Raw genomic sequence first — 72,089 nt, forward strand, 5'->3', positions numbered from 1 at the left:
TTTGTGTAAAAATTGAAGACGGACGCGAACTTTTTCTTTCCTTACAACATTTCTTATGGTGATTTGTATACACCATTTCCATTAAAAAAGAAATCACCCTGGGCATACATTGCTAGAAATAAAAAATGTTAAAAAGAAACAGAATTAGATCCTCCCGACTACTGACAGTACCGGCAAAGGTGTTCTGCGTTCCAGGCCCTTGGGACCTCCATTTCGTTTAGTCGCCTTAAGTGATACGTTCCTGAACATATTTTGTTTTGGATTTCATAGGGACCTTCCCAGTTTGGTCCCAAAACCCCCACTCCTGGATCTTGAGTTGAAGGGAAGACTCTTCTAAGGACTAGATCGCTGATTTCAAACCTCCGACTTTTAACTTTAGAGTTAAAGTGCTTGGCGATTTTTCCCTGATACATCTTCAGCTGCACCTATGATTCCTCCCAGATCTCTTCGACGAGATCTAGGGATTCTTGGAGTGAGGCGTGGTTCCGGACAGGATCGTATGTGTCTCGTCTATGAGACGGGACCACCATTTATACTAGGATGACCACTTCACATCCGTATACCATCGAATAGGGAGTATGTACGGTCGACATTTTGTGGTCTGGTAGGCCCATAGTATGCGGGGTAACTCTTCCGGGAACTTGCTCTTGTAGGCTTGAAGTTTTTTCTTTAATGTTCCCTTCGAAATCTTGTTCATGGCATTTTTTTGCCCATTTACTTGAGGCCTCGCGACTATAGAGAAGCTTTTGATGATGCCATGTCTTTCACAAAATTCGGTGAAGTGGAGGCTATCAAATTGTTTCACGTTATCGAACACGATTTTGTGAGGGAGGTTGTATCGGCACACAATGTTGTTGATGACGAAGTCCAGGGCCTTTTTGGAGGTGATGGTGCTCATTGGTTCCACTTCAACCCACTTGGTGTAATAGTTAATAGCTACAATGGCGTATTTCACTCCACCGTTCCCGGTCGAGAGTGATCCCACTAAATCGATTCCCTATACTGCAAAAGGCCAAGGACTGGTCATCAGGGTTATTTTCATTGGAGGGGCTCGTAGGATCTTCGCATACCTTTGGAACTGTTCACATTTGCGGACATAATCAACACAATCCTTCTTCATCATCGTCAAGAAATATCCTTGCCTTAGGATTTTCTTGGACAAGTTGAGTCCGGCTGTGTGATCTCTGCAAAAACCTTCTTGCACTTCGTGCATGATTGCACTCATTTCTGTCCCGGATACGCATTGAAGATAGGGAATGGCCAACCCCCTGTGATAGAGTTTGTCATCCATCATGACGTATCTGGGAGCCTGGTACTGAAGTTTCCTGGCGGCAGCCCTATGCACAGGCAATTCCCCAGTGGTTAAGTGATGGATGAGAGGGCCCATCTAGGACGTAGAGTAATCGATGGCATTGACGGTTGTGGGGGCTTGAATACTAGGCACGGGTAGATGGTCGATTGGGACCACCCCGGAGAGTTTTGCTTCAACATCCATGGCCAATTTTTCCAATGTGTCTGCAAACACATTATGTTCCCTAGGGATCTGACAAATAAAGTATTTCTTGAAAGATTGGAGTAACTCCCGGGTTCGTGTCACGTAGGCGGCCATCTTCTCCCCCTTCATTTGGTATTCCCCCGAAATCTGTCTGACCACCAGTTGGGAGTCGATGTGGACTTCTATATTTGCTGCTCCTACCTCCTGGGCCAAGCCTCGTTGTTTGACACTTCAAACTGGAAGCGCAGAGCACTTTGCAACTAGTGACCTTGCGTGGATACCAAGATGATCTCGGCCCCGGCCCCAGTTTCATTTGAGGCTCCATCTACAAAGATTTTACGCAGGGGCATTATGAGGTCGACGGGTTCTTCATCTTCGGTTATCCCAGTGTATTCTAAGATGAAGTCGGCCAGGGCCTGTCCCTTGATAAAAATCCTGGGGACATATGCTATGTCAAACTGGCTAAGATCCATGGCCCACTTCAAGAGTCTCCCTGATGATTTGAGTTTCTGTAGTACTTGTTGTAGGGGATAGTTCGTCAGTACCTCAATGGCGTGGGCCTGAAAGTAAGGTCTCAGCTTCCTGGAGGCGGTCAGTAAGCAAAATGTCAGCTTCTCAATTAATGGGTATCTGGACTCCACGCCCAACAACCTTTTGCTTACGTAATAGACCGGGAAATGGACCTTTCCATCTTCTCGCACTAAAGCGAGGCTAATGGCATGTTCCAACACTGCCAAATATAGGTACAATGGCTCCCCCTCCACTGGTTTTGACAAGATTGGAGGATGGGCTAAATGTTCCTTCAATTTTTGGAAAGCCTCTTCACACTCGACCGTCCATTCGAACCTTTGGCTTGCGCGAAGTACATTGAAGAATGGGATGCACTTGTCTGTGGACTTCGAGACGAAGCGACTCAAATCTGATATTCTTCCCGTCAAGCTTTGAACGTCTTTGTGCTTCTGTGGTGAAGGCATCTCGATCAATGCTCTGATATTGTCCAGGTTGGCTTCTATTCCCCTTGAGGTTATTATGAAGCCTAGAAACTTCCCAGATGCCACGGCAAAGGGGCACTTTTTGGGGTTTGGCTTCATCCCATATTTCCAGTTGATGGAAAATGCTTCTGCCAGGTCATCCGCGTGTTCGGCCGAGGTCTTGGATTTGACCAACATGTTGTCTATATAGACTTCCATGTTCTTTCCCAGTTGGTTCCAGAACATCCTATTGACCAGCCTCTTATATGTGGCCCCAGCGTTCTTAAGCCCAAAGGGCATGACGATGTAGCAGTATACACCTTTGTTCGTCTGGAAGCTGGTGTGTTTCTGGTCTTCTGCATGCATTGAGATCTGGTTGTAGCTGAAGTAGGCATCCATAAAACTCAACAACTTGTACCTGGATGTAGCATCTACAATCTAGTCAATCCGGGGCAGAGGGAAGCAATCTTTCGGGTAGGCCTTGTTAATATTGGTGAAGTCGATGCAAGTCCTCCATGTCCCGTTTGGCTTTGGTACCAATGCTGGATTGGCCAGCCAAACGGGATATAGGGCCTCTCGAATGAAGTTGATTGAGGACAACTTCTTGACTTCTAACTTGAGGGCTTTTGCCCTCTTCACCCCTAAGGGTCTCCGCTTCTACCGGATGGGAGTTGCATTTACATCAATGTTCAGTGCGTGACACATGACGTTGCAGTTGATCCCGGTCATATCCGAATGAGACCAGGCCTGGACATCCTGATTCTCTTTCACCCGGGCAATTATGGAAGCCCTGCTTCCGAGTTCAGGTTTCTTCCGACTCGAATTACTTTGGTCAGGTTACTACCATTAATACACAACTCATCCACCTCCTCCATGGGTTCTAATGCCCTATCCATGGATCCAATTCATCTTCCTCCCAGACTACCCTCCGTGGTGGCTGTGGTGGTGGGATTGGATCATTTCCTCTTCGAGAGGCTCTTTGCAGACCATGTAGATTGGTCAGGCGGAGACGTGATAGCACTTTCGGGCACTTTTTTTTATCTCCCTGCACAGTTCCCACTCCTTTTTTGTCGCATGGGAACTTCATGCAGAGATGGTGGATGGAGGTGATGGCACCAAAATCGACTAAGTCGGGACGGGCAAAAATTACGTTGTAAGTAATGGGGCAGTCTACCACTACGAAAGTGCAATATTTGAACAAGCCCTGAACCTCATTCCTCAATGTCACAGGTAGTTGGATCTTACCCATCGGGAGCAATGAATCCCCATTGAAGCCGTAGATTTGCGTTGGGCATGAGGCCAAATCTTCCTCTGTCAATCCAATTGATGTGAAAGTCGGCTTGAACAGTACGTTGATGGAGCTCCCGTCATCCACCAACACTCGGGATACCCTTTTGTTAGCGATCTAGGCATCAATGACCAAGGGATCATGATGCGGGAAATGAACGTTCCAGGCATCTTCTTCCGTGAATGTGATGGGCAGGTTCATCAATTTCAGGCGCTGGGCCAGAGTTTGGACCAAGGCGCATACCTCATGGTCGTGATCGAGTTCGCTGAGGTACCATTTCTGAGCATTCCTAGATTTCCCTCCCAGATCCTAGCCTCTTGATATGGTGGCCACGTGACCATCTACTCGCGAAGGCATGGTTCCGAGAGGATATGGCATTTCGGGTCCAGGTGCTTGCACTGTTGGGGCCCCCTGGGGGGCCTATGCTCCTAAACCTGTAGCGTACCCTCCCTGAGGAAGTCAATACGATCCAGGTGCATCTGGGGCCATAGGTTGTCTGGGAACTGCTGGCAATCCCGGAACCCCTATTGGTATCCTAACCCATTGGTGGAGATGCCCCAGTTTGATCATGTTCTCGATCTCATCCTTCAGCTGACGACACTCTTCGGTTGTGACCCACGTCCTTGTGGTAAGCGCACCTTTTGTTGATGTCCCTCGAATTCTTTTCCTCCTTAAACAAGGGGGCTAGCTTCCGGTAATGGACTACATTTCCCATCGCCAGGTAGATATTTTCCCGGGTGTCCACTAGGTTGGTATATTCTATTTATTGGGGCTCGTAACCCTTTTTTCCCTTCTTTGATGGCTCAGATCGGTTATGGCTCTTGCCCGAACTCTTTCCCCGAGAGGGGTTTATGCTAGCCTCAACTCCTTCGGCTTGAGGCAGTTGGGCACCGTTGAGAGCGGCATTGTACCTGGTGGGTGCCACTCCGTACTCGGAAAAGGGAGTTGACAGAGCTAGAGCGTACCCCGTTGAAGTGGGCCCATAGACCGTCGAGGTCATGAATGACATCCCAAGGGTCCCAGCGGATCCGGACGCTGCTGGGGGTGCTGGATAAATATTTTTCGGATACTGCACTTCGTATTCGGGGAAGGTTTGGGTGGTCGACTGGGTTGTTGGATGCCACCCAAAGGCTTGGATTTGGGCCTCCTCCCAGTTGATGAAACCTTGTGCCCTTCTGATGAACTATTCAAGGGTGGTGGCCTTACTGTGCTACATGTCGTCCTAGAGAAGGGATCCAGCTCTGATTCTGGATTGGAGAGCCACCAGGTGCTATCCATCATCCACCTTAGTTTTTCAGGCTTCCTCCATGAAGCACTGGATGTAAGCCCTGAGGATTTCCATGGGAAGTTGTTTGACATTAGCTAGTGAACTGACTTGCATGTCCAGCTTCATGGTGGCCACGAACTGCTTACGAAATGCTGACTGCAATCCATACCAAGATTGGATTGATCCCGACTTATGTCTTTTCCACCACTCTTCTACCGGTCCAGCTAGAGTGATCGAGAAACATAGGCACTTGTCGTTGTCGCAGACGTGAGCTACGATCATTAGGCGATTGTAGCAGGACAAGTGATCTCTGGGGTTCGCGTTCCCGGTATAGGCGGGTAGGTTCGACATCTTGAACCCCTTTGGTAGCACGACATCCAGTATGTGCTTGGCGCACGACTCATTTTCCTCTTCTTCAAAATCGAAACCTCTACCTTCTTGCTTCCGGACCAGGCAGTTAGTGACTTTCTTAAGAGCGACTAGCTATTCCATGAACTGTCTAGCCATTCCATCGTTCATGGGGACTCTCTCATTCCTCATGTCGTTGAGGTTATCCCTCAAGTCACCTCCTGGGGGCGAATCTTTTCCTTGTGGGCCCGTTCCTTTCGAGCGTTAAGGCCATCACGCAAGTCTACTCGGGAAGTATTGTCTCCCGAACTGACGGCTTCTGGTTCTTCTTCACATTTGTGCCCTCCATGACCCTTGTTCACGGAGGTGCTGGGATAAAAAGCGTTGTTCCCGTTCGTCCTGTCTATGAACATTTCAGGGCTTAATACCCTGCGGGCGCTTCCCCTGCGGATCGTTTAGATGATCCCGTCCTAGGATAGGATTCATCCATTCTTTTCTAGGGAATTGTCTTGGGTTAGCCCCAGTTTTTGGAACGGGATGAGCTTTCTTCTGGGGGTTTTTTTTTCCCATAGGATCAACCATTTTGACTTTTCATTTCTCATGAGCAGGATTCAACGAGACGGCTCCAGGATGTGGTCCCGGAGGAGGAATGGGGCTAGCATTGTTGGGTAAGCCAGTCCTGATAGGCAGGACAGGTGGCTGCGTTCCTAGAGGTGGAACAGCTGAAGGATTGGCTGCCAATCCTTGGGCAGCAATAAAGGCCAGAAGAGACAAGAAGGACTCTTACATTTTGCGGGTAGCCTCTTTTTGTTCAGCTATCCTGGCTTCTTGATCCAGGACTTGTTGTCTCAGGCGGATCACCTCTAGATTCTCCAAATCCTCCTATTCAGGATTCATGTCCTTCTTGTTAGGATCAACGGGGTTTTCGACCTCATGATCCTCATATTCCCCTTCATCTTCCTCGTAACAGCCTTCGTCGTAGTCACCCCCATCCCTGAAGTTTTGGGAATCTTCGGGCAGAGGCCCTTGATAAGGCGTTTCCTCGGGTTGGTCTTAAGGAAATGTTTGGTTGGGCAATGGTTCTCCATTGTCTTGTTGTTGTTGGTGAGCAGGATCAAACACGGTGTGCCTAGTGTTCACCATTTTTGCAGATGATCGAGTTTGATTCACACTTCCTTCAGCTCTCAATGAAAGCACCAAAATGTTTACCGAGTTTTTCGAAAACTATAAATATATTAAGAAGCAAGAGCTGAAAAGAAAGGATTTGAGATGAACAATCAGAATTTTTACGTGGTTGGGGCGTTAATGAGCCTTAGTCCACAAGTCAACAGTATTAGACTTTAGGGAGTTTTTGACAATGGAGTAATCTACAAGTTTTAGCAGAGTAATTGCTTCCAAGAGAAAATCTAGGATCCCCACTATAGTGCACAACTAGCCCTATTTATAGGTAGTCAAGCGTAGCGGGCTTGGGCCGGATTAATCCGGGCCCAATAGGGATGTAATCACGGTTTACCCGCTAATGGAGTCATAATACAAGGAATGTTACATAATAAAATGTAGTAATATGGGCCCATTGGGCCGGTTCAAGCATGGCCAAACCTTACAGCTGCCCATTGTACGTTAGCTCGGACTAGTCTGCTGGGCTTCTAAAGGGATCCTGGGGATAGGATTTGTTAGAGTAGTAGCACTACTGTCTCCTAGGAACAGTGTACGTTCCGTGCGTACCCTCTTCTGCAAGTTAGTTTAGGAGACCAACTGCCATATTTCATGGGGACAGGTCAGCATTGGGGCTAGCTGGGCTTGCCCTATCCGGAAGTCTAGCCCGGGTATGTTTATTAATGTCCCGGTTCACTTATCAGAGTCCTGGTTCGTTCACCAGGACTCAGGTTCCTTTGCCAAGGTGTACATTGTGACACTGAGTATCTCCCCTGGATTCTTGATAAGGTCTATCTCTATCGGCTAGTCAGTCTGCCACCTCAGTTGGCATCCAGGAGGATATAGGTAGGTTAGGACCGGGAAGATGAGTCGGGCCTACATCTTATTCCCGGTTTCTTCGTTATGCTCATGCCCATCGAGCGTTGTTGGGTGTTAGGAACGAGTTTCCTAATACGCAATGAAATGGTGGTGGGGTTGGCCCAGTATACAACAAAAATTTTGTAACATATTTAAACTACCTTTAAATATGCGGATCCATTAATATACATACATTAATCATAAGCAAGTTAAGAATAGAAATCATACATCTTGAAGCCTATCAAGTGTCCTTGCTATCTTTTTGTAATTAGAATGATCTTCTTATCCAAGCTACTCCTAGGTACTCACACCAAGATCTTCCACAACGTTCTCTACACCTCAAGAAGTGTGTGGGCACTTAGAGAATGAAGGATAGCTTATTTGTGATTCTACTTGATATACTCAACACATGAGATCAAGATAATAGGCCTGAGAATTGGTTCTTTATTTTTTAGGGAGAGAAAACTATCGTTCTATTTTTCACAAAGCGAATCTTAGACTTAGTTTTCTAAGATTGGTTGAGTTATTTGAATATTTTCTTATTAGTCATACTTAAAAGAAAATATTCAAATTTAAAAAATAAATCTGTAACCAACTTACAATTTACTTTTCAATTAGTTAATTATTTTATTAATGAAAATATAAAAAAAAAACTAATTTTTTGAATTATCCATTAATTAAATAAATAAATAAATAAAAATATAAATCTTATCCCTGAAAATAGCAGTACACGCCACACATAGTCCATGGACTGTGTGTGCACGTGTAGCATCCCTATTTTTAGGGATGTTGGTTTTTTTTCAATTTTTATTTAATTATTTATTCAAACAACTTTGTCAGATAAGATCTAACAACCTGATAACTAATTCAAATTTAAATTCAAATTTAAATTAAATATCTTTTTAATTAATTATCTAATATAATTAATTATTTGAATAAATATTATTCTTTTAAATTCAAATCCAATTTGAACTTATCAAATTATTATCTCCCACTCGAATAAAGATATTTAATTAATTCTACTAATTAATTAAATCTAATATTTTCAAAAATAAATATTTAATTTATTATAATTTCAAAAATTATAATTAATAAATGTTATCCAAAAAATTAGCATTGGTGACGTGACAAGTGATCCCTGGACATGGCTGACACCTGGAAACGTTCTACTAGAGTATCGACCAGAAGACACATTAGAAGCAGTGCGAACCTGCCTTACCTGCGACCAGCCTGGTCGATGGTTCCGCATGCAAGGCAACATTAATGGGAAGATCTTTGTGAATCCCGAATTTATCTCACACAATCTCCTGAGTATCCGGTTATTCAGGAAAGAATATCTGTAACAATCTTTTGTAATCCCCCTTGAGCCTATAAATAGCAAGAGATAGCTCAAGGGAGGGGACTTTTGGCTTTTGAATCATTCGAGACTATAGTAATTCTCCTAGTAATATTGTATTGTTCTTCAGAGATTAGTGAAACTCATTGAACCCAAGTTCTTTGATCACTCATCTGACTTTTATATCAATATCAACCTAAGTGGACGTAGGTCATTACCAGATCCTGGGGCCGAACCACTATAAAATACTGTGTCTTATTTACTTTTGTCATTACGTTCTTCTCATTACTTTCATTAATATCAAGCATATTCTGACTCCGTGTCAGTTGGCCAAATCGTGGGTCAACATTCTGGTGCTTTCATTGAGAGCTTGATTTATCGTTGTTGAGAAAACTAATGGTGAAAGCTGGAAAGAAAACTGGACAGGCGGCCGCCGCTGCACCGTCAAACCCGCTGCCTCCTCCTCCTCCTGCAAGCATGGCAAAGGATGAGCCACAACTTGACTTTGAGGAGGAGGAAATGGATGATGCAACACTGAAGAGTACCCTGGGCGCATTGCAGGAAGAATTGGCTAGTCTGAGGGCCAGTCAAGAAACTGTCGCTAAGTTTATGGCGCGGCAGCAGCAGGAGATTGAGCGGCAGCGCGCGGAATTGAGCGAAAGGCAGGCGGAGGCAGACCGCCGCCAGAGCGAAGCCATGGCAGCCCTCGAGGCAGCCTTGCTATTGGCTAGAAATCAGGCTGCACCTGCCTCGCAGCCTGACCAACCGGTGAATGGACCACCCCAGAGGGGTCCAAATCCAAGCCCACCGATCCAGCCTTCGAGTCTGCAAAGGCTCGAATAGCCTCAGATGCCCCATGACGATGTCCCACTGGATCCTGAGGCACAACCACCATCCCAAGCTGCTCGGGGTAATCCCCTGCAACAGAGGCAGAATAGGGCCGAGCATCAGCCTCGCAGCCCTAGGCGCCGTAGGGATGATGGGCCAAACCTACCGAACAGAGGTCAGTACCCTCCTGGCAACAGGAGGGACTCAGAGTTAGGCTCTACGGTCCGGGACCCCCCACGGCACGATGATGCACGGGGACACCACGACCAGCGCAGGCCACCCTCTAATGCTCAGGATGGTTCAGCCAGGAACGGACATCGAGGGAACAGTCGATCTCACCATAGCCAGTCGAGGTTCAGAGATGGCCACGGATATAATGAGGCCGACTCAGGCAAAGGAAATGCCGGTGGGAGGAATGAAGAAAGAGGTAAAGGCAGGAGCCAGGTACCTCAAGATGACCAACCAAATAGACAAGATGCTGGGGGGCAGCCCAGACAAAATAATGTCTTCAACCGGCTTGGGGGTAGCGAGCAGCGGAGAAGAGAAGAGGACCTGAGAGATGCACTCAATGATCGCCGTGAGAGGCATGGCAAGAACGTCCCCCCGGCAACAGAGGCCACAGCGATTCCTGCCGCTGTGTAGGCCCAGATAGACGCCCTCAACCAGGCTGTGCAGCAACTGGTCGGGGGAAGGACTTCATACATCGACCACGATAGGAGCAAAGGCACTCCTTTTGTACAAAGGATAGCTAACGCCGAAACTCCCAGCAAATTCAAGATGCCTACGCTTCCAAACTTTGACGGATATGGAGACCCAGTCTTGCATGTCAATAAGTTTGAAATTCAAATGGACATTCAGAAAGTGTCCGAAGACGCTCGGTGCAGGATCTTCCCTGCAACACTTTCTGAACCTGCGCAGGAGTGGTTCTTCAAATTCCCTCCCGCAAGCATTGTTTCCTGGGAAATGTTCGTACGGGAGTTCTACGGACAGTTCTATGCTGGTCGTATACACCCGACCAAAGCAAACCAGCTAGTCGAAATTCGCCAGCAGAATGGGGAGTCAGTGAAAGACTACATCCAACGTTTTATGCGAGCAGCAGCTGGAGCGAAGACGGTCGGGGACGAAGGGAAGATGATGGCCATAACTGCAGGAGTAAAACGTCGTTCTCCCCTCTGGAAGAGTCTCCGAAAGGAAGGGGTGAGAACTACCCAAGAATTTTTGGATCGAGCTGATCGCTATATCAAGCTTGAAGAGGCCATTGCCGACGATGGAAAGCCCTCAGGCAAGGATAAGAAGGCTTCCGAACCCGCCAAGGCCGCCAATGGGTCCAAACCTAGTGGCAACGGCAAAGGAAATGGGAACGGCAACGGTAATGGCAAGAACGGTGGAAAACGGCCGTATAACGAGCCTTCCACCTCCGACAACAAACGAGCCAAGGGTAATCGTTATGAACCTCGGTTCACTAACTACACTGCCCTTGTTGAGTCTCGGGGAGAGGTTTACCAGGCCACAAGTTCCAGTGTGCCTTACAAGAAACCTGGGCCCATTCGAAAAGACATTTCGAAAAGAGACACCACCAAGTTCTGTCGTTACCATAATGACTACGGACATGACACTAAGAATGCAACCAGTTAAAAGACGAAATCTAGTTCCTTATTAGACAAGGACACTTGCGAAGATACGTACGGGCCTCGGGAAGTTCTCAACGAGAAGCAACAGGTGGCAACGAGCAGGCGCCCACACGCCAACGCTCGCCACCATTACAGTCTGCCCCCGTGGTTGGAACACTCTTAACCATCTGTGGAGGCCCGCACCTCGAGGGAAATAGCGGAAAGGCCAGAGAACGATATGCTTGGACTCTGCGCCACGACCAGGACATCGAGATGATGACTGTGGAGGACCGTGCACCAAAAAAGGCTCGGTCAGAGGGAGGAGAGATAACCTTCTCTGATGACGACACCCAACACGTCAGGTTCCCACATTCCGATCCGCTGGTCGTGGACGTCCAGATGGCCAATATGATGGTGAAGAGGGTACTGGTTGATACAGGAAGTTCAGTGAATATCCCGTATAAATCAACACTGGAACGCATGAAATTGTCCGTGAAGGACTTGGAGCCCTGTAATCAAACGATATACAGCTTCTCTGGAGAAGGACTCGCCCCAGCCGGATTGATAAAACTCCCAGTAACGACGGGTACAGCGCCTGCAACAAGGACATTACTCGCCACTTTTGTAGTGGTCGATTGTCCTTCGGTGTACAACGCCGTTATTGGAAGGCCCATACTGGTTGATCTATGGGTCGTCATCTCTATGTGGCACCTAGCCATGAAGTTCCCGACAGACGCGGGGGTAGGATGCGTTTCGGGAAACCAAAGGGAAGCCAGGGAGTGCTATAACGCCTCGATCACAAAGGCAAAAAGTGGAACGCTGAGGAGCACTACCCCAGATAGATTGCAGATGGCAGTTGATACGCAAGCCCAATCCGGTGATGAAGTCACCAAATAGGGTGTTGCCCAAAGTGAGGATGGAGATCTAGATCCTCGCTTTGGGGATTTTGAAGAAAATGTTGGACCCGTCGAGGACTTGGAGGAGGTCCAACTCGACAAAGAAGACCCAACCAAAGTCGTAAAGGTTGGGAAAAACTTAGAGCCTACCACGAAGCACGCACTGGTGGAATTCCTGCGAAAAAACCAGGAGGTCTTCGCCTGGTCGCATAAAGACATGGTTAGGATAGATCCTTCAGTAATCAGCCATGTCCTGAATATAGACAAAACCTTTCCACCCGTGCAACAAAAGAGAAGGCTGCTTGATAAAGACAGATCACGAGCCTTAAAAGAAGAAGTCGAAAGGCTAAAGGAGAATGGGTTCATACGGGTGGATTTTTATCCGACATGGGTCTCCAATCCGGTGCTGGTCCCCAAGCCTAACGGCAAGTGGCGGACCTGTGTGGATTTTACAGACCTCAATAAAGCCTGCCCAAAAGACTGCTTCCCACTCCCAAGGATCGACCAACTGGTCGATGCTACTGCAGGACATGAGATCCTCTCATTCATGGATGCATATTCAGGCTACAACCAGATTAGCATGCATCCCCCTGATGAGGATCACACCAGCTTTCGGACCGATACGGGCTTGTACTGTTACAAAGTAATGCCCTTCGAACTGAAAAACGCAGGTGTGCCTTACCAACGGCTTGTCAACCACATGTTTAAGGAGCTAATCGGTGTAAACATGGAGGTATACGTGGATGACATGCTGGTAAAGTCTAAGAAGGCAGAAGGACATGTGAGGGATTTACAAGAGTGCTTTGATGTGTTAAACAAGTACCAGATGAAGTTGAATCCCCTCAAGTGTTCCTTTGGAGTCGGATCAGGGACGTTTTTGGGATTTATCGTGAACTCAAGAGGAATCGAGGCCAATCCCGACAAGATAAAAGCCCTGATCGACATGAAGTCGCCAGAAAAGATCAAAGATGTACAAAGTTTGACTGGGAGGATCGCGGCCCTAAGTAGATTCATTTCGAAATCAACAGACAAGTGCGTCCCATTCTTCAATCTACTTAGGGGAAATAAGAAGTTTGAATGGACGGAAGACTGCGAGCAAGCATTCCAGGCGTTGAAAGCTCATATGGCACAACCTCCCATCTTGTCGAAGCCGATCGAAGGAGAAACTTTGTTCATTTATCTGGCGACTACCGAAGTTGCTGCTAGCGCGGTACTTTTACGGGAGGAAGAAGGCATACAGAAAGCAGTCTATTATGTCAGCAAGAGGCTGATCGGTGCAGAATTACGATATTCGCCAATCGAAAGGTTAGCATATTGCCTAATTCTAGCCTCTAGAAAGTTACGTCCTTACTTCCAAGCCCATCCTATCACAGTTCTAACTGACCAGCCCCTTCGGAAAGTCCTCCAAAAACCTGAGGCGGCGGGGCGATTGTTAAAATGGGCAGTCGAACTAGGGCAGTTCGATATAACTTATTCACCGCGAGCAGTAGTAAAGGGACAAGTCTTGGCCGATCTTATTGCAGAGTTCACCGAACTCCCATACAGCGAGCAGTGCGAACAGCCTGAAGCGCCTGTGCCTCAAGATAAAACTCCTTCGTGGAAGCTATTCACGGATGGATCATCCAACGAATCCCACGCTGGAGCGGGAGTGATATTGATAACGCTGGAAGGGCATCGATTTCACTGCGCCATCAGGTTCGACTTCACTGCATCAAATAATGAAGCGGAATACGAAGCACTCCTCGCTGGATTAAGAATGGCAAAGGATATGAGCATAAAGACGCTTGATATCTACAGTGATTCACAGCTGGTGGTGAATCAAGTTCTGGGAGAATACCAAGCGCGAGGCTTGAAAATGGTGGCCTACTTAAATAAAACAAAAGACTTGTTAGCCCAGTTCACGAAGTACACCCTCCAGCAAATCCCGCGAGATCAGAATTCAAACACAGATGCCTTAGCCAAACTCGCGAGCGCAAAGGATGTTGACACCTTGAACATCGTGCCAGTAGAAAGAATGAGTAAGCCGAGCATACAAACCACGGAATCCAGTATGGAGATTCGGATGGAAGATGCGTGGATGGGTCCTTTCTTGGAGTATCTGACGAACGGTACGCTGCCAACAGATAGGAACAAGGCTAGGACTCTACAAAGGTGAGCTGCTAGATACATACTGGTCGATGGTGTGATGTACCAAAGAGGATATTTGATGCCACTACTCAGGTGCGTTACACCAGAAAAAGCTAAGGAACTCATGAAAGAGGTGCATGAAGGCTTCTGCGGGGATCATGCTGGGGGGCAGAGTTTGGCAAAAAAGATTCTAAGGCAGGGCTACTTCTGGCCAACGATGAACGAGGATTCCATGGAAATTGTACGAAGGTGCGATAAGTGTCAAAGGTTCTCAAAGATTCCGCGAGCGGCTCCAAACGAACTGAAACAAATGTAGAGTTCGTGGCCTTTTGCAGTCTGGGGGATAGATTTGATTGGATCCCGACCTACAGGGAAAGGCGTAGTGAAATACGCAGTTGTGGCAGTTGATTACTTCACCAAATGGGCCGAAGCTGAACCACTCGCAGCCATCACGACCAAGAAAGTTCTCGACTTTGTCATTAAAAACATTGTTTGTCGGTATGGTTTGCCCAGAAAGATAGTTTCAGACAATGGAACCCAGTTTGACAACGATTTATTCACCGATTTCTGCGAAAGACATGGAGTTATTAAAAGCTTTTCTTCAGTCGCACACCCCCAGGCGAATGGGCAGGTCGAAGCAGTGAATAAAACCCTTAAAGACACCCTGAAGAAAAGACTTGAGGAAGCTAAAGGAGCATGGCCAGAGCAGTTGCCTGAAGTCCTCTGGTCGTATAGAACGTCTCACCGAACAGCGACATGACATACTCCATTTTCCTTAGCCTATGGGTATGAGGCTATGTTGCCTGTTGAGTTAGATCCCCCCTCCCATCGGCGTTTGACTTACGACCAGAATCAAAACACCCAGCTAATGATGGAGTCCCTAGACTCAATCGATGAGATACGAGAAAAATCTCAACTCCGAGTTGCTGCATACCAACAAAAAGTCGCCCGGTACTTTAACTCCAAAGTTAAAGAAAGAAAATTCAACGTCGGAGATTTGGTGCTACGACAAGTTTTCTTAAATACCCGCGACCCTACTGCTGGGGTACTCGGACCCAATTGGGAAGGACCTTACCAGATTGAAGAAGTCCTTCATCCAGGCACCTACAAACTTGCACGCTTAAATGGAGATCTCGTTCCATGCTATTGGAATGGAGAACACCTGCGCAAGTATTATCAGTAACAGTCCTTTATAAAAGATTGGCTTGTATTAAATTTCAATTTTTACAAGTTTTGCAAAGAGGGTTAGCCACGTTGTATGGCTAACTGCTCATATATGTAAGGTTCTATTATAGAATCGCTCGTAAAGACATGATTAGTCCATTTTTAATACGAGATTATAAGGGACTGTGCGCAGCCAGTCGTTCTTGCCAACCATTGTGAATTTAAATTTACAAGTATTTGTTCATTACATGTGTTGTTTTGCTGTATTACAAGTATCATTTTTCATACGAACAGGAATGTTCGAACAAGCCATGGTCAGGGCAAGTGACCAAGGACCTAAAGCTCCTCGATCACTTGGGGGGCATATAAGGCACATCGATAGCAAAGCATACTCGCAAGGTATGTAAACACATGAACAAAATGAGTGAAAGCATGCTACAGTACTTAGAGTATTTTTCAAAATTTATGTTTGTTAAATCATGCCAAAGTACTATGCTAAGTTCAGTCATACGGACAAATGTTATAATAAATAAAGATATTATAGCATCAAGATTTAAGCCTTTACACCGCAAGCATCGCTGCTTGGATGTAACTGTTCAAGTAAAAGGAAAAAGATTTACTGCCCATGCAGCAAGGTTTAAAACGAAAATATATTGTCTTTACATCACGACCCGTGGGTCGTGTAGCCAAAAAGAAAGAAAAAAAATAAAGGAAAAGTTTAAGAGGCATTTGGGGCTGGAGGGTTCTGAGCAGCATCCTGGTTGGTCGCATCCTCAACAACTTCTTCTTCTTCTACAACAACAATACTGGGAGAGGCGGGGGTCCTCGCTCTTGCCTCCTCTTCGGCCAGTTGGGTAGTGCAGCGGGCCAACTCGGCAGTCCTGACTTCCTCTGAAAGATAGCTGAAGTCGGCACCCTGATTGTGTTTCCAGAAATTGTAGAAACATCGGAGCATCATCCTCTTGTACCTCTCCAGATTTTTGGAGTTGTCAAGCTCCAGCTGCTTCACTTTTCCTTCAAGAGTGGCAATGGCCTCATCCTTGGGCTTGAGCGTCTCCTCCAGCCTTTTGATTTCGCGAAGATGGGTTACGCTGGAATCTCGATACTGCTGCCTTGACTTTATTGCAGCTTCCTTTGCAGCTTCAGCCTCTGACAGCTTAGTCACCGCAGCATCCCTCTCTCGAGCCATTGCCTCCAACTCCTTGGCATGCCTAGCCTCTGCAGTCGAAAGCTCCTCAGCTACCTTCACTTGATGCCTCTCAGTGGCCTTCGCCTTAGCCTGCTCGATGGAAGCCTAGACACGGGTGCAAGCAATGATAGCAGACAGCAAGGCCTGTGAATAAAGAAAAAAAAGTTAGAGCCTGCCGTGAAGAATAAAAGACTAAGGCTTAAGAAGTGAAGAAGTACTCACACTGGAGATTTCATTCAGGGCCCTGTTCAAAACCTGGTCGGCCCCCATGCTTTCAGCCTCGACCATTGCGTCTCTGACATGGTCACCTTTACTGATGCGTTCAAGGCGATCCTTGGCTGATCGAAGGGCACGGCTCATGAGTTTGGCCCCGAGAGCTTCTTCACGGGTAGTTTCCTCTCTGGCAGGCGCAGCCGGAGGATTTGGCGGGGCTAGAGGGGTCTGCTTCTCAGTAGGAGCTGGAGGATGGACAGAAGTTTGCCCAGTTGGCGCGTCCTTGGGAAGGTCTTCTGTTCGACCCTTCTTGGCTGGAGGACCTCGGCTGGATTCACCAGTTCTCCTTTTGGACCTCCGGTGGAGTTGAGGAACTTCCTCCTCCTCCTCAGCCTGATACATGTCAAAAATGTTGGGAGTGGCCATGTTTGCATGCAAGTAAACACAGGAAAATGATAAGACAAGAGGCAGGTGAAAAGTTATTATACAACAGAAAAGAGGTAACAAAGTGAATACCCGAGCTACAACTACTGGTCGCTACACTATTGACTCTATTAGTCATATACTCATTATCTGGCATGAAGAAGTCTGGCCCTAATTTTGGAGTATATGTAAAGTTGCCTTCCCCGTCGAACAAATGACAGGGAATTGGCAAACCATTTAAAAGTAAAATAGTGTTACCGTTCTCATCAGAGGACTCTCCCAAGTCCACAGCTGGCTCTTTGGCCTTTTGTTTCCCCTTGCCTTGGGGAGCAGAAGGCCTTTCTGCGGAAGGATTGCCCGTGGGCTCCCTAATAGTAATCCCCGTTGGCCTCCTCTGAGGGGGAGACACAGGAGGTTACTGCTCGGGAACCCCCTCGGCAGTGGCTTCGTCCACCACGGACCCTCTAGTTTCATGGCGAGGAGCCAGGAGGCCAGACAGCCTCAAGTTTTCTTCAGTCACCAGGGTCTTGACGCTTTTTGCTGCGTCAGAAATCCTGGCCAAAGTGTTGGACCTCAACACCATGTCTGGTGTTGGGGTCGGGCGTAACCAGGGGCCTGAAAAACAGATTACAGTTTAAGAAAAATGGAAGGGAACACATCGACGAAAAGTATCGACCAGTTGGAGACAAGCACTTACCTCCTCGGGTGAAGGCCAGGTTGTTGCTGGTTATGTCCGGGGTAAGGAAGTACTCCTTATTATACTGCCCCACATTCGAGATATGCGTAGTGTCACTCAGGAATGTTCGATTGGTTTCCTGGTGACAAAAATGGAAGAAACCCGTTCTGTGTTGTTGCGGGTTAGACTTGAGGTCAAAGAGATAGTTGACCTCGTGGGGTGAAGGTTCTGGCCATTTCTTAAGTTTATACAGGATATAGAGTGCGGCCAGCATTCTATATCCGTTTGGAGTTATTTGGAAGGGGGCGACACCGAAATAATTGGCCACCCCCACAAAAAAGGGATGAAAAGGGAGATAAGCTCCCGCCTCAATATGATACCGAGACCAGGCGCTGTTTACACCTCCGGGGAGGTTAGCCCTCTGGTCTGCGGCAGGACATATAATGGAAACCCTTGTGAGAGGGAATCTCCTGAAGCAGTTAGCAATCATCCGAAGAGTCACTGAACTGGCCGGGGAAGTATACCACTCGACATCAGGCAAGTTCTGATGGCGAGGGCTGGCCCTGATTTGGATATTAGGGTCAGGAGCATGATTTTCTTGACCACTGGTTGAGGGAGCCCTTGCCTGTGAATCAGGCCGAGCAGGAGAATTTGGGTTGTTTTCAGACTCGGGTCTTTTCTTGCCTGAAGATTTGGAACGAGCCATTGGAGGAGAAGAATGGGGTTTGGAAAAGGATCGCGAAAAAGGGATCTCGTGGACACGGTCAGCTGGTTGTTCTTCTCCCTCGAGCAGCTGGGCGAGAAGGTCGTCGTCAATAGGCCTTTCACCTCCCCACAAATCTGGCATTAAAGTCTGCATACAGAAGAATGGGGAGGTGAGAATAGAAAACTTTTAAAAGTTTTTTAGAATAACGCTGGTCGAGTATAAAAGTTAAGCTTTTATACAACAACATTCTAACAAAAAGCTAAATTTTTCTACACGAACAGTTTGAAAAACGGATCTAAGGGTGAAAGTAAAAAGTTTTCTGAAAAAGCTTTTTCAACTCCCCTTAGGACGGGAAAAACTTATTTTTTCAACTAGCTTAAAGATCGAATTTCTACTTCGATTTTACGTCCTAAAAAGCATGATCCTGGATTTTAAACTAACTCGTAACTCTATTGTGCCTACAAAATATTCTGTCTACAAGCGTCTCAAACTAGAAACAGATAAAACTCAAACAGTACACATTCAGAAGCATGCACCACGAAAAATTAGAAGCGTGGGAACTCGAAAACTTACCAAGAAAAGTGATCGTAAAGATGGAAGAAGGGTCTTCAGAGATCAAGGGGCTCTCGGACGGGGTCCTGAAAGTACAGGAGGAACGGTCTTCGGGAACGTTAAGAGCTCTGGATTTTAGGTTTTCTGGTGAAGACGATGGCGTGCGTAAAAAGAAAATAAAGATTTCGAATGTCTTATATAAGTTTGTCTGTGGCATTAAAAAGATGTAATCATCAGTTTCCCTTTTTTCAAAATATGGGGAAGCGGGATGGCCGTCAAAATCTTTTCTGGGGAACCGAAAGGACATGATTAGACAGAAGTGGGTTACTTTTTTCAAGAACACACGAAGGGTTCTAACATGTCAGGCGGGGTTACCGAAGAGTTGTTCGTTCAAAAGTTTATTTACTGCTCGTAGTAAACAAACTTGGGGGGCAAATGTTATCAAAAAAATTAGCATTGGTGACGTGGCAAGCGATCCCTGGACACGTGGCTGACACCTGGAAACGTTCTACTAGAGTATCGACCAGAAGACACATTAGAAGCAGTGCGAACCTGCCTTACCTGCGACCAGCCTGGTCGATGGTTCCGCATGCAAGGCAACATTAATGGGAAGATCTTTGTGAATCCCAAATTTATCTCACACAATCTCCTGAGTATCCGGTTAGTCAGGAAAGAATATCTGTAACAATCTTTTGTAATCCCCCTTGAGCCTATAAATAGCAAGAGATAGCTCAAGGGAGGGGACTTTTGGCTTTTGAATCATTCGAGACTATAGTAATTCTCCTAGTAATATTGTATTGTTCTTCAGAGATTAGTGAAACTCATTGAACCCAAGTTCTTTGATCACTCATCTGATTTTTATATCAATATCAACCTAAGTGGACGTAGGTCATTACCAGATCCTGGGGCCAAACCACTATAAAATACTGTGTCTTATTTACTTTTGTCATTACGTTCTTCTCATTACTTTCATTGATATCAAGCATATTCTGACTTCGTGTCAGTTGGCCAAATCGTGGGTCAACAATATATTATTTGATTAAATTTTGAAAATTAATTTAATTATTTAATATAATTTTGAAAATCATATAATAATTAAATATTAATTAATTTTGTCAACTACAACTAATTTGTAATTAATTAATTAATCACTATTATCATATAATTGCATATTTGGCCTGAAGAACAAATTTATTCTTATATATATCTTTAAACTATTTTTTCATTCATATCAACTCTTACCTTGAATAGTGTTGATAGAGCCGCTATGGGGACCTATAGACCTATAATTTCAAGCTCCAATAAATTTGAGATTATTAATTAAACTCTTTAATTAAATAATCTTAATTTATTAATCTCGTGATTATTCCACTATAAATATGAGACTGCACTCTTGTAATTATAGACATTTCATTTACTGAGTACATTGTAGTTATAAAGTGTCCATTGATATAATCATTGCATACAAATTGACCCTCTAATAATGGTTCATAATTAATTGGGAATAAAATTACCGTTTTACCTTTTTAATTATCTATTGTTTCCTTAAGTACCATTGACTTTACTAATGAAGGTTAATTCATAACTAAATTATGAATTTGAGCTCAATAACCTTTCAGTCCCAAAAGCCAACCCTTAAGATAACCATCATTCAATATCTTGCGAGAAGGCATAGATTCCATATCTGTATACTATGTCCCTAGCCATCTACATTAATGAGTTCACAAAAGTAAAGTTTCTAGCATGATCATTATGACAGACCCTAACGAGTGAATCAAAGAACTCATATAACATAAATAGGAGTTCATAGTAACTTCAGGATTAAGATCTATTTGTATATGATCATCAGTTGATATATTTAATTAATACTTCGAAACGATATTTAACTAAGTATTAATAAACATATCTGGTTTAGTTCTATATATTCTCTAATATATAAAGCACCTCATCTAAAGTGTCCTACCACACTAGTGATCCGGATCTAGATCATATGTATTCATAATACTAGTGGACCGTACTTGCAGTAATTAATCTAAAGATTCCATAACTTTTTTTTACTGCAAACTATTCAAGTTCATTTATCTCAAACACAATCCTCCCGTACCAATACGTGTTTGAGATTACAAATATGAACTTAGGAATTTTTCTGATATTTACATAATATTATCACAGAATATATAGTCCATAAAATATATGCATAACAAATTCAATTCATTTATTTATTTCATAAAACAATGTCTACTACATATGCTTTCAGGGCACAATTCTCAACATTGGGCTCGATGATGATTGGGCTATTAGGGTTTCTTCCTTCCTTGTTCATTGGGCTTAGGATGGGCCCAGACTTTTTAAGAGGGCCCACAGACCTATTGGGTCATGTCATGTGTTACGGATGGAAAACAGGGATAACAATAATATAAATATATATTTATGTAAATATATTAATACCATTTTGGTGGGCTGGACAAGAGAATAAGACTTAACGTGGAAAATCTTATAATTATATAACTTTTTTTAGCCACCAAAATAGTATTTTTGATTTGAGAGGGTGTATATGACTTATCATGAATTTTTTTTTATGATTTAATGCAAAGTTTTTTTTAGTGCATTATTGCTCTTGTGTTCTACTTTGGATTATTGATGCTATAATTATCATTTTTATATTGTTATGTATTATATGAATGTAATTAGAGCTTGATTTAGATTGTGAGAACCATTACTCGAGTGGGGAAAGTTTAAACAATCCAACATAGGGTATAACAACTTAGGTAGTGTGAGATCGAGAGGTAAGCATTTATCTAGGTAGCTTAGAATTATTTAGAATGTTTAGAATTATTTAGAATTGGGTATAATAGCTTAGGTAGTGTGAAATCGAGAGGTGGGATGTTTATAATTATTTTTAGAGTGGTACTTAATGGAGGTGAAGTTTTAATGGTCGTATAGAGATATAGGCTATTGGTAACTCACACATTCTTTAGGCGTCACTCGAGAAAGGGGTTAAAGATAAAATAATGCTCTAGGTTCATATGAATATTAGATTGAATTAGACACATTAATTAATAGGATTGAAATCAATTAAGAGTAAAGTTGAAACCTTACAATTATCATTATCTTGAGATTTCACATATATATATATTTTATTTTGATTTTCTTTCGCAATTAATATTTTTTCTACATTTTCATAAATTCATCGAAATTGATCGCTTAGATAAAAATAAGGTTTAGTAATCAATATACTTAATTTATTTAATTGCATTTAATCCTTGTGGGACGGTATTGATCTCTTGAACACTTTATTACTTTTTTTATTTGTGTATTTGCAAGCCTATTGTTATATTTTTCGCAGCAAACTACCCTTTGCCCATTTGCCTCTATCCGTTGACACTAGCTTCGCCCAACCCAGCAAGCATCAATCTGTATTAGGATTGTGCAAAAGTTTTTGCGAACCGCCCAACCCAAATAAACTATCCAAACGAAATAGAAAAAACTGACAAAAAATGCAACTCGAATAACCTGAAAAAATATTCAAACAACCCAATTATTATATTGGGTAGTTTGGGAATTATATCAACCTACCCAAATAACTTGAATAAACTGATTAAGAGTTTTTTTTTTCATTTATACGTACATATATTACATATATTATATGTAATATTAAATATTGTTTTTAAATTTTTAGCAATGAATTTAGAATAATGTTTTAAAGTTTCAATTTAAAATAATATGTCTAAGTTTGGAAGATGTATACTATAATTTTAGTTTGTTGATTATAATTATTTGATAATTTTTTTTCTAAAAAAAACTTAAGATTGGTTTGGACAAGTTAACCCGACCAAACCGCCTAAAACATTGGATGGGTTAAACTTTTTTTTTTCTTAATTGGATAGGTTAGAGTTGGATTTTTGCAACTCGATTTTTACATTGGGTTGATTGAAACATGTTATAATCCAACCAAACCTACCAATGAATACCCTTAATCCGTATGTGTCACCCCAACAAGCGTTGACCCCTGTTGTTCGTGTTTTCATCAATCGACATGTGGCATAAGTTAAGAGTGTTTAAGGCTCCACGAAAGCTGTTTAAGGCTCCACAAGAGCTTTAATTCCAGTTCTCATCATTATTCTCCATGGGAGGAGTGCACCCTCCAAGGGCATTACCTCCTGAGAACTTAGTTGGGGAATAATGCTCCAACAACCCTTCATGTTGTGACCAATTACTTCAAGTGTGCAAGAACCCTTCTCTGGAGTAGAAGAATAGTTGCCATGTGTCAGGTAGAGGGGTCTCTGGACCACATACAACAATCTAACACCCAACTGTCACAGAGATCGTGTTGTCGATCTCGTACAAGCGGCAAAGAGGATGTCTCACGACGTTGCCTAAGATGGGAAAACGTGCAGCTACCCCTGTCACTATCATGGACATTTTCCCCAATAAAGTAATGAGCTGAGCCTCCTCGTACTTGGCCCACACGAGATACGCTGAGGCCCACGAGCAGAGCTCTCCTAGTTGAACCAATTCATCACTACATCAGCCCATCACCAAGCTAGTCATCACACATGGCTTAGCCTATCTTCTTCCCAACCTTGATGCCATCAACCCATTGCCATCATTGCTAACCCATTTTTGTCGTTGACCCCTTCCCGCCGTTGCCAACCTCTATTAGGGATTCTTTAGTATATGAGCTTTAAGTTTTAGGGATTTTGATTTTAGGGTTTGTTTTATTAAGGTTTTGGATAGAATTTAATTTTAGTTATGTTTTTGTTTGAAAATAGTTTTGGAAGTGTTAAAATTTTATTTAAATTAACATTAGTATTCTTTTAAGGGGTGTTTGGTATGGGGTAAAGTAAATGTGGGAATGAGAATCTAAAACCATTTCTATGTTTGGTTCAAATTTTAAGAGGGTAAATTGATTAATTTGTGTAGGTCCCACATCTATTTTAAAGGTAAAGTGAAACCTTTTGTACATCCATCCTAAACCTATCTACACTTTCCAATGCAACTTAATTACTCAAAACAAACACTTCCTTAAGGTTTTAGTTTTTCTTTTTAATGTTAAAATTTAATTTTAAATGATTTAAAAAAATAATTTATATTACCAAATAGAATATTCTTTTTAATTTTTTCTTAAACACAAAGTTCAAAGTGGCAATTCAAGAAAATACCTTTAGATCATATAAACCTTAAATAATTATTTAATTAAACATATCTTTAGAGTTTAAAAGGGTCCAATATTTAATTTTTTTTAAGTGAAATCTATTTTGGTAATATTGTCATGAAAAATGTATGTTGTGCTCTCATACAAAAAATGATGTCGGATAAGCTATTGGTGATTATTGATGTCGAGTTTGCAGGGGGTGGTGAGTTGTAGTTCAGGAGAACTCGGTGGAACTCTAAGTAAATTTGCATTTGCGGTGACCGATTCAAAAAACGGGAAAGACAGGCGTGTAGGGGCATGGGGCCGGGCTCTACCGCTTATTACAAAGCAAAAATATAAGACTGTTTAATTGCCCAAGTATTATAACAATAATCGTGAAAAATAGTGGTGGTGGTGGTGGTCCACTTTTAAATCTTTGTTTTCCATTCTCAACCGCCTTCACGCGCTGCTTCTTTTTTTTTTTTTGAGCTTTCTTATATATTTAGATGAATTTCAGTTTGTGGTGTGCGATCTTGCTAATTAGAGAAGTATTTGAAACCCTATAAATATGTCAGCTAAAAGTAATCGTGAATATCATTTTTGGTTTGTTTATACAAACTTGAAAAATAAAAATAATTAGTGTAAATGTAGAGGAATTAGAATTAAAAAATTGATTTGATATGATTTTATAAAGAAGTTATGAATATAGTATTCATAATAATGTTAAAGTTTCATCCATTACAGTCGGATGTAAAGTTGGGCTAAATTTAAAGTTTAAGTTCATTGTTAAAAAAAATTAAGATTTTGAGACCAAGTTTTCATATGAATAATTCATATTTTTTAATAATAAATTTAACAACATAAGTATAAGTAAAAATCATATATTATTTTAAAATTATACAACGCATATATGATCATAAGCTCTTATTAATTTTCAAAAATAAAAATAAATTCACTACTCTATGTGATATGAGTAGATAGTCACTTAATTCTAAACAAGAACTAAACACCTCTTTTTTATAATATTTTATAATATATAAAATTCATATTATTAAGTCAGTCGTTTGTATTTGTATTGTATTACAACATGTGCATCCCTCAACCGACCAATTCAAATTAAATTTTGGATTTGATTGGAGAAGTCCACTCCGATTAGAAAATAAATATATAATTTTTGGCAAACGATTATAAGCAGAGTGGTTGGTTATTTATAGATTTTGCACAATCTTAATTTCTGTAATTATTCTTCTTCTCCAAATGATATTCATTCATTTAATTAATTATTAGTTGTTTACTTTTTATATCAATGATATTTTCAAATGTTATTGTGTTATGGTATATTAGAACATAATACTAAATATTGTGTCAAATATAGGGCTGGACTTGAGGACGGAAAGTGCATTCTTTCACCCTTTCCCTACCCCTACTACGACCTAATCCCCAACCGTGGTAGGGCAAGAAATCCTTGCCTTAATTAGGCACCCCCACTCATTTAAATAAACAAAAAAATCCTAACCAAAATAAAATTTAAAAATGGTTGAATAAGATGGAGGGAGATGTAACAACAAGATGAAGGATGGAGGGAGCAATTAAAAGAAGGAAAGAAGTTGTTGTCTTATATTTGAGTATTAGAGATTAGAAGAAAAAAATATATAGTTGGGGATAGGGTGGGAAGTGTTGCCTCGGCTTCGCTCCAATCCTACTTCGAGAGAGAGAAAACATCCTCGTCCCCACCCATTAAAATGGGGCCTACAAGGTCCTGAACCTAGAGGACATTTGTGTATCACTAGTCAAATTCTAAATATAATATTTATTTAAAGGATTATTTGGCAAAATAGTTTTTTAAAGTCATTTTGCACTTTAGCCTAGTTTTAATAATTATTTGTAAAATAACTTCTCATAATTTAGACAGCTAGTCGAAAATTTAGATAGGTAGTTAAAAAATTCAAACAGCTAATCGAAAATTTTAGACAGTTGGTCGAAAAATTTAGACAATTGATCCAATTTTAGACAAATACTATTTTGCAAAAAAAAAAAAACCAAATTACTAAAAAAAAATCATTTTCCCCAATTTTTCTTATTTATATTTTGCTAAATTTGGCATTGGATTTAAAACATACATTAGAGAGATGATCTCAAATCTATAACTTTATTATTTTTTTAAAGAAAGGATCTTTTATGTGTAATCCATATTTGGAATCCGAGCAAAAAAAAAATCTAACAAGATTTGGCAATGATAGAAAAGGAATCATCTAGCTGTGGTAAGTATGGACACGTATAATTATTTTGATCTTACAATTGCAAGTATAGAAGATATATAGTACTAATTACCAACCAAAAAAAATATAGTAGTAGTGACCTAAGAAAAAAAAATACTAATGACCAAGACAGTGCATAAACAAAAACACAAACAGTAGTAGATAGTGTACTAATTTTTATTTCAAATTTAAAAATTCAAAATTTAGTACTTTAGAGATTTGTAAAAAAAAAAAAACCTTTTGAGCATATAAAACAATTAAGTGAGGACAAATTTTGGTTTTTAATTTTGGGAATCAAAATTATAGTATCTGTAATTTAAAGTAAGCGCGTGAGAGATGAGCGCGTGGGAGAGTTTGAAATACTTTATGAAGGAAGCGAAATATTTTCGACAATGGTAGTATGAGTATTAAAAGTTCGACAGTGCAGCGTTTCATAGATAACCCAGCAAAGGATCTTGTCCGGCTGTCAGAATCAAACTCACCCCTAAAACGCCGTCGTTTCAGCCATATTTTCCTTTGAGGCTTCCTTCCTTCCTTCTTATTCACATCCACTTCTTTAGCCCTGAGGAGCAAGAAGAACTCAGCTAATCAAAGTAATAAGCTTTAGCCCTCACTTAGTGAAAGAGAGAGAAAGCACTTTTCTTTTGTAGTCTACAAAGTGTGCTTATTCTAGATATGTATTCCTGTTTTATTTGATATCATTTTTTTTTCATGGGTTTGTTTCTGAATGTTTTCAATATCGAAAGGCCCTTTTCTTTAAGCGTTTAGTGTGCTAGTGTATTGATTTTCTTGGTTTTTGAAGTTAGGGTTGGGATCTTCTTGTCTTATTTTGATCTGTCTTTAAAAATGTGTAATTTTCTGTATAAAGTTGTAGTCTTTAGATCTGTTTCATTTGTTAATTAATTGCTTTGAAAGTGGGAAAATCACTGCTTTATTATTTGAAATTTTCTTTGTGAAATTGTAGTGCTTGTGGCATATTCGTCTATGATTATATCACAGATTTTTAAGAAATTGTTTTAAATTTTTATTTATTAATGTAGAATTATTATAATTATTATCATTTTTCTATTTGAGAAAAAGTACAATTTTTTTTTTTGCCTTGAGAAAGATGGTTACAATTAGTACTGACATATTTTTTTAGTTTGATATGTATTAGTTACTGCTTGGTGAAATATGATTGATTTTGACATCAACTGAACTCGCTATCTGTCAAAACGTTCGATAAGTTTGTAAGCTGGCATAGTTTAAAATTGTTATTCCACTCTTTGGCAGGTAGGAATGCTTTAAAAGTGGTGTTTAACTAGTATGAGAACTTCAGGATTTTCTAACAGAATATCACAGGAATGGGAAAATTAGTATTTATTTCTGCAGTATTGAAACTCACGAGCTTGTGTACCAGCAGGCTGACAATTCTATGCCATGTTATATGAAAATTGATTTATGCACTCACAATATAATAAAAGAGCTGGTTTTAGAATTTTAGTTTTTGACAAATTTTGCTTGATCTGTATTTTCAAAGGAAACGAAGCTTGTTATTCATTCCTTATTGTTGTTGTTGTTGTCATTATCAGTTGGTTTACTGTGATGTTATATTGGACTTGAAATTCTGCTGGATGCTAAGACAACATGCTATTTCATGCAGTATTGGCTCGCTTAGTGGATTTATCTGCCATTGATGAGTTGGGTGGATGCTATATGAATATTGAGTAACAATTTTCTGAACATGGATAAAGTTACTTCTGACTGTCCATACCCGGGATGCTTCTTTTGTGTCATGAAGGAAGGGAATCCAAGCAAACGTAGAGCAAGCATTCTGAAATTTTTTAGGGATCTCCCTGCGCAGGATGATGATGGTCAGGTTCTTCCTATCAGTGGCCTTTGGAACACTGCCATGGCACATCCAAATGATCCTGAGTTCATTGAGTTGGGGATATTTGAATGCATGGCTGCACTAATATGGAAAGGTCTAAAGAATCGTCGCTGGCTTTCGCATGACCAGAATATATACATTCCTTACTATGCAGCACATATCATTGGATCCTATACCATGAATATGGAAGAATTTGCTGAAAATGCTGTGCACGCAGGGGTTATTCCTCCCTTGGTTGAGCTTCTGAGGGGAAGGTTAACTTGGGTTGAGCAGAGAGTAGCTGTTCGAGCTTTAGGACACTTGGCAACTTATGGCAGCACTTTTTCTGCTGTAGCTAGTCATGGTGAAATTCTTGAACTTTCTATTCAACTAGCAACGAGTTCACTGGAAATAGTATACTCACATTTCTACCAATATGTTGATAGAAGGTTAAGCTATCATTGTGATTTGCTCACACGTGGCATGGGCGGGGTTGAAATGGAATCCAGGAAGGCAGAGGAGTGGGCAAGCCAGTTGCAGTGCTGGTCTTTGCAGCTTATCAATTGTTTTGCTTTTAAACCGGAGTTTCTTCCTACCATTTGCAAGCCTGAATTTCTGATAAAGCTACCTGGCATGTGGGGTGGACTTGTTAATGAGAATTCACCAGCTGGTATAGGTCTACTAAGAACAATTTGTCATCATAAGCTGGGGAGAGGACCTGTTGCTAGCTGTCCGGGTATGATTGAAGCATTATGTAACATTGCTCGGTCGTCGGATGATTGGCAATACATGGCTATTGATTGTCTTCTTTGGTTGCTTCAAGATCCAAATACATGTCATAAGGTGAGTGTCATATGCTAAATGAGCTGTTTACATCATCTCTTAGCTATAGCCCTTCTTCATTTCATTAATTTATTTTATATTGTTTTTGGTATTAGTAGTACGTTAAAATATATTTTTTAAGTACTGTAGAAGATTGCTTTCATGTTATTCACAATGAGTCTGACTCACATTATTCGTGTCTACTTTTGATGTTGAAAGACAACATTTTTGTTTGTTCTGTTCCTGAAACAACAGGGAAGGAACAAAGTCGTAGTAAATCAATTTTTTTACCAAACCTAAAAAATATTGTTAGTGCCAGAGTAAAGGGTGTGAGGCAAATAATTTAACTTGTGTGCCTCACTGAACATGGCATGAGCAATGCTGTCTTTAAGCTTTCTTATTTTGTTGAAACAGGTGACAGGCCTAACCCCTCTCCCTTTTTATTTTATTTTCTCCAATTCAGAGGCATATGATTTTTTTTGTCTATAACATTATTAAGATATGTTCTTTTAAATAATTCGATTATGCTTTAGTTTCTCCCATGTGTTTGAAGAGGAGCGGAAGGAATGTTTGGAATTGCTTTGTTTTATTCAGAAATCCATCTATCGTGTGACATAATGTAGTATATTAACCTTCTTATAATGTTTTGAAATGGGAAGGCTCTATTCTCGTTGCAGGAAAAACATGTCAATAAAGGATTGTCAATGTCAATGTTGGAAATGTGAGCACCATCTTATTTAGGTTAAAGTTTAGCAAATATTTGGTACACGGCATACTGTGCCAAACTACTTGTAATATGCCCTCACTGACTTTTCACATCATTAACTTAGCTAACAACAGATCTGATTGCTCGATCTTTTTCCTTACAAAATCTGTATTACCATCCTGATGCTAGTACAACTATTATATAGGTGATTGATAAGGCAGTACCTGCACTTGTAGACCTTGCTGAAATCACAACACTGGGTGATCACAAGAAGCTTGGGGACTCCATTGTTAATGTTCTTCAGGAATGTATTCAGTCACCAGGGACAGGACGCAACTCGCTTTGCAGTCGCACTAAAGAAATTATTGAAGAACTATTAAGTTCCAGACAGAGATTGAAGTGGGAAAAGACTATGCCCAAAGAGGATCTCCATATTAAACAAGCGGCTGCACTAGTGGTGAAGCTTGAAGGAAATTCAATGTTCTCCTCGGGAAACATAGCTGGAGCTGCATCGAAGTATTCAGAAGCACTGTCATTGTGTCCAGTGAGATCCAAAAAGGAGAGAGTTGTTCTTTACAGTAACCGTGCTCAGTGTTATCTACTGCTACAACAACCCGTTGCTGCCATAAGTGATGCTACCCGTGCACTTTGTCTTCACAACCCACTTAACCGTCATGCCAAAAGCCTTTGGAGAAGAGCTCAGGCTTATGACATGCTTGGTTTAGCAAAAGAGAGCTTGTTAGATGCCATTCTGTTTATAAATGAGTGTTCTCAATCAAATGATCCTGATCTGTCATTGAGGCAAAATAAGGTTCCTGACTATGCTGAACGATTAGTCAAGAAGCAAATGCGTGCTGCTTGGTTGTTTAGAGAGGCAGCCATCAAACATGGTGGTGTTCACTGTGAGGGTGATGCCGGTGAGATTTATGGCCAAGAAACTGATGATTCTGAATGGGAGACAGCCAGTGAAAGTGATATAGGCAATGATGGAAGGGATGAAATGGGTGATGACGACGACGACGATGATAGTGAATGGAAGAATGAGGGCGAGAGGAAAGAAAAATATGACAAACCATCTGTGAAAGGTACCGTCTAATAATTCAGCTCATTTCATTTCAATATCTGAGGAGACAACTGAAAATATTCTTTAGTAAAAGGATAATCTAATTGGGTACTGTAGTCATCTTATTCTCATTAACCATATTTTGGCTGATCAAAATCCATTTGCATGATAACATTGACTACAGCCATGTTAATAATGTCATCTAATATATTAGTATTTGGCTCCTTTTTACATCAAACTAAGCTGATGTTTGGTTGGCTTGAATGGAAAAGTATAAATATGGGCTGAATCCTTTTCGTGCTTTCGTCAATGCTTTTCTTGTTTGGTGAATATATTGTTTGGTGGATGCTTGTTTTTTTGTTTTACTTATTATATAATACATAATATCAAAGAACCATTTGAAGATTCATATTCTGGCATTTAAATTGTGCTTGCAGTGCACGGATTCTTACAATTATCTACTTAGTCTGTTACACATGGTTATATGACATTGCCAGTGATTGAATTCTTGGACCATGTAGTGCTAATCCCCCCTCCAAAACACAACATTTTTGACACTAGTGATCTTATTGAAAGAAAGTAGACATTTAACCTTTTTTTATCGTGTTTAGTTGAATTGTCTTAGATGTCTAAAGATTGTTATAATACTTTATTTGTACAGACCTAAAGCATGGATACAATGTGCAGCTCGTTGAAGATGAACAGTAGAACTCGGAGCTTGTATTGAAGATGCTGGCAACAACAGAAAGGGAAAGATGAACGAGGAAAGGGAAAGATGAACGAGGAAAGGGAAAGATGAACGAGGAAAGCGTTCATCAACAAGTACCCTCTCTGAGGTTCAATGGTCAAATATCCTGTCATATATTGAAGAAAATGAAAGATGTTTCATTGCTGTGTTAAATGCAAACTTAATATTATTGTGAATTACTTTTGAAACATTGTTCCCATTTTTTCTTCATGTTAAAAAAAGTCCAAGTGTAGAAAAAAGGAAAAAAAATTTGAAATTTTTGAGTGTAGGAAGCAATTTGTCAGTTTTTGAGTGAGTTGAGAGGCTTGATGTGTATATGGAGAACGTCTAGAGAATTATTTGAATTAAAACTATAATTTTGTCAATAGTTGAGTGAGAAATTATGGGTTTCTTTTCGTCTGCCGCAATTTATGCAAACTAAATGTTCGGCTATGAATTGTTCTGGGGTAGGTTGCCGAATTAAATAAAAAGAATAAATAGAAAAAGATGGAATACATCTTACTTGTTTACTTGCCATGTTTTCTCTTCTTTGGACTCAACCATATTTAAATATGGTTATGTTGTGTTGCTACACTAATATTATTATACTAATACTCAGTAGTTCGTAATTTTTTATTTTTGCACAGATAGTCTAATATATATATATATATATATATTTATAGGCATTTAAGCAGGGGATTAGTCAAGTGGGAGCGGCTTAATTCTAAATTTATATTCAAATATTTTTATTATTTTATCTTGGCTCCACTCACCACTTCGTTTTATATCTACATTTGGCTCTTTTAAGTGACTACATACATACAGACATACATACTAGTATTACATACATAGTCCATTCTTGAATTGTCGCTCTCTTTCTAGTTTTCCACGTAGACTACTTGGTGTCGGTGGTCAACTTATGAATTACCCAATTTTAACCCTTTTTTTTTTTAAGAATCCTCTACCTTGTTTAAGATGATGATGTGCTTATGATATACACTAGTTGCGTTCGTATTTGATATTTCCTACGACACGACACGTGTTAGAAGTGGAGTCTGATACTACTAGACCACATTGTTTATTTATTCCATAACATCAATGATGAGTGGACCTCGTAGTTTCCTACCACTATCTTTGTTTTATCATTATTTTTATTTAAAAAAAACGCCACTATCTTTGTTTTACACCTATTTTTGGCCTTTTTTTTTAACACTCGTCTTTGTTTCTTTTACTAAGAAATAACAATAACTCCTGACAATAATAATAAAAACAACAATAACTAAAGTAAAGAGTCTTTGCTTATTTATTTAAATTTTGTTGCAATTTATTTATTTAAATTTGCAACTCGCTTCTCTTTTCATTTTTATATATAATGCATGTAATAGAATATAGTCTAGTGTGTCCAATTCCATAGGTTTTCATTCGTTTCCACTGAAACCACCGACAGCAACAGCGATAAATACACCAAAAAAAAAAAACTTTGCAAATTAAGTGTACTAAGATTAAAGAAACAAATAATCAATATTCTATTGAATGTATGACAAATAATATTTACTAACCCAAAAGCACTATCACAAATGAAAATGCATTAATTTATTCTTTACACTAAAAAAAAAAAAAAAAGAAGAGAGGAATTAAAGTTGAGTGTCGGCAGTCACCAGCATATATTTATCATACAAAACAACCTATGAAATATTCGAAATTCTCCTTTTGCACTGCTAATCATGAATTTATTTAAATTTAATTAGGGAAAAAATAATGACAACCTAATTAAGCTCATTTGAACTGGACGTGGTTCGCAAGCGCCGCCAAAGCTACGTCGACGGCGTCCTCGAACCCGACCCCGGTGGCGTTCGGGTGAGTATACGTCAGCCTTGGGATCAACGCTGTAACTTTTTCTCTCATCTGCTCCACTCTCTCGTCAGGAATCTTGGCGAGTTCTTCCTCGATTCTCCGGCTGGCCTCGCTCTTCTCGTCGAAGAAGACCGAGTACTCGCTGATATCCTCCGGCAAAAACCACCGGTACTGGCTATATGCCGTGTGCTGGGAGAAGAACACGGGAATACAACCGGCAAGGACTGAGTCAAACGTTGACCGCCGCGTGAAAGAGTCACCGGGTGCCTGGAGGCAGAAAACGGACCGGCTCATGACGCCAATCACGTGGCTCGGTTCGTGGCACTTGGATCCGCACTTCAAGAGCTCGCACCGGGTTGACAAGGAGCACTGGGTGATCAACTCGTCTCTTATGGCCGCCTTCTCCAGGCCCTTCCTGGGCCCACCGATAAACGAGAACAGGTGGGGGCGCTTCGAATTCCTGACCTTTACCTGCCACGTACGCACCTCTTGCCACGTCGACGGATGGAAGTAGGAAGGGTAAGGAATGCCGTGCTGGTTGGACCCTTGCCAGGGCTGCCTCTCCACAGTTAGCACCGACATGTTTTTAACGGCGGGGAGGTTGAGGAGACAGTTGGCACCGAAGTCGACGCCCTGTCCAGTTCTCATGAAATCCCATGCGGTGCGGCCAAGGACAAGGAAGTGGTCCTTGCCCTGGTTCCGTTTCCACCATGGCTGCTGTTGAACAAAGTCAACCAACCGGACGGACAGCGCGTCCCGCTCCGTCAGATTGGCTTCGCGGAATTTGCTAGACGCGTCGAGTCCGCCGTAGAAAGGGATGTAGAAGAGTGTCGCCCGCTCTGGGTCCCACGTGCGGCACGCGTGATTCTCCACGCGCGCGTGGAAGATCATCTCGGTGATGAACTGGTGAGTGGCATACCAGCTGGGCCTAGTCAAGGACGGCGCCGTAGACGAACCCAGGGGTGAGATGGGTTGGCCCAGACCGCGATTCGCGACGTGGGGGCACATGTCGGTGTAGACATTGAGTTTTCGGCAGCGTTGGAGTAGGGCGATGTTGAATTCGGGGGGCAAATCGTATACGTAGACGGAGAGAGTGCCGTTTTGACAAGTAGGAACCCATGGTAGCTCAGCTGGTTGTGAGATTTTGCTGTCGTTTTTGGTGAGTGGGAAACGAAAGGAGAGGAGGAGAAACCATGCCGATAGGAAGAGGAGGATCAAAGCAATGTATTTGAGGCGGGGATTTGTTTTGAGAGTACCAGTAAGGAAAGTTACCGATAACGATTGATCTTTGCTAATCTTGCTGTCATCGTAGTAGTGCTTCTTCTTCTCCGCCGTCCATGAAGCTACAGGGCTTTGCTTTCTGAAAAACATCCAAACGATGAGTCGTATAACGTGTAGGGTGAGCAATAAAAACGAGAAGAAGAAAAAGAAAGGTGGTCTTTAATGGCGGTAGTGATGGACAGGGGTGCGCACTTTTGTGATATTGAAGAAGATATTAAAGCAGTCATCAGTTTTTGGTGAGAAATTCAGGACAATTTAATAAAATAAATAAAACCCCAATTTATGTAGTGACGAACTCGTACGTAGATGACAAGTGTTTAGTAGTCTTGACTCCACCAATATTTTACAAACAATTAGACAAACGCATTTACCACTTTGTCCTTTTACAATGCGTACAATAATATGTATGGTACACTTATATTATAGCATAATGCATAAAAATGTATTTTTTATTTCTGTAATTCTTAAAAATTATAACTCATTTTTTTTATGAGTCTTTATATTATAATTATAGTGTCCAAATCAAATTTTAAAGAGTTAATTGCACAAGTCTCTAAGTTTAATTAAAAATTAATATTTTGTTGATAATGGAATTAATTAATGAAAAAAACGATAAATTGCTATAACGTCTAGAACTATGATGTTAATATATGGTCTTCGTGTAGGTTTTTGTTTAAAATTGTGAAGAACGCCACCGAATTAAGGAGTAAAATGTTATTAGAAGCCCGTAAAAACTTAATATTTAGACTGAAAACGAAAAACGTGAAAAGTGTGACCACACCATAGCATAAGGCAAAAAGTGCGTAATGGCAAATTGGTAATAAGGTCAATATTGAAGTTGAGTGAGACAAAAGGGAACGACTTAAGCACATGCAGCTTATACGTGTTCCAATCCCCAAGGACATCGGTTACCTAATAAGCATTCAACGACAAACAGTAACTTAAAAACTAGGGCAAATAATTTATTCTACTAATACAGATATACTGGCCTGGCCGGCTGGATATATGAAGTGAACACAGTCTATTTATATTTCCAAACAATCTTACTCAAATTACATTAAAGTTTAAAATTATTTATAATTTTAGATTTTCCAATTAATTAATTAATTACTCATTAATATATATTTTTGTTTTCGCCTCTATTCTTTCACTCTAAATGACTGACACTGTCCGTTTTCTTCTTCTCATTCCTTTAGATTGTTTTTTTTTTTGCTACAATTTTTTTAAAAAAAAAATATGTGTGTGATTTAGTTTTAAATTTTTGGTTTTGAATCTCAATTGGAAGCTAGGGTATCAATTTTTTAATAATGTAATACATTATAACTTTCTTTTGATGTTAATGGTTTGTTATTTTATTTGAAATTATGAATTTATAACTTTATAATAAAAATGAAAAAAATGATATTTACAGTGAAAGTACCTAAGTTGTCTAGATTTGTATTTAAGTACCAAATTTTATTTTTTTGGCAGTAAAAGTATCCATGTTCAATTTTTACTTACACCATTAGTACCTCCATTAATTTTGCCATGGTGGGTATTAGCGGTGCAAGTAAAAGTTAAACTTAAGTACTTTATTGTAAAAAAATAACTTGGGTACTTAAGTGTAACATTTTGAATAACTTAGGTACTTTCGCTACAAATATCTCATTTTTTAATAGGGTAAAGGCCTACTTGGTACCCTTTGTTTTTGATAATTATCAATTGGTATCTTCTGTTTACAAAAACTATATAGTTTGGTACCCTCCATGTGTTTAAATTTTTAATATTTCCATAATATCCCTAATTTTAATGATATATTTGATTTTCAATTGTTTTATTATTTTTCAATGATTTAAATATATTTCAAAATTCATAAAATAAAATAAATGTTTAATTAAAACTTTAAAATTATTTTAATAAAAAAATTATTTTCAAAATAAATATAATTAATTAAAAAAACTAATTAAAATATTATTAATTAACTATAAATAAAATTGAATATTAATTTAATTAATAAACAAAACATATTTCACCCAATCTCACCATCACCATTTCCCCACCCTCCCATCCTCACCAATATTTATTTTGTTTCAAAGTTGGATTTATTTTTTTAATTAAATTAAAATTTTAGGTTTATTTAAAGTTAATTAATAAGATTTTAATTAGCTTTTAAATTTTTTATTCCATTTTTTGATTAATTAAATTTATTTAAAAAATGTTTCACCCAGATTTCGAGCATGAGAATTATGATCTCGAAACCTAGGCTCATTAGGTGTAAGCTCGAAATCAACTCGGCCATTTATTTGATCCATCAATCAGAGAGTTTTGGTGTGAATGACGACTTCGGGAGCTCGAGGAGTATGTAACCTCGAAGGTGCTCTGAGCTCATAGTTGGACTCGTAACTCGTGATATCAAGGGTTTAACACTTGTATAAGTTTTTTGGTGTGTCTTTTGCCCTCAGACAAGATGATTCGAGCTTGAGAAGTGTAAGCTCGAAGGTGATGGCTTCGTCAATAGTTACCTGTTGGGAGCATAGGTGAAGCAAGACGACGAGCTCGTGATAGACAAATAGCCTCGAAGGCATAATGCCCAGTATCTAGGCTAGTCGGTTATGTGTGGACGTGTTTATTGTTGTACAATCCCTATGTTTAAGGGATGTGATGTAATTAGTTGTCTAATTCCATATTCTATGAGATATTATCATGCACGTACCAAATAATGCATTAATTGGCATTATATTATTGGATTCACAGAATATCTTCCCGAAATATGTGAGAAAGAATTCTGAAACCTTCTCTATAAATAGAGAAGGAAACTCCATTTGTAAGGGACCGATATACTGATTTCTTGAGAGAAAACTTTGGGCAACTATTCTTTGAAAGTTTCGAGAAGACTCCCAAGTGCTAATAACACAGACTCGTGGACTAGGCAGATTTTAACTGCTGAACCACGTAAAAAATCCCTGTTTTCATCCTTATTATTCATTTCCTTTGGTATATTATTGTTTAATTGCTCTCCTTTCTTAAGATGACAAAAAATGACGTCAACAGTTTGGTGCTTTCATTGAGAGCCATTAAACAGTGCATGAGTCTGTCTAGTTAGAGAGCTTCTCGGATTAGCAATGGCCGCGAATGATCCCAATATACATGAGGAAGAAATTCTTGATGAAGACGAATACCCCTGACGGCCTGGAAAGTAGCCTATGGTGGATTCCGATCCCGATGAGAGTAGTGACTCGTCTAACTCCCAGGGACCACCTGCTCCCAGGGTCGACGAGGATATGTACTATAATCCCGAGAGATATGTTCCAATCGTGGAACTCGAGAATCGCCAACTGCGCAAACAGTTGGCAGAAGCTACACAATGCAATGAAGAGCTAGCCAGACTAGTTGCTGAAGCACAAGTGGCTTCCCGAGACACTCAGGCCCCGCCTTCGTGAGATACTCAGGCCTCGCCTCCGCGGGACACTCAGGTCCCACCTCATAGGCCTAGGGGCGACCTCGTAAGAACACAGCCATCAGAAGGGCGGAATGAGTCTCAGGAGAATATCTCAGAGGTTTGTTAACCGAGCTCTTAACTGAGTTCAATTGAAGAGCTCAGAGGTTTGCTAATGTAGAGGAGGCGAGGTCAGCATTGAATATGACCTCTCAGCCCATAACTACAACAACAAACGCAAACTCTTCCTCGACCTCAGCGAACCCTACAACTTCAAAACCCCTCGGGGACAACCCTTCTAAGAGAAAGAAAAATGAAGGGAGTAACCCTGAGGGATGGGAGAAAGAAAAAGAAAGGGGAAAGATACTTCTCCGTATACAAAGTTGATGGACCCAAAACGGGTATGTTTTAAATATTTATAAATCGCAAGCGCACGAATCGTTCATATAGAATAGTGATCGTGTAAGCAAGGATGTCGAACCCAAATGAGTTGTTTAAAATCGGAAAGAAAACTATTTTAAACCAAAATTAACAAATTCTAGCATAGCTCCAAAGATTGAAGAGATTTTCGAATAATGAAAATAAAATAAAATAAAAGACAATAATATAGAAATTAAAGACAATATATATTACTAAATTAATAATTGTAGACAAGATGGTAAAATAAGATTATTAAGGATTAGAATCCACAAAATATAAGTTCAATAATATTTATAAGTACATTGATTCCCAAGTTTTAGTGATAGTTAAAATAAATCAAACTATCGTTTTCCAAATAGATTTATAATTTTAAGCACAAATTACTTCTAAAAAGATAAGATTTTTCTTCACTTTTCAAAATTATAATTTCAAAGCATTTAATGTAAATCAATCTAATGAAATAACAAATAAATCAATGAACATTATTTATAAGGCAAAACATAATATTTTTGTTCTAAGCATGGATGTGTACAATTTAATGGCACATCTTACACAAGAATATTATGTTTTTGCACTAATGAAGAACAAAGTGTAAATATGTGCTAACAATCCAAAATACAAGAAGATATTTGAAGAAGAAAATTCCATAAACTTTGTTGCACAAAATGAGAAATCAACATACAAAATAAATACTATCTAGTTACATATTGTTTCATCATCACCTTAATAATCTTAAAAAGATTAGAAACTCATAACTAGAATAGAAATTACAAACCAAAAAATTACAAACATAAATAGGAAAATTTGGAGGAGAAACCCCCAAATTTTTCCTCTAAAAACACATAGAAAATTAGCCAAAAATAAGAAGAAGATGAAGAGAATAGAGAGGTCTTGAAATGTAGAAACTTTGTGTAGTGGTAACCTCCTCCCAAAAATGCCCTAAACTCCCTTATTTATAGCCAAAAAAAGGGTATTAAAATAATCAATTAAATTGATTAAATTAATTGAATTAATTATAATATGGCAAATAGGGGTAAATTGTAGGGTAATGATGATTTTTGAGTAAAATGTGTAGAAAGTGGGGTAAAAATGTTGGCATTTTTGACAAAGGGGACAATGGTACATTTTGCTATTGTTGGGCTCAAGAGTGGAAAGGTGGTTGGAGGCTTGATTGGGCCTTGGTGGTGGCAGGAGGTTGGCTGAAGCAAGGGAGGTAGGCGTGGCTTCTGGTGGCTGGCGGGTTGGTTGCATCAGGCGTGGAGAGAAGGTTGAGTGGAGTTGAGGGAGCGCAGGCGTACGGCTGGAGCAGCTGCTGAAGGCTGGAGGAGAAATGGGCCTTGGGCTTGCCACTTGGGCCTTAGGCTGATGGAGTTTCAGAAATGCCAATTTCCCACCTCTTTTTTCAACTTTAATTCTTTTCTTTTATCTTCTTTTCAAAGTACCAAAATGCACATTGTTTCCTACAAAATAATCATAAACTAAATTAAAATTAATTATTTTCTCTAATAAAATATACCATATAACTTCCATGAAAATATTAATTAAAATTTAATTTACATAACATTTAAGCTAAAAAATGCATGCTTTTACGTCTAACTTAACAATATTATTTTTAAATAATTAAACTATAATATTTTTCATTAATATAACTATAAAAACACACCAAAATATATAAAATCAAATTAAACCTAATAAATTCAAAATTACTTAAAATCTTAATAAATCAATTAAAAATTCAAGGATTAAGCAACAATTAGCACATAAAAAGTGGCAAAATAACTCTATTTTGTAGAGTTATCAAAAGTGTATACCGAGCTTAATGAGTCTCGGGAGAATATCTACCTGGCTAATGAAAACCAGGTCCCTTTCAGACGATCTGATCCCATGAGGAACCAAAAATTGAAAAGAGATTCTAGCAAATACTGTGGATTCCATAGAGATATCAGACATACAACCGATGAGCGTAGACGATTAAAAGATGAGATCGAAGGATTGATCTCGAGGGGATATTTCAGGCAGTATGTAAGAAATTGAAACCCCAATCAGGCTTCCACCAGCCAGAGGGCAGCAACTGCACCACCTACCTAGAACAGTAACTCCCGAGCTCAGGAGGATGAACGACCCCCTCCGATTGATGGAGAAGATGTCATAACCATCTCGGGGGGACCCCATATCGCAGGATCGGGCAAGAATGCCCAGAAAAGATATGTGAATGAGTTAAAAAACTGGTGATGGTTCTCCCTACGAACCCGAACCTAAAGCTCCGAAACAACAAAGGGTTGAAACTCAACCCATAACTTTCACTAAAGAAGACGCGTCTCATGTCTAGTTCCCTCATAATGACCCTCTGGTCATCACCCTTCAGCTCGCGAACAAGAGGGTACACTGAGTCCTAATTGACAATGGGAGCTCGGTGAATATCCTCTATAAGGGTACTTTAGAAAAGATGGGACTTGCGCTTCGCGACCTAAAAGCCTGTGCAACCACGTTGTATGACTTTTCAAGAGAAGGGATTGCCTGTATGGGATCCATCGAACTCCACGTGACCTTGGAGATTACCCGGTCTCTATAACCAAGATGATGGAGTTCCTCGCAGTGGATCTTCCATCTGCCTACAACGTACTGCTCGGGAGACCCGCCCTAGTCGGGCTGGGGCCAATTTCTTCTGTTAGGCATCTGTCCATCAAGTTCCCGACTTCTAGTGGCAATGGGACTCTAAAAGGGGACCAGCTCGTGAGGAGGGAATGCTATTGCATTTCCGTTAGAGGGAAAAAAACAAACAAGTGCACAGGAACTTATCATAATTCAGAATGAGAACGGGACGATCTTCAAAATAGACGAAGAAATCGACCCTAGAGTAGAGGAAATGGCTGACCTCGAGCCGTTGGAAGAACTCGAAGAGGTCAAGCTCGAAGAAGTCAATCCCCCAAAGACTGTGAAGGTGGGGAAAAACCATTCTGAAAAAGAAAAGTAGCAATTAATTTTCTTCTTAAAGAAAAACCAGGATGTTTTCGCATGGTCGCATTCAGACATGGTAGGAATAAGTCCAAATGTGATAAGCCATGCACTCAATATTGATAAGAGCTTCCCCCCGAAGCAGCAAAAACAGAGACTCCTAGACGATGATAGAAAGAAAGCCCTAAAGGAAGAGGTCGACAGGTTAAAAGCAAATCAATTCAGATGAGATGCTTTCTATCCTGATTGGATTGCCAACCCAGTATTGGTTCCAAAACCCAACGGGACGTGGCGAACCTGCATCGACTACTCCAACCTCAACAAGGCATGCCCCAAGGATTGTTTTCCCCTACCTCGGATCGATCAGCTCGTAGATGCCACAGCAGGGTATGGTCTTATGTCATTCATGGATGCTTATTCTGGATATAACCAGATCGTCATGCACGCACCAGACCAAGAGCATACGAGCTTTGCAACCGATAAGGGGTTGTACTGTTACAATGTTATGCCTTCCGGGCTTAAAAATGCTGGAGCGACGTACCAAAGACTCGTGAACAGAATGTTCTTTGAGCAGATAGGTAATAATATGGAAGTTTATGTTGATGATATGTTAGTCAAATCTAAACATAACGATAACCATGTAGACGACCTCGAAGAATGCTTTGCCGTATTATAGAAGTACAACATGAAACTCAACCCCCAAAAATGCTCTTTCGGAGTATCTTCGGGGAAGTTTTTGGGCTTTATAGTAAACGCGTGAGGAATAGAGGTTAACCCGGACAAGATCCATGCATTAATTGATATCCCTTCACCTTGAAAGCATAAAGATGTCCAGAGTTTAACTGGACGGATGGCGGCATTAAGTAGGTTTGTATCTAAATCTACAGATCGCTGTCTTCCATTCTTCAAACTTTTGAGAGGAGGCAAAAAATTCAAGTGGACAGAGGAATGCAAGCTCGCATTCCAAGATTTATGGAAGCACCTCGCAGAACCATCATTCCTGTCAAAACCTATCACAGGAGAAGTCTTATACTTGTATCTTGCTACATCTGAGCACTCCATTAGTACTCTGCTCATCCGAGAAGACAAGAAGGTACAAAAACCAATGTACTATGTCAACAAAAGGTTACTGGGGGCAGAATCGAGATACCCTTTAATGGAAAAGCTGGCCCTCAGCCTGATCCATTCATCTCGAAAGCTCCGACCTTACTTCCAAGCACATGCTATCCATGTTTTGATTGACCAACCACTGCGACAAGTCTTGTCCAAACCAGAGGCCTCAGGCAGATTGTTAAAATGGGCTATTGAACTCGGACAATTCGAGATCACTTATCATTTGAGAACAACCATAAAGGGCCAGGCCCTGGCAGACTTCATCATGGAATGTACAAGAGTATCTGATGACGAAGTTATAACCCCAGTCTGCGAGCTGTGGAAATTTATGTCGATGGATCTTCCAACGAAAATGGATTGGGGGCATGAATCATATTAATCACTCCAACATGAAATCGATTTCACTCCGCCTTAAGGTTCATCTTAGAAGCATCTAATAATGAGGCTGAGTACGAAGCTCTATTGGCAGGACTCCGAATAGCCAAGGAACTCAAGGCCAAAGCAATACACTGCTGCAGTGATTCGCAGTTAGTGGTCAACCAAATTCTAGGGGAATATCAGGCTCTTGGCATAAGGATGGTTGCATATTTAGAAAATGCTAAGGCTACGCTTGAACATTTCGAGTTCTATGCCATAGAGCAGGTTCCCCGAGAACAAAACTCAAATGCAGACGCCTTGGCCAGGTTCTCCACATCCAACGAGGTCGACACACTAAATGTAGTACCAATAGAGTTTCTGTCGACCCCCAGTATCTGCGAGCCTGAGAAGGAAGACGTATGCATGATTGACTCTGAACCAACCTGGATGACCCCAATAGTTGATTACCTCGAAACCGACCTTCTCCCAGCAGAATGGAACAAGGCTTGGAAATTAATGTATCAGATTCCAAGATACACTATTGTGGAGGGAAGGTTATATCGGAGAGGATATTCAATGCCATTAATCCGATGTGTGACTCCACCCGAGGCAAAGAAAATCCTAGAAGAAATTCATGAAGGATTTTGTGGAGATCACACTGGGGGGCATAGTCTGTCAAAGAAAATTATAAGACAAGGATACTTCTGGCCCATTGTCAAAGCAGATGCATTCGAATGTGTCAAGAAATGTGATAAATGCCAGCGATTCGCTACAATTCTGCGAGCTCCACCATCCGAGCTAACCATGATGACCTCCCCATGGCCATTTGCGGTTTGGGGAGTCGATCTCATAGGTTCGCTACCGACTGGCAAAGGTGGAGTAAGACACGCTGTGGTCATGGTTGATTACTTTACAAAATGGACCGAGGCCGAGCCCCTGGCAACGATTACCTCGAAAAAATTCCTGGACTTTGTGATAAAAAGCATCATCTGCCGATACGGAATGCCAAGGAAGATAGTATCATATAACGGTACTCAATTCGACAACGAATTATTTACCCATTTTTGTGAAAAAATGGAATAATAAAAATCATTTCTTCCGTTGCCCATCCCCAAGCAAACGGCCAAGTCGAAGCAGTAAATAAAACCCTCAAGAGCTCTATGAAGAAGATATAAGAAGAGGCTAAGGGGAAATGGCCCAAGGAATTACCCCAAGTTTTGTGGGCATATCGAACCACAACTCGCACTTCAACAGGGCACACCCCTTTCTCCCTGGCATATGGGTGCGAGGCCATGTTACCAATCGAGGTCAAAATTCGCACAGTTCATAGCCATGCTTATGATCAAGCCTCGAACCAATCCCAGCTCGAAATAAGTCTGGAGCTTATTGAAGAAAGGAGAGAGGAAGCTTAGCTAAAAAATGCAGCATATCAGTAGCGAGCTACCCGATATTTCAATAAAAAGGTTCGGGATAGAAAGTTCGGATTGGGAGACTTAGTGTTAAGGCATGTGTTCCTAGCTACAAGGGACCCGGCTGCTGGCGTACTTGGACCTAATTAGGAAGGACTTTACCAAATCGAGTCAATTATTCAGCCTGGAGTATATAAATTAGCCAGGCTAAATGGAAATTTGATACCGCGAGCTTAGAATGGCGAGCATCTATGACCTTACTATCAATAGTGTAGGAATGATGTCTCATTTTTATTAATAAAACATTCGATTTTGATCAAAAGTCATTCTCCTTCTTATATATTGTATTTTTTGTAAACTTTCTTAATTTAATAACCTATGGTCAAACTCATAGGATGTTAAGGGGGCATCCGTGGTATAACAATAATACCATAAGTTTGAAAAAATAAATAACATTAAATAAAAATGTCTGGATGATTAGCCCGACATGAAAATATGGCACACGAAACTAGCAATTGTCTGGACCCTTAACTCGACATAAAAGTTATAAGTGTATGCTCAAGCCAATATAATTTGGATGTATCCAGATTATTAAAACACAAGTGTCTGGATAAAACCAGATCCGCGAGCAAAGATAATTTGGACATAACCAGATTATTAAAAAAATAAATATTTGGCTATAACTAGATACGTGAGCTAATATGACCTGGACATAACTAGATTAAAAATATGTGTATGGATTACAAACCAAACATGACCTAAATAGGTTTGGAACAAACAAGCTAAAACTAATCGACACAAGTTGGAAAAAAAGATCCTACTTCGAGCTTAGTTGAGATCGAGGCTGGAGTATTTTGCAACAATAGTTTCGACCTCATAACCTCAAAAAACTACTTGAGGAAGAGGAAAAGTGACTATAAAAAGCAAGATATAACTAAACTACCTACCTTACATACCACTTAAGTACTTTCGAGTACGTGGTAGAAGTAAGATCCGACCTTGACGAAAAACGAGGTCGGATACAAATATATCGAGAAAATTGTGCATGAATGCATTGAAACTCGAGCTAAAATCCAACAGATGTTTCTATGAATAAACAAACATAAAGGAAAATTTTAATATAAATTGCTTAAAATATTTCGGTCTGAGAAATGTAAGGCAAAAATATTAAAATAAACCCGAGCACAACATTAAATAGCTCTTATACGAGCTGTAAATTGTTTTTGCCCCAAGGGCATATATATATATAAAAGGGAGTTCAACTATTAAAAATATTCTAAAGGGACACAGCCCATGATCGCATTTCTAGGAAGCAGGAGCACCCCCCTCGGTGGCATTCGACCCTTCCTTAGCATTTTCAGCTTGCTCCTCAGTTTCCTCCGCCTCTAGCCAAGCTTGCCACTTAGCCAAGAGCTCGTCCTCCAGGGTACCCAAGAAGCTCGTCCTCCATGGCCATGTCAACTTCTCGATCCTTCCTTTGCTTGAATTCTTCAAGGAGGCGAGCCTTTTCACCCTCCATTATGTCGAAGGTGGCCTTTTTCTCCTCCTCGAGCTTGGCATTTAGCTTTTCACAACCCTCAATCCTGGAGTTCTTCTCCTCGAGATCTTTGATTCTCGAGTTCCTTTCTTCCTCAGACTCCAGCTTCGACTTGGCAGTTTTGAACTCGTCAGCGAGCTTGAGCTAGAGATCCTTCAACTGCTCGAGTGAACCTCGTTGTTCAGTTTATAGTCCATCTGAACAATTGCAGCAAGGGCCTAATACACAAACAAATTGAGTCAGAACATGTTCTAAGTAAAACTCAAACAAATAACAAAATAAGAGAAAAATTACCAAGGAGATGAGCTCGGTACTCTTGTCGTAAAGAACATTGGAGTCTCACGAGTTGATAAGGAACTGCCACTGAGCAGCTCCAAGATTTCTGAAGCTTTGGCCCACTCGAGATAAAACATCTGAGCCTAGAGTGGCTCCGTGAGCCCTCGCAACACTGTCGATAGTGAGTTGAAATCGACAGTAAGCGCTCCTGAGTGGGAACTGGCTTCTTCGGAGCTGGTGCGGTTGTCTAAAGGGTTTGAGTGGCAGGAGGCAGGGAAGGAGCGACTTCCAAAAGAACCCCGACCTGGGGGTCGGAGGTCACAACTTGGCTCGGGCCTTGGGGGCCCAGAGTAGGAGGAGTCACCTCGGTCCTTTTGGGGACTTTAGCAGGCCATCCTATTTTTTGTGACGCTCTCGGGCATTTTCTTTGCTTGGCTCCCGAGCAGCTGTTGAGCATGGTCTCGAGGTCAGAGTCCATATCGCCTGCATAATCAAATCACATTAGTGTATGAGCTTAAAATGCTAAAGTAAATGTGAAGCAAATAGTTAATGGAAACAAATGGACAAGTGACGAGAAAACTAACTGGAACTCTCCCCCGAGCTCGTGCTCGGCGACCAGGTAATCCCCTATCTTCAGAGGAGGCTGGGAGAGTCCCTTCCCTATACGTGGAAGTTAACCTCGAAAGGTCCCTATAGTCGTTTGTTTCGTATTGAATGGCTATCCCATCCCAAACTTCGTTCAAACTATACATGGTTTGGTATTTCCCTAGTCAACTATCAAATCTATGGACCCTATCATCTACCCAAGACCATACATGGAAATTGTCCCTAGAATCCAGGAATAGGATCATGGTATCAGGTTTGTGCTTTAGAAGGGAGGGGGACCATAAGGCCGAACTGAGAATGACTTTACCTTTGTCACTCAAGCTCGAAGCCTCGTCATTTGCATCATTTCCCGAGCACAGACTTCTGCGGTGACGGGCTGGAGATTGGACCCTCGAGCTTGTTGACCTCTGCCTTGAAGGAAGTTTGTTAGTGGGGAGTGGTACATGCTCCCACATAGTATATTTTCGGAAGGTGGCATCATCCATTGATTGATCCTTTTCCAGAAGGCCACAGGCTCGAAGCTTATCTTTGTGGAGAAGGTAGGATAGGGAACACCTACCGTGTGGCAGCCAGAGCAAGACTTCCTTGTGCTCCCTCATTGTGTCCGTGGGGGTGGGACGATGATAATTGGCTGAAAGATTGAATATATTACAATTAGTTCGAGCCTAAACATTAATCGAGCACGAAAAGAAAGAATAATTTGTACTTACAAATTCGTTGAAACGAATAGAACTTCGAAGGAGCCAGGCCATCTGTCCAAAAGAAGGCTAGCTTGAAGTTGGGGGGATGGTTGGGCATGTCCTCAAATATCTTCTTCTCCTTGGGATAGCTCGACAAGTAATAGAAGCCATCCCCACCCCGAGTTCAGGAGGGGTTTCTTTTCAGGCAAAAGAGATACAGGATCTCTCTTGGTGAAGGTCCATCCCACTTCAGTTCGTGGTATAGCGACCTTAGGGCTGACAAGACCCTGTATGAATTGGTCTGAAGTTGGAAGGGTGCGAGCCCAACAAAATCCAGAAAGTCCTTAAAAAAGGAATTCAAGGGAAATAGAGCTCCTGCCTTCATATGCTCGCGGCTCCAGGCCGGAGTTTAAGTTTATTGTCAAGGCGGCCATCGCCCGGGGCATAGCAGCTTCGCGCGTTGGAGGTAGGAGCTTGACACCTCAGCGAGCCTGATAATCCTAGGCCGTGATGAGCCAAGATGTCGGATATTTGTGTTATATTATTTTATAATATAATGTAATATTATATTATATTATAATATAATGTTTTAGATTAAATAAGTGTGACAAAGAATATCACATATTGTAACATATAATAGAGAATTACAATATTTAGATATATGAGATATATCCAAATAGTGTAACATATTTGGTGTTACAAATTTGTAACTTCCAAATATTACCCTTTATTGTGTAAATTTGGTGTTACACAATATTGAGATGAATTTCATAAAGCCACATGTGAAATGGCTATTAGAGATATGATTTTAACCCCAATAATGTGTTTTGGGGGTTACAAAATCATTTGGGAGGGTTTGGAACCGTTTGGAAAAACAACACATTTTTAAGTACTGAAAATGGTCAGTGGCCGCGACTTGTGGGACAGAGAGTAGTGGCCGCGGCCACAGGCCAAAACTGACCAGTTTTTCAGTTTTTTCAATATTTGTTGAATAACTCAAAAAACCCAAATAACTCCCGAATCTCATATTTAATTCCATATTAATCCAATTAAACTTTGGTAACAGTCATGGGGGTTGGTGGAATTTGAAATTCAAAGGGTGTCTCTAAACTCTATAAATAAGAGCCTATAGCTCACTTCAAAGACACAACATTTCTATCCATTAGAGCACTTGGCTAGAAACACCTTGAGGCTTGATAATTCCAAAAAGCATTTCCAATATCTGAGAGAGATCCCTTAGTGCTTGAGTTAGGGGAAAATAAGCATTTGGACAAAGGTTTTAAACCTTGTTCAAGTTGGTGATCCCCAACCCTCTTCACTTAGGTTGTGTAAGTGAGAGTTTACTTTTGTTTATGTTCTTACATTTTATTCTATTGCTTTCTTCTTATTCTCTTGTTCTATTTACTTGTAACTTTTGTTTAGAGTTGTAATCTTCCTTTCTTTTGTTTCAAACACCTTTATTTTACTTGTAATCTTTTGCTTAGAGTTGTATTCTCACTATTATCTTCCTCTTCATCATCTTCTTCATTTTCTTTGTTTATTTGTAATTTTCAATTATAGAGTTGTAACTTTATTTAATCAATCAATATTTTTTTGTAATATTATTACATAGAGTTGTATTATCTTACCATTTCCATTGAGGCAATCTATTTTTTCCTAACATTCAAAAGCTTAGCCCTTGTTTGTTTCAATGGAAGGTGAGACCATCAAGATAATGAATCAAGACCTAGTGAGGTTGGATAGGTTTGATGGATCCAATTTCACTAGGTGGCAAGACAAGGTGAGATTACTTTTGACCACTCTCAAAATCGCCTACATCCTAGAATCCACTCTAGAACCTCTCCCAACGCCATTCGACAAGGACACTCCCGAGGAGTTGGAGAAAAGAAGGAAGAGGGAGGAGGACAATCTCCTTTGTAGGGGTCATATCCTCAATGCCCTTTCTGATAGGCTCTATGATCTCTACACTGAGGCCAAATCGGCCAATGAGATATGGGATGCACTTGAGAAAAAGTTCAAGGCGGAAGAGGAAGGTACCAAAAAGTTTTGATATCTCAATACTTTGATTTCAAATTTTTTGGTGATAAACATATTCTTCCTCAAATTCATGAATTACAAATAATTGTTAACAAACTGAAAGTTTTCAAGATTGAGCTTCCCGAGGCCTTTCAAGTTGGTGCTATAGTGGCTAAATTACCACCAACTTGGAAGAGCTATAGGAAAAGAATCCTTCATAAAAATGAGGATTATTCTTTGGAGGAAATCCAAAAGCATATTCGAATTGAAAAGGAATCGATATATAGAGATAAACTTATGGAGGGGTCTAATGGAGAGACTTCCGAAAAAAATGCGGTGTCACAACCAAAACATCCCAAAAACAAAGGGAAAAATGGTAACGAGAAACCTTTGGGTCCAAAAACCAACCCAAACAAGTTTAAGGGTGAGAAATGTCCTTTCTTTGTGTGTGGGAAAAAGGGTCACTATGCTAGAGAGTGTAGGCATAGAAAAGACCAACAAGGACCTAAGGTGAACGCAACTCAAGAGGAAAACATAGTTGCTACCCTTAGTGAGGTGAATGTGGTCCAAGGCAAGGTGAAAGGGTGGTGGTATGATACATGTGCCACCGTCCATGTCACCTATGACAAATCATTGTTCAAGAACTTTGAAGAGTCAAAGGGCAACCATGAGATTCAAATGGGCAATGAGGGCAAATCCAAGGTACTTGGCAAAGGTACCATTGAAGTCTTTTTCACATCTGGCAAGAAAGTTACATTAGTGAATGTACTTTATGTTCCCGAGATGAGTAGAAACTTGCTAAGTGGTGATTTGCTTGGCAAGCCCGACATTAAAGCCATTTTTGAGTTCGGTAAACTTATACTTACCAAATCAAATGTATTTTTGGGAAAAGGGTACTCTTGTGAGGGTATGGTTAAATTGTGCACCAATGATGTAACTTTCAATGTTATCAATAAAAATGCTAATTCCCCCTATATTGTTGAGTATGATTCTTTATTTTTGTGGCATCTTAGGCTATCGCATATAGGTTTTTCAACCATGAAAAGAGTAGTTAAATATGGTATGATTGCATGCAATATTAAAAACTATGGTAAATGTGAAACATGTGTTAAGGCAAAAATGATTAAGAAACCATTTCCTAGTGTAGAAAGATCATCTAATTTACTAGATTTAATCCATAGTGATCTTTGTGAATTAAATGGTGTTTTAACTAGAGGTGGTAAAAGGTATATATGTGGATATGTGATCATTGTTTGCTTATATGTGGATGACATGCTTATTCTAAGTAATAGCATGAAAGGGATAGAAGAAACGAAGAGGTTTCAATCATCAACCTTCAAGATGAAAGATCTTGGAGAAGTTGACACCATACTTGGTATCAAAGTAAAGAAACATAGTGGGGGTTTTGCGTTAGGGCAAGCCCAGTATGTTGAGAAAGTATTGAACAAATTTAACCATCTCAAGGTTAAAGATGCCAATACTCCATTCGATCATAGTGTAAAACTAGAGAAGAATGAAGGAAGAGCGGTGGCTTAATTGGAGTATGCTAGTGCTATAGGGAGTCTAATGTACGCTGCCCAATGTACTAGACCTGATATAGCATTTGCAGTAAGTAAACTTAGTAGGTTTACAAGTAATCCAAGTGTGGATCACTGGAAGGCAATTGGAAGAGTCTTAGGTTATCTCAAGAAAACCAAAGGACTAAGCCTTCACTACTCCAAATTTCCTTCAATTTTAGAAGGATATACAAAAGCAAGTTGGATATCGAATCTTGGGGACAACTTGTCCACAACTGGTTGCGTATTTACACTTGGTGGAGGTGCAATTTCTTGGGGTTCCAAGAAACAAACATGTATATCTCATTCCACTATGGAAGTAGAGTTTATAGCTCTAGCTGCTACCAGCAAAGAGACCGAATGGTTAAGGGATCTGTTGATAGAGATTCCCCTAATTAAAGAGAATGTATCTACTATATCGATACATTGTGATAGCCAAGCGACATTGGCTAGAGCATACAACGGAGTGTATAATGGGAAGTCTAGACATATTAGTCGAAGACATGGATATATAAGAGAAGTGATTCAAAGAGAAGTCATCTCAATATCCTATGTGAGAACAAGTGAAAATCTGGCGGATCCTTACGCTAAGCCACTAACGAGGGATTTAGTGGCTGCATCATCTCGAGGGATGAGACTTAAACTCCCTAAAGAGATTCATGATTGATGGCAACCTGTCTTAACACTAGTTATTATACTAGTGTTAGGTTCAATAGGTAATAACAAGTCAATCAAGTGAATATTAGTTGTACTCAAAACAAGTCCCTTATGAGATATTGAGTACTTGTGTGTTACCAAGTTGAGGGTTAAAACCGAAAAGGTATGTTAATAGAATTCAGTCTTGTGAAGACAAATATTTTTGGTAACAAAATATTGTAAGGATTCTACCTATATGGACCTAGGGGTGGTGCCGCCTCTCATGAGAATTGGGAGTATTCTCAAGAACGTCCATGAATGGAAAGTGCACATGGCCATTAACGGTGCAAAACGAGACATAGAGGTCTCAAGTGAACATCGCAAAGGTGTGTGTGTTATCACCGATTTGTTATCATGAAAAGATGGTTCAATGCCTAGTGCAACCAAATTTTCGACAAATTTTGTGATAATTACACTATAGTAAAGTTCAAGTTGAAAAACACTTTGCTTTATGCACTAATGCTATGACTCCTATAAGAGAGAGTTCTTATTTAATCAAGTGGGGGATATGTTATATTTTAAAATATAATGATTGATTAAATAAGTGTTTGTGGTTGCTCAAATTCCACCTAGGAAAAATAAGGAGGTCTACCCTCATTAGCCTCAGGCAATCCGAGCCACCCAATATTTATCCCTCGACCCATGTCTCATAGGAAGCCTTAATAAAGATGCACCAAGAGATCCGAGGGGTCACGCGAGGCCCCCGCCTCGCTCCTCAGCACACCCACATGCTCCCCCGCGCACGCCCACGCGAGGCCCCCACACCTCGCCCTCCGCGCGCCCACTCGAGGCCCCCACACCTCGCCCTCAGCGCGCCCACGCGAGGCCCCACATGCTCCTCCACGCGCGCCCACGCAAGGCCCCCATGCCTCGCCCTCAGCGCGCCCACGCAAGGCCCCCACATACTCCTTCGCGCGCACCCACACGAGGCGCCCACGCCTCGCCCTCAGCACGCCCACGCGAGGCCCCACGTGCTCCTCCGCGTGCGCCCACGCGAGGCGCCCCGCCTCGCCCTCAGCGCGCCCACGCGAGGCCCCACACACCTCGCCCTCAGCGCGCCCATGCGAGGCCCTCGGGCCTCCACCCTCTTCCGAGGCCGTCAAGCGCGCCCATTCGTGAGGCCATGCGAGGCCCCCACGCGTACGCTCCCGCGAGGCCCTCGGGCCGTCATCTTCTCGGGAGGCCATCGCGCCATCGCTTCGCACGTCTGGACCCGGGCCACAAGGAGGCAAGTATAGCAAGGCCCTTCGCCACTAGGAGCCTCGCTAGGCTCGGCTAGCACATGGGTCACTACCGCCTCCCACCTATGCCTTGCAAATAAAGGGCACCTGGTGTTGATCTCATGAAGTGAGGTCAACGATTCGCACATAGGTGCCAAGTATTACCGTATACGTGACAGGCTTCGATAAAGAGGCCTCAGCTCTCTCCCTAAGATTAGTGCCACCAACGGGGCACCGTATTTCCTATGTGTACAGAATGCACTGAAAAAACAAAAGAAGCTGGAGTATGGACGTAGTACCCACACTAGATAAGTAGTGGTAGTACAGGCAAGGTACCTGTTGTGGTCCTCACCAGCCACTCCTCTGACACCCGTACTGGGCTAGTAGTGGAGGCACAGTCAAGTACTAGAATGGAGGTGCTCCCACCAACCCTGATCATGTACTGGAGCAGACACCACAACCCCTAAAACCACTCTTCTGACGGTGTACCTATGTACTACCTGGTCCCCTGGACCACAGTGTATCTAGGGCCATTAGAGCCCACTATATAATGAACCCCAATTCCCCATGGAAGGGGGTTGGAAAATTTACTGTAGCAAGTGCACCATAGTGAATGAAAAACTGATTTCACCATTGTTCTTCTGCAATTGTTCTTTGAGTTGATACTTAAATTTCTAAGGCTTCTCTATTGATAATTTTTATGTTACAATTCTTTCCAACTTAACTTAGTTGACGAGTTCTCACCGTCTGTGGGAATCCAAGTACCAAGCTACTATTCTACCATTATTTCTGGCAAGGAGAAATGCCGAGACGTTCAAAGCGACTCAGGGAGCCACGAGAGGTGGAGGTCCACCTTAGCAGAGTCCAGCTGAAGGCCTCCATGAAGGACCCTCCTCCACCTAGAGATGTAGAGCCCCCAAGGGACCCTGAAGTTCACGAGGGTGATATAGAGGTCACGTCACCGCCCGTCCCGCCCGGAGAGAGTCTTCCAAGGGCACCTTCGGGAAATGCCAACGAGTTTCCACCTCCTAAACCACCACAAGTACCAAACTCCGGCCGCAGGACCCGGGCCCCTCAACGCATAGACATGATAAGCATCCCCGGGTCCATTCCGTGAGCTCGAGTTCTAAATCTCGGTTCTATGAAGAAGAAATACGTGAGCTCCACCGTAAGAACCAAAGGTTGGAGACCACCCTAGAGAATATGCAAGAGGTGCTGAATGGCCTATTGCAAGGTAAGTCGAGTGTGACCTTGCCCAAGAGAAAAGAGAAAGGTCGAGAGGGGGCAGAGACCACCGTACCAGTAGACGATGGGAGGAGTCAACACTCCACCAGTAACACCCCCCGAACAAAGCAACGCGAACATCCTGAACCACCGAAGCAGGCCCAGAAACCAGAGCCGAAGACCAATGCTGCCCCTCGCAACGATGACGAGGTCACCTCAAAAAGGGCACCCTCGGATTTACGGGAGGAGCTCAACAAGAAAAGGGCGGTCAAAAGGACCATGCCCCCTATGGTGCCTCGAGAGGGCAAAGGAAAGGGGGATCTTAACCCGTCCGCTTTAAGGGACTCTCTAAGCAAGAGGAGGCAGGACCTGGACACAGAAATGAGGAGCCTGCGAAGCAAGATCGTCACCACCTCTGGAGGTCAAGCTGTTGAGGAAGAGTTCGACCATGAGTCACCCTTCATTAGGGATATCCAAGCCATCCGGCTCCCTGCCAACTTTAAGGAGCCCCATATGACCCCCTATGAAGGAAGCACAGATCCAAAATACCATCTAGATACATTTAACGACTTGATGAAGCTGAGGGGAATTGGCAGCGGGGCGAGATGTCATTGCTTCACCGTCACCCTAAAAGGACCTGTGTACAAGTGGTTCAAAAGACTTAGACCAGGGTCCATCAGGTCTTGGCAACAACTTTCTGATGAGTTCCTCCAGTAGCACCACGCCGTGCGCGACTACACGATGCCAGGCACCAGCCTCGCAAATGTGAAGCAGGGAGAAAACGAGAGCCTAAAGAGCTATATTCACAGGTTCAATATGGAGGCAGCTAAAGTAGGGAGCCTGACCCGCCGAGAGCTGAAAATGGCCATCACAGCTGGAGTACGCCCAGGAAGCAAGTTATGGGATGACATGCTCAAGAGGGAGGTCACAGACTTGGATGATTTCTACGAGCGGGCACAAAAATACATTCGCGTGGAGGATGGTCACGAGAACCTCAAAGCCGGAAAAGGCCCGTTGCCCCCGAAACCTTCAGCCCGAGAAAACCGGAGCGGTGCAAAGAAGAAGGGGGTTTATGAGGGAACAAGAGATGATCGACCCCGGAAGCATCAACGCTTTGAGGAGCGCCTATAGGGCCCCTACACCTTTTACACTGACCTCACCCATGCGAGGGAGCATATTTTCATTGCGAACGAAAACCAGGTCCCTTTCAAAAGGCCCCCGCCAATAAAAAAAGACCGGTCCAAAAGAGACCCCAGCAGGTATTGCCAGTATCACAAGGATGTCGGCCACACCACCGCGGAATGCAACCATTTGAAGGTGGAAATCGAGGAGCTCATTCGCAGGGGACATTTGGGTAGGTACGTGTGCAAGGAGAGCCAGAGGCCAGAAGAAGGAGCGTCCCCGCCGCGGGCACGGGAGGTGGCCCCAGAAATACAGGGAGAGGTCAGGACCATATTTGGAGGACCAGGATTCGAAGGCGATTCAAGGAAGGGACGAGACAAATACGCCAAGGAGGCCATACAAAGTCCACCACCGTGCATTTTAAGTTTGGAGCAACGCCCCCCGAAGAGTTTCAAGGGCGAGAATGACTCAATAACTTTCACTGAAGAAGACGCATAGGGGGTGCATTTCCCACATAATGACCCCCTGGTGCTAACTGTCCAGCTTGCGAACATGAGAGTACATCGAGTCCTAGTGGATAATGGAAGCTCTGTGGACATCTTGCATTGCCCCGCTTTGGAAAAGATGGGACTGAGCGTCCGACACTTGAAACCCTGCAATTCCTCCCTTTACGGATTCACAGGGGACTCGATACAGCCCTTAGGTGCGATTGAATTATCCCTCACCATGGGGGAACAACCCAAGCAAACCACCATAATGGCAAACTTTGTCGTGGTGGATTGCGCCTCAGCCTTCAATGCGGTATTAGGGAGACCCTCTCTGAGAGAATTGAAGGCAATAACTTTTGTGTATCACCTGGCTATGAAATTCCCAACCCCTGGGGGAGTAGCATGTATGAAAGGGGAGCAGAAGGAAGCGAGGGAATGCTATAACATGTCCCTCCACACAGCCACAAAACCATCGGTGCCGATGGAAATGGTTGTGTATGAAGGCATGATCCACGCGAGTTAGACCCACGAGTTGCGGAACACCTCGAGAAATGCTACCAGTGGGGCTTCGGCCCCCGGTGCACAGAGGACCTATGTTTAAGTTTGTTCCTGGTTATGTTATCATAGTGTGTAATAATCAAAGAGGCTACCTAGGTAACCTCCTAATTAGATGTAACCCTTTTTTAAATATGCCGTTGTAAACCACATGCTATGAAAGAAACTGTTTACAACTTCACGTGTTATTTTTCTTCTCTATGCGAGCATCAGTCAAAAGTGCCTACCGAAATAAATTTCACCAAACACTTGGGGGGCTAGACAGGAGGTAACGACATATAGCAAGCAAAAAAAAAAGAAAAACGGACCCTCTAACAGGAGGATCCTAAAAAAAAAAGGCCCTCTAACAAGAGGAGCCTAAAAAGGACCCCCAGCAAATAGGAGGATCCAAAAAAAGACCCATTGCACCAGGATCCTAAAAAGGACCCTCTATCAGGAGGATCCTAAAAAGGACCCTATGCACCAGGAGAATCCTAAAAAGAACCCTCTATCAGGAGGACCCAAAAGGGACCATGACCCTAAAAAGGACCCTTTAACGGGGGGTCCCAGAAGGACCCCTTATATCGGGGCCTTAGGCGAGGTCCTTATATGTAGAAAACAAGGAGAGGACCTTGCAAGGCATCCCTTGGGTTCACAAGGATTAGCTACCCTTGTGAACATCAAGGAGGCCAAAGGGTCTTACAAAAAAAAAATATATATATATATAGTAACAACAATAATAAGTCTAGAGCGGCCACCAAGCCGTCTAGCCAAAAAGGGTCCTAAAAGAGACCCTTGCAAAAATAGTACTATGAATAACGACAAGAAGGACGCTTCTCGCAAAAAATAATAAGCGCGCGCAAGAATATATAAAAGGATAGCTAGGACCCAAGGGGTCAAAATATCCTTATAAAAGTAATCAAGAGGCACCAAAAGAGGTCCCATTGAACCCTTTCACATGGGCTCCGAAGGACCTCCAGCTTGGTAAATAAAAGAGGGGAACCTGCCAAACCCCATCATACAGGCTCAAAAGGGCCTCAAATGCAGTGGAATAAGAGATAAATAACCACATATGTATATATACATTAAAAAAAAAGGAGTCTTGAGGACATGACAAGATTTACAAAAGAAAAATAGTAATAACAATAATATTACAACGGCTCAAACGAGCATACATCTACAATGGGCTGGCTGGCAGAGGTAATGAAATAGCAACCTCAGGGCCTCCTGCCCCGGGCGCTCCACCCAGCCGCCCGGGCCATGGCATACTCGCCAAAGGAGGAGAAGTCGAAGTTGGGGTCCTGCCTCCATACGCTATAGAGGGCGCGCTCTATGGACCTATGCTCAGTAGTCGCCCTCTCCGCTTCTAAAGAGGCAACCCTTTCCTGCGACGCAGCAACCTCAGCTCTAGCAGCTTCAAGATCGGTCTCTAGGGAAGAGACCCTCGCCTGCGCAGCAGCCACGGTAGCTTGGGCACTCTGGAGCTCTCTCTCTAGCTTGTTGACCATGTCCTGCAGCTTCGAGGCCTTGGCAACCGCTTTCTTCCTCTTTTTTAGCGAGTTGGCAAGTTTGGTTTGATCCCTTGTCAACTTATCCTTAGTTTCATTAAGCTCTCTCTCGAGCTCCTGAGCCCGTGCTGCAAGACGGTCCCTCTCAGTAGTAGACGCGGAGAGGTTGCTAGACGAGTCGGCAAACCGCAGAGCCACGGTATAGGCATGCACAAGAAAGTTAACAACAGCAACAATAAGTAACAAAAAAAAATTCATGTACATCTATACATAATAGGGCCGACGCGAGGTGCAGGAACTCACCCAAGCCATGGTGCGCCTTAGGGTTTCCCCAAGGTCCGACTGAGCAACGTTCCCGAGACCGTTCAGTCAGATACCGGGAGGCTCGAGGCAAGTTGGATGTATTGCTGCCCGTAAGACGTTGCCATCCGAGTCACCTAGGGCTCCCCACCCGCACCAGGGGCACCCGGCTGGGTGAGGACAGACGACCCGCTCGCCGAAACGGGAGGGGGCATGGTGAAAGTGGAAAAGTGAGGCCCCGGTAGATCAGAGGGAGGCTCCGGAAGATCGGCAAAATAAGTCCCCGATGGTCCAGGGTCGAGAGGAGCCTGAGTGAAGGCGTCGTAGCCCTCAGGGTCAGGACAAACAAAACACCCCAGAATGGCCTGCTGGTCTTGAAAATGAGGGGCTATGTCCGGATCATAAGAGGCACATGGAGGGCATCCCCCAGGAGATGGAGGCAGCTGGTGAGGTCCCCCGCAGTCAAGGGGGGCCTCCTCTGGCTCTTCCTCAGCTTCATCGTCATCTGGGCAAGGCTCGGCCAATACCCCCTTCATCTTCTTGGACCCAGAGATGGTCCACAGCAACTTGGGGTCCGAAACAGGGGACAATTTATGGTGGTTCAGATTCTTCACGGTGAATAAGTGCACCACCTTTTTCTTATCAGGGTCAGCGTTGAGGAACTGCCTCAGATCTCTCGCTTCCGGCCCGACGACTGTGGGTTCGGCAAGTTGCTTTGCATGATACACGCCATGGTCGATATGAACGCAAGTCATGAAACGATAAGTTGTAAGAAAGTAAAAGAGAGAAAGTGATGCTCAGGGTACTTACTGGGAGTGGCCCGGAAGTCCTCGCGGACAGAGAGGGGGCCTTCCACGAAGAAAAAGTCCTGCTTCCAGGACCCCAGGTTGGACACTGAGCCCTCTATCAAAGAGGCCTTGCTGTTGGCTTTTTGCAAATAGTAAAAGCCCTTCGACTTGGGAGTAGGCATGAGTTTGTAGAGGAAATGCACCTCTGTCGCCGTAGGAGCGCGTTTAAATAGTTTCATAAACGCAAGGAAAAGGTAGCTCAAAGTCAGCCAGCCATTGGGTGCCAGCTGAAGCGGTGCCAGGTCGAAGTAGTTGAGGACCGCAACAAAGAACGGGTGTAGCGGGATGGTACCACCCACTTTCAGGATGTGCTCGCTAAGGGCCACATAGCCGGTCTTAGGGAAGTTGGCCCGGCATGTCTCCAAAGGAGTGTATAGAGCGTACTCCGGGGGAATGCGATATTGATGCACAATTTCCCTCAGTCTGTTCTCGGACACATGCGACACCAGTTCAGATGCCAGTAAAGGAACATCGTCCGGTTCATTGGAGGCTACTTGTCGTCGTGCCCTCGGCATATCTGCAAAACCAAAAGAAAAAGGTAAGAAAGAGACAAAACACTTGACCCTCCATTTTTTCTTCCTAGCAAGAGTCTTCCATCGGGGGAGCGACTGTGGAAGAGCTAGGCTAGGAAAAACCGAGACTAAGGGCTGAGGAGAAGCGGAAGCAGCCCCATGACAGTCATTAGGCGAGGATGGGCTGGAGGGCTCAGGCGGAAGGTGTCCCTCCATAAACTCCAACTCCCTTTGCAACTCTAAAAGGGTCACCCTAAGGCTCGCTACATGGTAACTAAGGTCTGGGGGAAAAGGTGCTCCATCTCCTCTCGACACCGAGTCAATTTCGCTCTCCACCACCCAAATTTTACGCCTAAGTTCAGCCATGTGCTCAAGATGGTGGATACGGGCCTGCCTTAAGTAGTCATAGTCTTGGTAAGGGTTTTCCTCAAGGGACTCTGAGTCTGAGGACAGGTCAATAAACTCAACCCCCGGAGGTGTGTCAAACAGACCATCACTAGCCTTGAGGCCTTGTCCCGAAAGCAAAAAGGGGTTCATGTGTAAATGAGGGGATGGCTACAAAACACAAAGGAATGGGCTTAGAACCTCTAGATGCAAATGCCCTAGATGATTCACTACGGGGTATAAAAAAGAGGGGCATGCAAATGGGCAAACTCACTACAAGCTTAGGCCAAAATACCCCTTCCCCAATAACGTTAGTTTGGACCCAATGAATATGAGGAAAAAAGAAAATATACCTCAAATAGGAAAAATAGAGTGCAGTCGTGGTCTACAGGAGTATGAGGGCCAAACGCGCCGGCAGAGTCAAAAAAGAGCTAAGAGGTCGAAAGCACGCGTCTGCAAAAATAAAGAAAAAGGATGTGTTAGCCCTCAAATAGACGTACCAAAAATTAGCTCATATGTAAAAAAAAAATGAATGAAATGAAATGAAAAAATAAAATGAAGGATACTATGGCAAAAATGAGGATGTGGGAGATTGAACCTCTCACCTCTTGAAAGAGGAAGGATTCTCAAAACCACTAAACCAAGGGAGTAAGGTGAAAATAATAAGCCTTACATGAGGGCCTATTTATAAGAATCAAGGAGAATAGTCTACAAGAGCACCTGAAGGTCCTCTCCTAGACTGGGGGGCAAGTGTGGATGCTCAAATTCCACCAAGGAAAAATAAGGAGGTCTACCCTCATTAGCCTCAGGCAATCCGAGCCACCCAATATTTATCCCTCGACCCATGTCTCATAGGAAGCCTTAATAAAGATGCACCAAGAGATCCGAGGGGTCACGCGAGTCCCCCGCCTCGCTCCTCAGCACACCCACATGCTCCCCCGCGCGCGCCCATGCGAGGCCCCCATGCCTCGCCCTCAGCGCGCCCACACGAGGCCCCACATGCTCCTCCGTGCGCGCCCACGCGAGGTCCCCACACCTCGCCCTCAGCGCGCCCACGTGAGGCCCCACATGCTCCTCCGCTCGTGCCCACATGAGGCGCCCACGCCTTGCCCTCAGCATGCCCACGCGAGGCACCGCGTGCTCCTCCGCGCGAGGCCCCGCGTGCTCCTCCGCGCGCACCCACGTGAGGCGTCCCGCCTCGCCCTCAGCGCGCCCACGCGAGGCTCCTACGCCTCACCCTCAGCGCGCCCACGCGAGGCCCAACACGCCTCGCCCTTAGCGCGCCCATGCGAGGCCATCGGATGCTTGCGCCCACGCGAGGCCCTCGGGCCTCCACCCTCTTGCGAGGCCCTCAAGCGCGCCCATGCGTGAGGCCACGCGAGGCCCTAACGCGCACGCCCCCACGAGGCCCTCGGGCCGTCATCTTCTCGGGAGGCCATCGCGCCATCGCTTCGCACGTCTGGACCCGGGTCGCAAGGAGGAAAGCATAGCAAGGCCCCTCGCCACTAGGAGTCTTGCCAGGCTCGGCTAGCGCATGGGTCACTACCGCCTCCCACCTATGCCTCGCAAATAAAGGGAACCTGGCGTTGATCTCATGAAGTGAGGTCAACGATTCACACATAGGTGCCAAGTATTACCGTATACGTGACAGGCTTCGATAAAGAGGCCTCAGTTCTTTCCCTAAGATTAGTGCCACCAACGGGGCACTGTATTTCCTATGTGTACAGAATGCACTAACAAAATAAAAGAAGCTGGAGTACGGACGTAGTACCCACACTAGATAAGTAGTGGTAGTACAGGCAAGGTACCTGTTGTGGTCCTCACCAGCCACTCCTCTGACACCCGTATTGGGCTAGTAGTGGAGGCACAGTCAAGTACTAGAATGGAGGTGCTCCCACCAACCTTGATCATGTACTGGAGCAGACACCACAACCCCTGAAACCACTATTCTGACGGTGTACCTATGTACTACCTGCTCCCCTGGACCACAGTGTATCTAGGGCCATTAGAGCCCACTATATAATGAACCCCAATTCCCCATGGAAGGGGGTTGGAAAATTTACTGTAGCAAGTGCACCATAGTGAATGAAAAACTGATTTCACCATTGTTCTTCTGCAATTGTTCTTGGAGTTGATACTTAAATTTCTAAGGCTTCTCTATTGATAACTTTTATGTTGCAATTCTTTCCAACTTAACTTAGTTGAAGAGTTCTCACCGTCAACACTGTTACAATATATAACTATTTAATCTAGTGGGGAAATGTTATATTATTTTATAATATAATGTAATATTATATTATATTATAATATAAGTTTTAGATTAAATAAATGTGACAAAGGACAGGGGTGAGAAGATAAATAAAAGTCTTGACGTTTTGTCATGGGTATGAAGTCTTTGTCTTTTACTAACGTTTTTTCAGTCTAAAAAGCATTATTTTGTCGGATCCTTTCATCGGAGTTTTACTGGCTTTCCTTGTTCCCTTGGCTCTTTTTGGTGATTTACTGGTTTTGTCTTCATCTCAATGGAGGATTTCAATATGTTGGTGCCAAGGATGAGTACAATCAATTTGGCAGAAGAAGATGAGGGTGGGTTAGATCTACAGGGCAACATTGCTGCAACTGAAGAGGTGGAACCAGGATTCAATTGGAGGCTGGCGTTGATAGGCAGATTCATTCAAACGGGATCATTTGATTTTCCTTCAATGCAACAGACTCTAGCTTCTATATGGAGACCTGGGAAGGGAGTTTTCATCAAGGAATTGGATAATAATAGATTTTTATTCCAGTTCTATCACGAACTGGACATTAAGCGGGTGGTGGAAGGAAGCCCATGGTACTTCAATCGTAAAGCCCTCATAATCTCCCGTATGAACGAAGATGTTAATCCGCGGTGTGTTCCTCTCAATTCTCTGGACTTGTGGGTTCAAATTCACGATTTGCAAACTGGTTTCATGAAGGCAAGCGTTCTCAAGGCAGTAGGTAATTATATTGGGATATTCGTGGATTCTTGTCCAAAATTTTTTTTGGGTGGCTGGCGAGAATACATGCGCATCAGGGTTAAGGTGAATCTGAGTAACCCATTAAAGAGGAGGATGCGTATCAAAAAAACAGCAACAGAATGGTTTTGGATCAACTTTAAGTACGAGAATGTACCATCTTTCTGCTTCATCTGCGGTTTGCTGGGTCATTCTGAACGTTTCAGCCCCCGCCGTTTTGATACTCCGGAGGAAGATCTTGTCCAGCCATATGGAGAATGGATGCGCGCACCTCTTTGCCGACAAACCAAGTTAATCGGTGCACAGTGGCTCCGGACTAGTATATCTGAGGAACTACCGTCCCAATCCACGGCTGAAACCTCTCCCGCGAATGATACCAGACCCTAACCCCCATCTGATGCTCCTCCAGATTTTTCGCTCGAGATCAACGGTTACAACCCCACTCTTCAAGATCCCACAAATCGTGGGTATCCACTTCGTCAGATTGGGGAAGTTACTTCGTCACAGAGTCAACGTGCTTCCAGCTCTCAAGATAATGAAAAGGCACGTGAATTTAATACTCTATCACATGGGCCTATTGTTACTGAAACAAAAAAGAGAAGAACCGTAGTGGAAATGGGCCATGTAGCGATTTCTTCGCATCCAGCTACCCATATCACTCAGATGGACCGCGATGAAATGGGCCGTGAAGGAATAGACTCTCATTTAATGGATATTGCTCCTGACCTACATCGACGAGATGAAAATATGCTGGCTAATGGAGTTGACGTGGAGAACAGTAGCATGAATGTTGATCATCAAGAACAGGAATTTTCACCTCTGTCAAAAAACTTGGATACGGCGGGTACCGTAATTCGGTCCCGCCAAGAATTATGAGCACTATAAGCTGGAATTGCCGCGGGCTTGGGACTCCATGGACCGTTCAATTCCTTAAGGAGATAGTTCTCCAAAAGAAACCCAACTTCATTTTTCTTTGCGAAATTCTATGTAAGAAGGACAAAGTTGACAGAATAAGGAACTCTTTGGGGTTTGAAGGTATGATAGTAGTGGAAGCACAAGGTCACAGTGGAGGTCTTGCAATATTATGGAGACATAAGGATGAAGCTCAGTTATTATCTTTTGGCAAGAACCACATTGATGTTATTATTACCACCAAGGATAGGCCAACTCATCGCTTGACAGGGGTATATGGTGAGCCTAATCGTGCTAGGCGTGCATCAACTTGGAGACTTCTTCGTCATCTGGAAGATTATTCTCCATTACCATGGTGTGCTATAGGCGATCTTAACAACACTCTCACTATTGCAGATAAAAGAGGAGGTCGTCCTTATCCTTACTGGCTGTTACAGGGCTTTCAAGAAGCTATCAATGACTGTGGTCTAGTTGATATGGAATTATCTGGCTACCAATTTACTTGGGAACGAGGTCGTGGATCTGACCATTGGGTAGAATGCAGATTGGATCGTGCTTTGGTTAATTCTGCATGGCTTCATCTCTTCCCTAGATCTCTACTTATCAACGTTACGATATCCACCTCAGATCATTGTCCAATTTTACTTGATCCTGTGCCTGTCACTAATCCTCCCCCTCCCAGAAGACCGTTCAGATTTGAGAATGCTTGGCTTAGAGAGCCTATGTGTGGTAAGATTATTGAGGAAGTGTGGTGGAAAGATCGAGATGCCCCAGTTCTAGATAAGATAGCCCTTTGTGCCGAAGCTTTGCAAGAGTGGGGTAAAAGCATAACTGGTAATTTCAAACAAAGAATGGATAGGTGCAAGGCAACCATATAGAGACTGAAACCTTTCAGAGATCAAAGATCTATTCAGAAGCATGAAGAGGCCAGTAAAGAGCTTTTCGAAATCCTGACTCAAAAGGAAGTGTTTTGGCGACAACGATCCAAACAATTATGGTTGAGAGAAGGTGACCACAACTCCAGGTATTTCCATGCAGCGGCTAGGACCAGAAAGCGCACAAATAATATTCACTCTCTGTATAATGAGTCTAATCAACTCATTGAGTGGAATAATGGCCTTCAAGAGCTAATGGTGGAATACTTTCAGACTTTGTTCAAGTCCACTGTTCCGTGTTGGGACCCTGTTGTTAGTTGTATTACGAGGGCTATTACTCCTGATCAGAATCTAGCTTTATTGTCCCCTATAGGCGAGGAGGAGGTGAAAGCTGCAATCTTCCAGATGCATCCTGACAAGTCTCCAGGACCAGATGGCATGAGTCCTGGTTTTTATCAGAAATACTGGCATATTGTTGGGTCAGATGTAGTTAACGAGGTGCGACGCTTTTGGAATGAAGAAAAGTTTGCTGAACAATTGCCTCTTACAAACATAGTGCTTGTCCCGAAGAAAAAGAGCCCGGTGTCAATGTTGGATCTTCGTCCCATCTCGCTGTGTAACGTATTGTATAAGATTATATCGAAGGTGTTGGCAAACAGACTAAAGCAGGTGATTGATGACATCATTTCAGAGACGCAGAGTGCCTTTATTCCAGGTCGGTTAATCACAGACAATATCATGATCTCCTATGAGCTTATGCATTATATGAAGAGAAAAACCACAGGAAAACAAGGATACATGGCCCTAAAACTGGATATGAGCAAAGCTTACGATCGCGTAGAGTGGGACTACTTACAGGCGGTCCTTCGTAGGATGGGATTCGATGAGAAGCTGGTGAAGTTATTTATGGCCTGTATTACCTCCGCTAGGTATCAGATTGCGCATGCAGGCAAAGTATTCGGCCACATCATTCCAGAGAGAGGATTGCGCCAGGGTGATCCTTTATCCTCTTATTTGTTTATCATTTGTACAGAGGGATTTTCAGCCTTGTTACAAGATTATGAAGAGAAGAAGCTACTTAATGGTATTCAGGTGGCTAGGGGTGCTCCTAAGGTTTCTCATATGTTTTTTGCAGATGATAGTTACATCTTCTGTAAAGCATCAACCGTGGAGGCACACCATGTTTTGCAGCTTTTGGGCATTTTTGAGAAGGCTTCTGGGCAGAAAATAAACTATGATAAGTCTTCTATTTTTTACAGTAGGAATACATCGATCTAGGTCAGAGATACAATATGTGGTGATATGGGCATTCATGAGGCAGATGATAATAGCACCTATTTGGGGTTACCTAATATATTGGGTCGTAATAAGTCAGTGATCCTAGGCTATCTCAAGGATCGAATACGTAACCGAATTCAAAATTGGGAGAGTAGATTTTTATCTAAAGCAGGAAAGGAGATTCTATTGAAGACTGTTGCTCAAGCTCTCCTTAATTATGCTATGAGTGTTTTTCTCCTCCCATTGGCAACAAGCAGAGACATAGAGCGTTTAATGAATAGATATTGGTGGTCCTCCTCATCCAAGAAGTCTAAAGGCATTCATTGGCAAAGTTGGAGTAGGCTTAGCAAACCCAAAGAGTCGGGTGGACTTTGTTTTCGTTCGTTATACGACTTCAATCTTGCTCTTCTCGGGAAACAGGGATGGCGTCTCTTGCAACAGCCGCAGTCATTAGTCAGCCGATTATACAAAGCAAGATATTATCCCCATGCCTCCTTCCTTTCGGCCACAATAGGAGGCAGTCCAAGCTATATTTGGAGGAGCATATTGGCATCTCAAGAGCTCATTCGACAAGGTGCTGCTGTTCGAATTGGAGATGGGCAATCAGTAAACGTTTTGGAAGTCCCTTGGCTCCCTAGTCCGGACCCCTATGTCCATACTAACTCTAGTGTGTTAGTCAACAAAAAAGTTGCCCAGTTAATGACGGCTGACCAACGTGAATGGGATGAAGATTTACTCCAAGATATATTTATTGATAGAGATGTTAGTATAATTAGGAATATCCCAATACAGGCTGATGAAATTGATACATGGTACTGGAAATTGGATAGACTTGGGCATTATACAGTGAAAAGTGCTCATTCATGGATTCAAAAGAAGGAGATAACAGAGGTGGCAGAGGAAGTTTCGGTTTACTGGAAGAGATTGTGGAAGTTGAGTATCCCTCCTAAAGTCAAATCGTTTTTATGGCAGGCCTCCACTAATTGCCTCCCCACTAAATGTAATCTTCAATTCAAAGGTATCTCAGTGAATGATCTTTGCCCCTTCTGTAATTCATGCCGTGAGTCGACCTCCCATGTCCTATTCTCTTGCTCATTCTCTCAAGTTTGCTGGAATCTTCTTGGAGTCCAAATTGACCCCGATGACCCAGGTGTGTTCGCCGATCGTTTTGCTAAGCTCCTAGATTCTATGCAGGCCGATAATATATTGCTCATACCCATGCTCTGTTGGGCGTTATGGAAATCACGAAATGAGCTCATCTGGAATCAAAAAGGAGCCGAGGCTTTTGAAATCGTGACTCTTGCCCGTATTACCTTGGAGCAATGGAAGAACGCCCAAGATCGTTCTTTTGATCTTTCGCTCGGATTTGCTCATCTCTCGGACGGTGCCGTAAAATGGCAGCCTCCTCACCCAGGTATCATTAAAATTAATACATATGCGGCTCTTTTTGTTGGCCCAGACCGATTCTCTTTTGCTGTTATTGCTCGTAATCATGAAGGGAGTCTTTTGGAAGCCAAAGCAAGCTGTGTTGGGGGCCTAGTTGAACCTGATTTTGCCGAAGCTTTAGGGATAAGAGAAGCCCTTAGCTGGATAAAAACTAAAGATTGGCACAATGTGGAAGTGGAATCAGACTCCTTGGTGTCAATACAAGCTATTCGAAGCTCCACTGTTTTCCTCTCCTATTTCGGCAGAATTATTCAGGATTGCAGACGGTTGTTGCTTGATCTCATCTATCATGAAGTATCCATCAAATTTGTAAAACGATCTGCAAATGCTGTAGCTCATTCATTAGCAAAGACTACTAGCATTATTTCTGATCGTATTGTTTTTGGGAGTGCTATCCCTCCTGATATGAATTGTGTATTGTTGAACGATTTGCTAGTTTAATACAATTTCATATTTCTTGGCAAAAAAAAATAATAATAAATGTGACAAAGAGTGTCACATATTGTAACATATAATAGAGAGTTACAATATTTAGATATATGAGATATATCTAAATAATGTAACATATTTGGTTTTACGAACTTGTAACTTCCAAATATTACTCTTTATTGTGTAAATTTGGTGTTACACAATATTGAGATGAATTTCATAAAGCCTCATGTGAAATGGCTGTTAGAGATATGATTTTAACCCCAATAATGTGTTTTGGGGGTTACAAAATCATTTGGGAGGGTTTGGAACCGTTTGGAAAAACAACACATTTTTAAGTGCTAAAAATGCTTAGTGGCCGTGGCCACTGAATGTTGGTGGCCGCGGCCACTAATGTCTCTGGTCGCGGCCACAGGCCAAAACTAACCATTTTTTTTCAATATTTTTTGAACGGCTCAAAAACCCAAATAACTCACAAATCTCATTTTTAATTCCATATTAATCCAATTAAACATTGGTAACAGCCATGGGGGTTGGTGGAATTTGAAATTCAAAGGGTGTCTCTAAACTCTATAAATAGGAGCCTATAGCTCACTTCAAAGACACAACATTTCTATCCATTAGAGCACTTGGCTAGAAACACCTTGAGGCTTGATAATTCCAGAAAGCATTTCTAATATCTGAGAGAGATCCTTTAGTGCTTGAGTTAGAGGGAAATAAGCTCTTGGACAAAGGTTTTAAACCTTGTTCAAGTTGGTGATCCCCAACCCTCTTCACTTAGGTTGTGTAAGTGAGAGTTTACTTTTGTTTCTGTTCTTACATTTTGCTTTCTTCTTATTCTCTTGTTCTATTTACTTGTAATTTTTGTTTAGAGTTGTAATCTTCCTTTCTTTTGTTTCAAACACCTTTATTTTACTTATAATCTTTTGCTTAGAGTTGTATTCTCACTATTCTCTTCCTCTTCATCATCTTCTTCCGTTTCTTTGTTTATTTGTAATTTTCAGTTATAGAGTTGTAACTTTATTTAATCAATCAATATTTATTTGTAATATTATTGCATAGAGTTGTATTATCTTACAATTTCCATTAAGGCAATCTATTTTTTCCTAACAATTTGTCCTAATGAAGAAACCGAGCTCTAGTAATGTTCGGCCTCGAAAAATTCCTCCCTTAAGGTAGGAATGGCAGTTAGTTGCGATGTGAACGGATGGTTGGATGAGTCCTCCATCAGTGAGAATGTAATATCACCAGGTTTGAAGGTGACAGTTACTTTGAGCATGGGGTCGAGAGGGATCGGTCTAAGCTCGGGGTCTGGATAGATTGTGACCTGGAGAATTTTCCTTTTTCTTTCTTCAACCTCGTCAATCTGGCGTCGAAAATGGGCTCGAATATCTTCTTGCTCACACCTCACTTTATGCTCGCTAATTAGCTGCTGATTTCAGGTGAAGGGCGATTCGGGGTTTGGAGTTTTCAGAGAATAGGGAATTGCGAGCACTGACCCCCACCGTTTTTCAAGATTCTGTGACATCTAGCAAGAAAGAAAAGGGTGAGGGCCAGAACCACAAGAAATAAGAGTAAAATTCTAGGTGATTCGAGCTCGAAGGCTCGAAATCACGGGATAAGCTTGATCGAGATCGAAATCTTGAAGGAACGGGATGAACTCGAGGGAACTCCCGAGTCGTTATAAGGTTCGGGCTTCGAGCATGTATTTGACGCGAAAAAGGGAAAGTGGATTCATTTTAAGAATCACGGAATTTCATGGAAAAACGTTGACGGTTACTTAGAAAGGTGATAATTTTGAGAAATGTACAATTTAAAACCCTAAATCAGTACCCCATTTCTTGGTCTACACGGTACATTACCCGTAATAAAAAAGATACATTTGTATCCTCTACACTAAATTTTGGTTTGAAACCCATGATATCAGAAATATTTTGAACCCAAAGTCTGCGCAATATCAGATAAACTATATGGTCGAAGTTACTAATTGCTACAAATATTCTAGTACAAAAATAGTAAATATGCTCACGGTGCAACAGGAACACAAAAATGTAAATATATATATATATATATGAACATATGGGATCAAGAACAGAAACTTACACACAGTGGCTTGCAGATACAGAGAGATTGACGACTAGAGAAATGGTTGCAAGAATCATCTCACGAAGTCGAACAAGCTAAGATTGCTTTGCTTTCTCGGTTTGGAGAACATGCAAAGATGAAAGTGGAATTTTTTAGCTTTGGTTCTTTCTTTCTTCCCTAAAACTTGAAACTTGAAAATGAAAGTGAAGAAGAAGACAAAATGAGGATATATATATATGTAAATCCCAAAAGGAGGTCAAAGGTCGGGCTAATATGGGCCATTGACTGGATCTAGTATTAGATCGGACAAATAGGTGTAATCGTGATGATGGCGGCACAAAAGTGGTAGGCGAATAGACATGGGCATGGAACAAAAGTACTCGAGTACTCTAGTTGAGCAACCCCTGGCTAACATGTGTCCACTCTTGAGTATATTAGACGACTCAGTTTCCAAGGAGGGTAGTTCAAAAGTCTCCTTCTCATAGGATTCAAACTGATACTTTTGAGGGGGCAAAATGTTTCACCCAGATTTCGAGCATGGGAGTTATGATCTCAGAACCTAGGCTCGTTAGGTGTAAGCTCGAAATTAACTCAGCCATTTATTTGATCCACCAGTCAGAGAGTTTTTGTGTGAATGACGACTTTGGGAGCTTGAGGAGTATGCAACCTTGAAGGTGCTCCGAGCTCATAGTTGGACTCGCAACCTCGTGATATCTGTTGGATTAGCTTATACAAGATCTTTATTTATTTTCATGTATATCTAATATTAAACAAATTAATACGAGATAGCCTAAAACATGTTTCTAAAATTGAATTCAAAGAGAAACAAAGAATAGAATACTTACAGTATACGCAGCAGAATGAAAGAGTCATTCCTTCAGTTTCTCTAACTCTTGTATCCTCTCTGTCGCAGAGTATTATCAAGAAACTGAATCGATCTTCTATTTTCTTCACAATCTTCCAATGTATCCTTAGAATCACCTAGACTAGTGTGGGAAATTCTCAACACATGAGATAGATATAGAGAGAAGAAGAGAAAATAACTAAGAGGCTTAGAAAATGACTTGTGTTTAGAGAGAATCTAAATCTATCAGAAAACCAGCGATTAAACTTATCTGTCGTCTCATAAATCTTAACTTCTGACTTCTCTCTAAGCACTCCTTTTATAGACTCAATTAGGCCATTTAATTTAATTAAAAAATTAATAAAATAATAGTCATTTTAAAGTCCTAGGTCGAAATTATCACGGGCTTTAGGCCCGTGAAATTTCCATTTGATTATAAGCCCATTGGACTTAAAATCAAGGCATGTATTATCTTCTATTGATTTAATTAATTAAATAATTATTTAAATTCTTTACCAAATTAATTATTTATAATTTGAACCTTGATTTAAACTTATTTATTAATTTAGATACCAATTTATCTTAATTAATAAATCTGCCATAATTTCTCTTTTCTTCTCAAAATTACATAACTCTGTGAAACTATCCAAAATTGACCTGGTCAACTTTGATAATTCTAATTGATAGTTAAATAAATTAATTGAGACTATCTAGATGATTTTATCCAAGGTACAATGGGGACCATGGGCCTATGAAATCAAGCTCCAATAAGTTATCATAAATCTAACAAATAAATTTACTAACTTATTAATTCCTCGTGACTCCACTATAGACTTGGAATTGCACTCTTGAATTCATAGAACGCTCTATAACAAATATAGATACGCTATTAATTATCCATTGTTACAACCATAATTGTCACTCAATCCTCTATAGACGGTCTACAATGAGAAAGGACTTAAATACCGTTTTACCCCTCATTGTATTTTATCCTTAAAACACTTAGTTCCTTGTAAATGATATTTCAGTAAACTAATTTAATTACTGAAATGAGATCTCTATCATTTAACACCTTGAACCAAACTAAAAGGAAACCATCGTTTCACTTCTTCATCAGAAGCTATAGATGTTCATATCTATGATTAACACTCCCACTCAATTATACTACCGAGTTCCCAAGATGTAAGTATGAGCTAGTTCATAGGGTAAGCGGGTAACAAACAAGTCAAAGAACTCAAATAATACAATCAGT

The 72,089-nt window shown here is 42.0% G+C and overlaps 2 protein-coding genes across 6 annotated transcripts; one reads left to right on the forward strand and one right to left on the reverse strand.

Annotated features, from left to right (window-relative positions):
• The first annotated feature begins 26,900 nt into the window (after positions 1 to 26,900).
• Positions 26,901 to 32,047, forward strand: LOC133804964 (uncharacterized). 5 transcript variants are annotated; one of them, XM_062243073.1, is made up of 5 exons: positions 26,901 to 27,087; positions 28,137 to 29,186; positions 30,077 to 30,956; positions 31,596 to 31,678; positions 31,719 to 32,047. In XM_062243073.1, exons 2-4 carry the CDS (start codon positions 28,218 to 28,220, stop codon positions 31,640 to 31,642), a joined length of 1,896 nt encoding a protein of 631 aa, XP_062099057.1. In that variant the 5' UTR covers positions 26,901 to 27,087; positions 28,137 to 28,217; the 3' UTR covers positions 31,643 to 31,678; positions 31,719 to 32,047. The 5 variants fall into 5 exon arrangements, with proteins under 5 accessions (XP_062099057.1, XP_062099073.1, XP_062099067.1 ...); XM_062243089.1 differs by having other exon boundaries at positions 31,622 to 31,678; XM_062243083.1 differs by having other exon boundaries at positions 31,622 to 32,047.
• Positions 32,048 to 33,163: 1,116 nt separating this feature from the next.
• LOC133804996 (probable xyloglucan galactosyltransferase GT17) lies at positions 33,164 to 35,233 on the reverse strand. The gene has a single exon (XM_062243099.1). It carries the CDS (start codon positions 34,884 to 34,886, stop codon positions 33,438 to 33,440), a length of 1,449 nt encoding a protein of 482 aa, XP_062099083.1. The 5' UTR covers positions 34,887 to 35,233; the 3' UTR covers positions 33,164 to 33,437.
• Positions 35,234 to 72,089: the final 36,856 nt, after the last annotated feature.

The sequence above is a fragment of the Humulus lupulus genome, chromosome 1, assembly GCF_963169125.1.
Source record: "Humulus lupulus chromosome 1, drHumLupu1.1, whole genome shotgun sequence".
NCBI lineage: Eukaryota > Viridiplantae > Streptophyta > Magnoliopsida > Rosales > Cannabaceae > Humulus > Humulus lupulus.

Excerpts from the sequence above, each read along its gene's own strand:
- LOC133804996 (XM_062243099.1), bottom strand. The coding sequence starts at position 34,886 with ATGTTTTTCAGAAAGCAAAGCCCTGTAGCTTCATGGACGGCGGAGAAG.
- LOC133804964 (XM_062243073.1), top strand. The coding sequence starts at position 28,218 with ATGGATAAAGTTACTTCTGACTGTCCATACCCGGGATGCTTCTTTTGT. Across the intron at positions 29,187-30,076 it reads ATCCAAATACATGTCATAAG|GTGATTGATAAGGCAGTACC; the intron begins GTGAGTGTCATA and ends ACTATTATATAG. Across the intron at positions 30,957-31,595 it reads TGACAAACCATCTGTGAAAG|ACCTAAAGCATGGATACAAT; the intron begins GTACCGTCTAAT and ends TTATTTGTACAG.